Here is a 72,089-nt window from a genome sequence, read left to right as displayed (position 1 = left end):
CAGCACGACCCCTCCTAGAAGGACCAAAAGCCCTCTGAGAACCAAAGGAACGGAAGCGCCCAGGCCGCTCAGGAGCAAGAAGCTTACGGTCCTCTGCCGTCTTCTTCACCATCTCCTCCAAAGGTGCACCAAAAAGCTTAACCCCCGAAAAAGGGATCTTCATCAGGAGACTCTTTGGCGCAGCATCCGCCTTCCAGGAGCGAAGCCATAACTGACGCCTGGCAGCCACAGATGACCCAGCCGCAGAAGCAGCCGCTCCCAAGGAATCAAAAGACACATCCGAAAGGAGGCGCACCTGCTGCTCCATCATCGCCAGGGTAGAGGAGACATCCTCACCCTGGTCCAACAATTCCGACAGAGATTGAAAATCCTTAAGCAAGGATTGGATTGTGTAAGAAGAGTAGGCAGCCGCCCGAATGGAAAAGTTGGCAGCCGCAAAAGTGCGCTTCACAGCCCCATCAACCTTCCGATCAACAGGGTCAGCAGGAGAAGAATCTTCAGAAACCACAGACCCATGGGACGACATACTGGCCATCAACGAATCCACCTTGACAGAAGAAGGAAACTTGACCATAAAGTCCTGCAGAGGATACCGCTTATTCAGGAAACGAGGAAATGAACCCTTGTCCACATCCTTCCATTCAGTTTCCAACACCTTCAGCACAGAAGAATGAATCGGCAAAGAATCAGGCTCAGGACGCTGATACTGCGAAAACAAATCATCCTCCACAGGAACCACCGAATCAGGGAAAACCAAGTTCCGGCATATGTGACAAAGGACCTCCTTAAGGTCGGCCCCCTGCACAAAACGACCCTTGACATTAACCTCCTCCTCAGCGTCAGAATCAACAGCAGGGGCGTCATCAATACGCGCCCTTTTATCAGGAGGAACAGGAGCCCTGTCATGCAATGCAGCAGCAACAGCAGAATCGATCATTTTTTGTAATAAAGCCATCGAAGGAACAGACATTCCAGAACCAGAGGCTGCCAAAGAATCAGGAACAGCCACATCGGGAGAACCGTCCTCCATCACACCAGTCAAGAGCAAACGAAAACAGCATTCGACAAAAAACACACCTGATACCATTAATATAGGCAACAGGTTGCTAAGGAACGACAGTGCACACCCCTTGACACGCCCCCACCGGAAGTACAAACATCCGCGAGAAACACGAGCCAACCCCAAAGAGGCCCCGCCAACCATGGAGTTCAGAGGAATAACCCCTCAGGAATCCAGCCAAGACCCCAGGTGAGAGCCAAACGAACACCCGACCGCGAAGAGCCGCAGCCGGCAGACTCGCGGGCGGGAAGGGCAGAGGCACATTAAAGCCGGCCAGCGCGCACGCAACACGCGTGCAAAATAAAAACGCCGCATCGGCAAACAAGGCGCCAAAGCAAGCGCCCGACATAAGGCACAACACCCGACCGCGCGGAGTCCCACAAGCAGGACACGCGGTCGGGAAAGTGAAACACGCACCCTAACTCGCCCCCCCGCTCAGCAAGAAAACCGAGGTGCGGCCCATGTAGCGGGAACACAAAACGAACCCGCATGAACAAGCACATAAGTCCGCTCAGCAGGACACAGTGCCGGGCAAAAGAAAGGGGGAAATAAACAAATTAACCAAACAAACTAACTTCCCCCCAACCAAATACCAAGGACTAAAAGGGGCTGCTAAAGCAAGACCCCAGCCCCACTCACCTGACCAGCAGGGGACACAGCACTCGGAGAAGTGCAGAAAAAAAGAACAGGCTGGGCTGGTTGATATGTATCCTTTTATAGGATTGGATGAAGCCTCTGGGGCCCTATTGGAGGAGGGAGGGGAGACTAGAGCGATGCTCTTTTATTTTACTTGGAGTTCTGTGTGGAGCCGGAGGCTCATTGGTTATTACTGTGGCGAGGAAGACAGGACGAGGAGGTAATGAAGACCCTGATGGTATGAGATTAAATGTATCAGCACTAGAGCACATATTGCCAGTTTTGTCGGCATCAACGGCTCCCCTGATAGTGGATTCACCGGCTGAAATAGAAGAGAGCCCATTGGATTTATATGAGAGGGAGAGGGAAGAAACTGAGGATCAGCCTGGTGTGGGGCAAATTAATGGTAAAGACTCTGCTACTATATTTCTAGATGCATCCCCACCCTTAGTTTTGCGCTGTGAGAACATTGTAATGGAAGAAGAGAGGCGAATGGTTCAACAGCTGCCGCTGAAAGAATGTGCGATAAACGGCCTAATAACTGGTAAATCTCCACAAGCACAAACTAAGCAAACTTCTCAAGCTGCCTTACAGGAGTGTATGAAAACTACTGAAAAGAAAGACAGCCCAGTACTCAATCTTTCTAATAGAAGAAGGAACACTAGAGCTAAAGCTCTGAAGGGAGTTAAAAAAAATGAATGGGTACAATCATGCAGTCTTAGTTATTACATGCTTCAGTAGGCAGTCATGGCTCAGCAAAGGTCTTATTAATAACATTATTTTTAGACATTAGAACAGAGTCCATGTGAACAAAGAGGGCCCAATTCACAAAAGTGAGCTTAGACCTGAAGTCTAAGTTAGACCTGAAGTCTAAGTTTACCTTTGTGCAGTGGATCCTTAGACCTCAGGTCAAGACTTAAAGTTCCGGCCAAACTTTACCCCTTTGAATAGTCATAGTCATAGGTTCTTATACAGCGCACAAATCACCAATAGGTCTCAGGGCGCTTTGAATTGGGCCCTTAGACTTCAGGTCGAAACTTAAACTTCAGGTCTAAGTTTACCTTTGTGAATTGGGCCCAGAGTGTTCATTCTACAAGTACTGCATAGGAAACTGACTGCCAAGTTTGTGTGTGTGCTTACAGTGCCAGGGACTTTGCAGTGCTTCTGGCTTGCTATAACTTCAGTGTCTGGTTGTGCATGTGGGAAACAAATACATAGCTATCATGTTTCCCAGGTCGCTGTTTTACACTCTGATACTTGCAGTCCTGATTTTATAATAGAACAGAACAGTACTACCAATTTCAAAATACGGGGAAAAAATGGGACAAATTAGCTATTTGCATGGAACTGGAAAAATGAGAGCTAATGCTAAGCAATGTCACATGAGAAATGCAGATGGTTGTGCCACAGATGAAATACGTCAGAAGGGCAATATCAGAATGAGCCATTTAGCATGTGGTATTGAGTGCCCCTTGCTTGTAAAGTGGCACTTTGAACTAGCACTGCAGGTACTACATGCAGAGCACTTGCCATGTGGCATTAGCTGCACCTAGATAAAAATATGGGCCCTGTAAATGTGTGCCACAATGTAGTTCCAGCAGAAAATCTCATTGCAAATCTGGGGTTTGGCAGCGCCAGTGATTGGACAATGAAAAAAGAGAACTGTGGTTGCATAAGTCGGATGCGGATGACATGCAGCTACTCTTCACCTGTGAGAAGGGAAATTAATAACCCTGGGCAGAGCACTTCGCCCCGCCCACGGAGTGCACGTAGTGTTGCCTACTACGCGATTCGCAAAGTAGGCGTAGTAGGCAACACTACGCACACCCGTGGACGGAGCGAAGTTGCCCGCCGCCCGCCTCCCTCCCGCCATCTTCTACAACCCTAAATTTGGATTTTTAATAGGTTAAAAGGTAAAGAAAAGCACTTACCTTTTATGCGGTGTCCCGGGGCTACATCTTCTTCTTTGCACCGACTTCATCCAACCAAATGCGCATGCGCGGGTGGCCACGCATGCTCATTTCTTGCGAGAAAAGAACATGTGCGGGCGCCCGCGCATGCACATTTGGTTTGGAAGAAGTCGGCGCAAATAAGAAGATGGAGCCCTGGGACGCCGCATAAAAGGTAGGTGTTTTTCTTTACTTTTTAACCTTTTAAAAATCCAAATTAGGGGTGTAAAAGAGGGCGGGAGGGAGGCAGGCGGTGCGTAGTGGGGCTACGGCAAGCGTGTGGGTGGGCGTAGATTCATGCCCACTTCACGAAGCTTCGCGTAGCCCCACTACGCCCACTACGCCCAGGGTTAGAAATTAACTGGACAGGGAACTCATCTCTGGGTGTCTCACCAGGATGTTTCAGTGGCTGGACCAGCACCAACTAAGGTGCTATCTGGAAAAAAACAGAGCTGGCGGTTTTCAGAGATGTCCCCCACAATCTGGTGAGAATGTGTTGGCTGAGCAATGCGCCTCAGCCTGATCCACTCCAAAACTCTGTGAGGAACCTAGGTATTAAAATTGACAGCACCCTGTCTTTCCAACCACAGATTCAAGCTCTAGCCTGCTTCTCCTTAACCACTTCCATGCTCATGACAAGGTCAGCTCGTCATGCAGTACACTGGTCGTGTGCTTATGACGAGCTGACCTTGTCATGAACAATGGGAATCCAAGATTATCAGCACCCAGCAGGAATTGCCTTAGCACCAATGTGGTTAAGCACGCTTCGCATGGTAAAAAAAATCTACCTCTCCTGTCTGAGTCTGTAGGCAGAAAGGTCATTCAGGCTCTGATCTCGTAGAGACTGGATAATGGAAATGTCCTATACCCCGGTCTCCCTGATTTTCTTCTCAATAGACTCCCGGTGGTACAGAATTCGGTGGTTAGACTGCTACTCAGACTCCCACCCTGATCTCACACATCTTTTAATCTGAGTGCCCAACACTGGATCCCTATAAAAAAAGAGGATTGTTTTTAAGGCCATGGTCTTAATGCATAAGGCCTTGCACAATGCAGGCACGGTTTACCTCACAGACAGGATCAGTGAATGCAACCCAGCGCGTACCTTTCGCTCGTCCTAAACACACCGTGCAAGAGTGCCCCAGATCAATTACCTTAGAGTAGGCGGGAGATCCTTTTCTTACTTGAGGTGCTCAACTGAAACAAACTTCCAACAGACCTCCGTTTGGTCTGTAATATTGCTGCCTTCAGGAGGAAGCTGAAGACATGGCTTATTCAGCCAGTCAATTTAGAGTCCTTGGTCTGTTGCCCTTAGCCTGAGCACCGGGACACTTTGTTGAGTAGCTGAGTGCTTTACAAATCAGGTTAACATAGCATAAGTTATGTCTATTTCACTGAGAATGCTCTGCAAGATAATGGAATATGTGACTGTGGCCCCATACAGGAACAGGATGTTGGTCTTACTGCTATTGTAGAACTGGGGATTAGAAGTCTACATGTGCTATTTTTCATTTAAAAAAGGGGGGGTGGCGATGGACAGAGCATCTGAATTAAACAGAACACTCATACCCAGTCAAAAGATCAGGGCTTGATCCATCACCGTTTTTTAGCTCACTACACCATCCCAGTTCGGAACCTGGCTATATGCAAATTAGTCTGACCCTGGCCCAGTGCATCATGGGAACAGGGCAGACCAAACTACCAAGCCAATTCTTTACTGGAAAGGAAACAAGCTTTCGGGGACCGGGCTCTGGCATTGCAGCCGACTTCGGCCCGGCTTGCTTGAATCCTGATGGTGCAGTGAGCAAGGGACTCATGTCTGAGCATACCCTGCCACTCCTATAGTGGCCAAAACGATTCAGAAAAGGGGGGTGGCGATGGACAGAGCATCTGAATTAAACAGAACACTCATACCCAGTCAAAAGATCAGGGCTTGATCCATCACCGTTTTTTAGCTCACTACACCATCCCAGTTCAGAACCTGGCTATATGCAAATTAGTCTGACCCTGGCCCAGTGCATCATGGGAACAGGGCAGACCAAACTACCAAGCCAATTCTTTACTGGAAAGGAAACACGCTTCCGGGGACCGGTTTCTGGCAATGCAGCCGTCTTCGGCCCAGCTTGCTTGAATCCTGATGGTGCAGTGAGCAAGGGACTCATCTCTGAGCATACCCTGCCACTCCTATAGTGGCCAAAACGATTCAGAAAAGGGGGGTGGCGATGGACAGAGCACCCTTTTCTGAATCGTTTTGGCCACTATAGGAGTGGCAGGGTATGCTCAGATGTGAGTCCCTTGCTCACTGCACCATTAGGATTCAAGCAAGCCGGGCCGAAGACGGCTGCAATGCCGGAAACCGGTCCCCGGAAGCTTGTTTCCTTTCCAGTAAAGAATTGGCTTGGTAGTTTGGTCTGCCCTGTTCCCATGATGCACTGGGCCAGGGACAGACTAATTTGCATGTAGCCAGGTTCTGAGCTGGGATGGTGCAGTGAGCTAAAAAACGGTGATGGATCAAGCCCTGATCTTTTGACTGGGTATGAGTGTTCTGTTTAACTCAGATGCTCTGTCCATCACCACCCCCTTTTCTGAATCGTTTTGGCCACTATAGGAGTGGCAGGGTATGCTCAGATGTGAGTCCCTTGCTCACTGCACCATTAGGATTCAAGCAAGCCGGGCCAAAGACGGCTGCAATGCCAGAAACCGGTCCCCGGAAGCTTGTTTCCTTTCCAGTAAAGAATTGGCTTGGTAGTTTGGTCTGCCCTGTTCCCATGATGCACTGGGCCAGGGACAGACTAATTTGCATGTAGCCAGGTTCTGAGCTGGGATGGTGCAGTGAGCTAAAAAACGGTGATGGATCAAGCCATGATCTTTTGACTGGGTATGAGTTTTCTGTTTAACTCAGATGCTCTGTCCATTACCACCCCCTTTTCTGAATCGTTTTGGCCACTATAGGAGTGGCAGGGTATGCTCAGATGTGAGTCCCTTGCTCACTGCACCATTAGGATTCAAGCAAGCCGGGCCGAAGACGGCTGCAATGCCAGAAACCGGTCCCCAGAAGCTTGTTTCCTTTCCAGTAAAGAATTGGCTTGGTAGTTTGGTCTCCCCTGTTCCCATGATGCACTGGGCCAGGGACAGACTAATTTGCATGTAGCCAGGTTCTGAGCTGGGATGATGCAGTGAGCTAAAAAACGGTGATGGATCAAGCCCTGATCTTTTAACTGGGTATGAGTGTTCTGTTTAACTCAGATGCTCTGTCCATCACCATCCCCTATTCTGAATCGTTTTGGCCACTATAGGAGTGGCAGGGTATGCTCAGATGTGAGTCCCTTGCTCACTGCACTATTAGAATTCAAGCAAGCCGGCCCGAAGATGGCTGCAATACCAGAAACCGGTCCCCGGAAGCTTGTTTCCTTTCCAGTAAAGAATTGGCTTGGTAGTTTGGTCTGCCCTGTTCCCATGATGCACTGGGCCAGGGACAGACGAATTTGCATGTAGCCAGGTTCTGAGCTGGGATGGTGCAGTGAGCTAAAAAATGGTGATGGATCAAGCCCTGATCTTTTGACTGGGTATGAGTGTTCTGTTTAACTCAGATGCTCAGTCCATCCCCACCCCCTTTTCTGAATCGTTTTGGCCACTATAGGAGTGGCAGGGTATGCTCAGATGTGAGTCCCTTGCTCACTGCACCATTAGGATTCAAGCAAGCCGGGCCGAAGACGTCTGCAATGCCAGAAACCGGTCCCCGGAAGCTTGTTTCCTTTCCAGTAAAGAATTGGCTTGGTAGTTTGGTCTGCCCTGTTCCCATGATGCACTGGGCCAGGGACAGACTAATTTGCATGTAGCCAGGTTCTGAGCTGGGATGGTGCAGTGAGCTAAAAAACGGTGATGGATCAAGCCCTGATCTTTTGACTGGGTATGAGTGTTCTGTTTAACTCAGATGCTCTGTCCATCACCACCCCCTTTTCTGAATCATTTTTCATTTAAAGCATGATCTACTTAAAAGTGGAACCAAAAACTAAAAGAACTCTTTGGCAGTGCCAAGAATTGTTAGGGAACTTTGGAAAAAAGTGAGAGTTTTTTTACTCCCGAAAAGGGTCGGCAGTCGGGAGAATTTTTGAAAGAAAATTAAAAAACATCTATTCAACAAAATACAAAACTGATTGCAAATGAAAAGTTATTGGTAGAGGTGCAGGGTGTGCTGCCATGAAGCCCATTTGCGCTTTACATTTCCTACCTTACATTCATACAGAAGAAGGTTTCTTCTCCTCTTTACCCCAATGCCCCCTCTTGTCCCAGGAATTTCTTCAATTTCCGAAATAATTGACCTGTGGAAACCCAGGAATCACTGACAGAATATTGAAATAAAAAAATCGACATACACAAATATCGAGTCAAAAATATCGAAATACAAAATATCGACAGCCTATCTTCAAACAGGTAAGTACCAAATTATCAACTCCAAAATATCGACTTACAAAAATATAGACAGTAAAAATATCGATTTTTTTAAATGTCTTAAAATTAAGTTAAAAATAATATATATAAATATATTTAATATAAACTTAGAAATAATTATTAAATAAATGTAATATTAATAAATAATTAATATAAATAAAAAAATTCTATCACCAAAAATAATACATAAATATATATATATATATATATATATATATATAAAAACATATTATTAAATAAACATATTAATATAATATAATTTAATTTAATTTAATTTCATTAAATTAATTTAATTTTACTTTATTTTTACACTGTACCCCTGTACCCCAAAAACCCAAAACTGACCCTGAACCCTAAAAATACCCCTTTACCCAAAAACTAAAAACTGACCCTGAACCCTAAAAATACCCCTTTACCCAAAAACTAAAAACTGACCCTGAACCCTAAAAATACCCCTTTACCCAAAAACCCAAAACTGACCCTGAACCCTAAAAATACCCCTTTACCTAAAAACCCAAAACTTACCCTGAACCCTAAAAATACCCCTTTACCCAAAAACTAAAAAGTGACCCTGAACCCTAAAAATACCCCTTTACCCAAAAACTAAAAACTGACCCTGAACCCTAAAAATACCCCTTTACCCAAAAACCCAAAACTGACCCTGAACCCTAAAAATACCCTTTTACCTAAAAACCAAAAACTGACCCTGAACCCTAAAAATACCCCTTTACCTAAAAACCAAAAACTGACCCTGAACCCTAAAAATACCCCTTTACCCAAAAACTAAAAACTGACCCTGAACCCAAAAAATACCCCTTTACCCAAAAACCCAAAACTGACCCTGAACCCTAAAAATACCCCTTTACCCAAAAACCCAAAACTGACCCTGAACCCTAAAAATACCCCTTTACCCAAAAACTAAAAACTGACCCTGAACCCTAAAAATACCCCTTTACCTAAAAACCCAAAACTGACCCTGAACCCTAAAAATACCTTTACCCAAAAACCCAAAACTTAAATTTAATTTCCAAAACCAATTACTTTTATTTACTAAGTAAATTGTATTTAATGGTCAATTATTAATTAATTAACACATTTAATTAATTAACATATTTAATTAGTTATTATTAAATTACTCCCCACCCTATCCCCCTATAAACTCACAACACACTACAGAAATTAATTTACTAATTATTATTTATTTATTCTTTAAATATTTATAATTACGAATTATATTTTAATTATTTACCAAATAATAATTAATTAACAATTATTATTAATTTACATATGTAATTAATTAAATTTAAATTACTTCCCACCCTATTCCCCTATAAACCCACAACCCGCTAAAAAAAAATATAGTAAAAAGTAATGATTTATCAATTATTCAATTATTATTAATTACCAATTATAATTTAATTAATTAACAATTATTAATTAATTAACAATTACTATTATATTACATATTTATATAATTATATTTAAATTACTTCCCACCCTATTCCCCTATAAACCCACAACCCGCTAAAAAAAAAATATAGTAAAAAGTAATGATTTATCAATTATTCAATTATTATTAATTACCAATTATAATTAAATTAATTAACAATTATTAATTAATTAACAATTACTATTATATTACATATTTATATAATTATATTTAAATTACTTCCCACCCTATTCCCCTATAAACCCACAACCCGCTAAAAAAAAAATATAGTAAAAAGTAATGGTTTATCAATTATTCAATTATTATTAATTACCAATTATAATTTAATTAATTAACAATTATTAATTAATGAACAATTACTATTATATTACATATTTATATAATTATATTTAAATTACTTCCCACCCTATTCCCCTATAAACCCACAACCCGCAAAAAAAAAATATAGTAAAAAGTAATGATTTATCAATTATTCAATTATTATTAATTACCAATTATAATTAAATTAATTAACAATTATTAATTAATTAACAATTACTATTATATTACATATTTATATATTTATATTTAAATTACTTCCCACCCTATTCCCCTATAAACCCACAACCCGCTACAGATTTATATTACACAATTATTACAAATTATAAAACACCTAATTTGACATATTTTTGTTGTCTATATTCTATCTACTCGATATTATGTCTAGTCTATATTTTTCAATCGATATTTTTGCTATTAATATCGATAGTAATCGATATTTTTGTAGTCGATATTATGTCTGGTCGATATTTTGTCTAGTCTATATTTTTGACTCGATATTTGTGTATGTCGATATTTGTGAGGTCGAAATTATGTCTGTGTACCGAAACCCAGGCATAAATTGTGGACTGCACATTCTGCCTGAGTGTTCTATTTTGTTTGCCGTCTATATGATTCATGGCACCCTTGCAACGTCTCTAGCTGCTGTCCAGTTCACGTTGGTTTCCACTTATGTTGAAGAATCAAGCTCTGATTCTCCTAATGTTGACATGGAGAGAGGCTTTTTGATTGGTGAATATATAATTCAGACTCTCGCACATATATCAAGAAGGAAGTGTCTGTTTACCTGGCTGGCAGCCAAAAAGTACATCTCTGCTATTTGCAGCAAAATAGTACTTAATCTCTGATTTTTAGACAGCCATAGACTAAATAGAAGAGATGATGTACAATTTGACAAGTGGCAGAGTAAATAGGGTTAAGGAGATTTTTATTTATCCAGCCATAAAGAAAAAAGAGACTCCAGGCAATGATAGTGTGGTGGCTGTCTTGAAATGGGGATGCAACATGTGTGTAGCATTTGAAAGTAAGTGAATACACAAATTTGCAATAGTTTGTTAAAAGCTAAGTGCATGAATTAAGCTAAGCTGTTTACAGATGAAAAAACATGAAATCAGTTTTGGGGTAAAGCATGTGTAATGTTTTATATTCAAATAAGACATGTAGAAATCAAACAGAAGCTTCAGGATATGGCACAACTATTTTGTTGTTCAGTAGGTGAGTATTTGGCTGCCAGCAAAGAATAATGAGTGTAGTTTTAAAGCATTTTACATAAATGTTTTTTTCAATCATGAGATTACATTTTATTTATTTTTCATTATGGTCTTTACGATGATTGTTGAGGGCTGGGCTGTTCTTGGGCTTCTTATGGAAGGACTTGTGGTAGCCATATGCTTCTGTTTGAGGGGATTGTGCTTGCTTAGTATTTTCAAATCTGACAACACAGCAGCAGTCAACAGAAGCAGCAAACAGGGAATGTAGACAGGTAGATGGTATCTGGGCCCCAGAGGGAGGGACACGTACAGTAGGTAATTGGTGTTTGGCGACACAGCGCTTTGGGGCACTTGCAGGAGGTAAATCGAGTGAGACACTATAATGGGGCTTCTGTGAAAGGGGGAAGTAAAAGCAAGTGCCAGGTAAGTAATGCTTCTGGGTAATTCACAGGAGAAGTTCACTCTGCTGCCTATGAATAAACACACTTGTTCATACTAGTCGCTCAGCAAATTATGTTTAGGGCATTAATGCTTATTGGTCCCATGTCGCTATTGGGCCTTTTAACCGCATTTACATTTTAGTCACCAGCACATGATAGTTTTCATTTTTGACATGTGAAGCCGTGTTTTAAGTGACCACCATCTTGTCTCTGCAGGCCCCTCAATGCTGTCTCAGCAAAAGAAATCAGGAAGCTAAAAATAAAATTCTGTGTGACAGGCTTAGAGGCTGTACCTGACTAGAAGCATTATGGAGAGTGGCTGGGGAAGGAAGTAGTAGGCGGAGGAAGGTGAAAAGTAGGAAAATAAGGGCCAAGAAGTGGACCACCAGGAGGGCTAAGACAAACAGACCTATGAGGACAAGAAGAACCTTGCCTATGGAGACCTAATTGATGAGGACCAGAGTTACCAATGGAAGAGGCAACAAGGAACAAATAGACAACAAGGAACAGGACAACGAAAAACATCACTAGGTGTACTGGGGCCAGGTTGAGAAGGATCAGGAGCATCAGGAGCAGAGCTTTTAGTGGGAAATAAAATTGGGGGTGCTCTAAAAGTGGCGGGGCAAACTTCAAAGGGGAATGGTCTATCTAAGTAGGGGCGTGGTCTAAATAAAGATAACTAGTGTGACAGTACCCCCTGCTCTGACAAGCCGTCAGCTCTAGGACTTCTCAGAGTGTTATTAGATTTGGAATTCCCCGCTCAGGCTTGCTCTCTCCCCTCCTAAGAAAACATGCTTCTGTCAGAGACCCACCCAACCCCTTCTTTTTAAAAAAACTTCACCAAAGCAGTGCTTTGCGGAAAGGCAATCTTCAAATGTGTGCCACATTTTTTTTTGGTGTGCCCCGGACAATTTTTTTATCCCAATCCAACCCTGCTGACCTGCAGTATACTGCATGGTGGAAATGTCTAATTTCAAAACCGCTTTTAGGAAGCAGTCACTTTACTTGAAAGAAAAAGTTAATGGGTCATACTTCCTCTTTCACTGTATATAGTACTTTAGAAGTTGTCATTTGCTCAAAATAAATCCAACATTTTCTTGTGTGACACTATCCTATTTTTTTAAAAACTCAACTGATTTTGTGGTTTGGTCCTCAGACCGAACTAGTTCTGCAGTGCTCCACACGTCCTATCTGGTTACGTCCATCAGATAGGTCCAGTTCACATAACATTTTAAAAAAGGTATCTTATCATTGGAATGAGGTGTTTTTGAAAAACATGGCGTCCGTTCGGTACTTACATAAACTAGAAAATCCGGACAGGGTGAACCCAAATGCCAATGTCGAGAGCTCTGCCGGCCTTGGGCATATGCGCGATACTCAACTCAGAAACTAGCAATCGAAGAGGTACCTCAGTATCGGAGGACCAAAGTGAACTGTAAAGGAAGACCTTATAATCGAGCTCAGGCGCACAACGCCCATTGGGTTCAAAGGACTTCAGCCCCCCCTGTTGTTTGTACCATCCGGGGCAGAGACAGCTTCCGGGGCACACACACAGACACACCCGAGTACTTCACAGGTCTTTAAAAGACCATTTGCATGTTAATGATTCTTTGTTGTTTTTTCACACCTTCTTAGAGCCCCTGCATCCCCACACTTCCTAATACTGGAATAATGAGCCCCCACCTGAAATTTTTCCTTAGCCTCTATCCTCAAATTTGGCTCTAGTTGTGCCTCTGATCGAGCTGGTGTGGGTATGCCTGGGGTACTGGGAGCGCCTTAGCTTGATTTGCTTAAGTATGTGTGTAACAATGGTCCAAGAAAAAAAAAGAAAACGGACTACCTCTGCGAGGCCCGAAAATAGAGCCCGTTAGAAACCCGTTTCAAGGCCCCCTTTAAATAACTGCCAGTGCTCAGACCCGGACAGACCCGGCCCACTTAAGCCCTGGTCAGGAGGATATGGAACAGAGGGATAGGGACAAAGGCCCGAAGGAACAGAAGGAGCAAAGTTAGAAGTAACAGAAGGCCCCAGACCATAATGAAGAGGAAGGCAATGAGGGCCTGTGAGCACCGACCAGAACCAGACGTTCGACGACAACCAGGCCCAGGAGTAGCAGACCCAAGTTGACAGGCCCAAGAAGACCAGTAGCAGGAGACCAATGGAGAGAAGGATCAGAGACAGGGTCAAGACCACAGATATCAGATCAAGGAGGATCAAGGAGCCAGAAGTAAAGGAACTAGGACCAGGAAGGCCACAACCAGAAAGGACTAGGGCCAGAAGGCCCTGAAGACCGTATATTAGAATGACTAGGGGATTATAAAGGATGAGGACCTCTGGGTCCAGTGGGACCAGGATCAGAAGTTCCAGGAGTGTCAGACTCAGGAGGATCCTAAACCAGGGTGACAAGAACTACATGAACCAGGGTGACCCACAACATAGGAACTAGGAGGATGGGTGCCAGAGGGATGAGGAAGACCAGACCCAATAGGACCAGTACTAGAAGGACCATGATAGAGAGACCCATGGTCAGATGGAAATGAACAAGGTAGAATACAAAACCAGGAGACAAGGAGGACTAGTAAGAATAGGATGGGGCAGGAGGACCAGTGACTAGGTGGGATAGAGCAATCAAAGCCAGGCAAACCAGCACCAGAAGATCTGATACATGAGGGTCAGACAATGGAGTACCAGAACTAAGACCAGGACTACATGGACCAAAGTGACCAGGAACAAAAGGATTAGTAACAGGCAAACAAGAGGACTAGATAAACCAGTGGAGCAGGGCCATTAGGACTAATGGATGAGAATTTGGGTGAGGAGGATGAAAAGTTGAGGACCAGGACCCTGTGAAGCAAGAGACCAGGATTCAAAAGATTATGGGCAGGTGTACATGGTGATGATGACCAGTCAAACCAGGAACAAGAAGTACAGGGCTAGGATGTTCTTAGAATAGAATGAACTGGAAGTCAAGGAACACCAGCACTAGGAAAAGCTAGGATAATCTGTGACAGGGCAAGTTACTGCAGAGCCAAGCAGGCAAGGAGCAGGAGGATGATAGTCAGTAGTTTCAGGACCATATTGAAGTGAACTACGAAGATCAGGACTGAAGGGCAATTGCTAGTATGTTCAGGGCACTACAATAAGCATGAAAGGGGCTTGGAAGGCCAGTGGGGGCAGTACCAATGACACCCAAAAGACTAGAGCAAGAGGACTAGGTAAACTTAAGGGATCATGACCAGGAGGACCAGAAACAGGGCTAAGAGGGTCAAGGAGATCAAGGCCTAGGGGTCCAGGGCTCCGATTACCAAATGGGGCAGAACAATCATTACAAGCAGAGGGACCAGGGTGAGGAGGATCTGCGGTAAGAAGGCCAACCAACATTTGAAAGACCAAGGGGATAGGACAGTGGTGGTAATTAGGATCAAGGCCAAAATGACCAGGCTCAGGAGGACCTGAAAAAGGAGAACATAGATCAAGAGGACCTAGATCAATGACTGCAGTACTACCAGGACTTAATGGACCAGGAACAATTCTAAGAGATCAAGGACCTCCTAAAACAAGAAGACAAAACAGTGCCAGGGCATGAGAAGCAAGTTGGACCAGGCACTGTGGTACCAGAGCCAAAAAGTTGATGGTGAGGAGAACCAGGACAAGATGACTAGGACCAAGAAGGACCACAAAGGAACAGGGCCAGATGGGCCAAGACTGGGAGAACCAAGAATGGCCATGATTGCCAAAAGGCAAAGTTTATGATAACAAGTACAAAAGGGTAAGAAGGACCAGGAAACAAGAGACCAAGTCTAAGATAGCAGATGGGTCATGTTCAGGAGAAGAAGGTCCAGGAGAACCCAAACTATAAGGAACAGGACCAAGGGGATCAGGGACACTTGACAGAGTATCTCAAGAAGGACAAGGACTAAGAAAACAAGAATAGCATGAACTTGTCCAGGAGCGCCAGGTAGCTGAAACCAGGGACACAGGCAGCCAGAGTCAGAAGGAAAAGTTCTGAAAGGACCACAAACCAAAGCAATAAGGGGGCCAGGAAGTTCAGGGCAAAGAGGATCAGGACTTTGAGTACCAGGACCAGGAGGACCTGAGTCCGGAGGAAAAGGAGGATCAGGGACATCAGGACTATATGATCAAAGCCTAAAGGTCCGTTCCATATGGATTGGAACAGGATGGCCAAGAAGATCAGAAACAAGATGGCCAGGCCCAGTATGACTAGATAAAGGAGGACCATGACGAGTTTATGAAGCATCAAGGGCCAAGCAGCAGAAAGACCAGGCCCAGATCCAGGAAGACATTATCAACCTCAAGGGCCTCCCAAGTCGCTATGTTTCGCCCCACAGTGAAATGGAGTGGCATTCTGTGCCACACCTGTCAAGATAACTTGGAAACATTCAAACACTTCGGGCCTTTAGACCTATACCTTCGTGCTTGTATCTAAGCCAGTTTTAGCACTAGGGGCTTCATGTCAAGAATTCAGTTTGTGATTAACAAAGTACTTAAGGACCCGAAGAAGATGGCCGCCGGACATGAGCTCTAGGGAAGAGCTCTGGGGTTAGGGATATCCAAATATGGAGTAAATCCCTGAATAACCCTAGGTGCGACCTAGAATCACCGAAGATATCGCTGAAGGTACAGAGGAGAGAAAAATAGAAGGATCAGAGCTAAGAATCGCGGAAGACAACATACCTGGTCAGTAATCAACGAGGCTGACCCAGCTCATCGGACTCCACGGACGACGGACCTCGGAGTACAAGCCTCACTGTATGGACACTCGGAATTGAGGGCGGACCCACAGCGAACCATCTGAAGTCACCCTGGGCTGCTCGGGGCTGAGAAAGAAGAGTTTTCCTCGACTGGACCTCCGATGTTGAGAGCTAAGAGGCTTCGGGGACTGCACCTCCGGTGACTGCAGGCAAGATCCGGTCACTGCAAATAGAAGGGGAGGAGCAGCCTCGGCGAACGACGGACGAGGTACGCCCCCCGCCCTGATTATACACAAGGGAGAAAGAAATCGAGTCGAACTGAGAGGAACTGAGAGGAAAGGGAGAAGCGGCACGCCTGACCTTAAAATGGCGGCCGCTTAAGTCATGTCATTGTGTATACTCACGACTCACGATCCTCTAAGGACTACATATAATGACCGGCAAGAGGTCTATCCTGACATGACTATAAGGATTGTGAGAGCATACCCAGACCACGAGTAAAGAAGGGGAAGGAATTCGGACTAATTCACAATGCCAGCAAAGAACATCAACTCAGGGGCATAGACACTGAGAGGGGACTGCCGACATACCAAAACAGGGAAGAGAGCCTGCTGAGTAATCGGATAAGTGAAAGGAAAAAGGGACCAACTACAGAAGTGGAAAGTAAGGAAGTGCACTCCCCCAGAACAACAGGGAAAGAAACGGCGGACATCTTGTAACGGCTAGCTCTACATGATACCTCTCTTAACTTAACTTAACTTAACCTAACTTAATAAGGGATAGTTAAACTAATTCTTACGGCTTGGTAACGCAGCTATAAAGATATAATTAGAGGATAGCAGAGGAAATATACTTACCACGAAATATTGGTACTTGACCTATTTCTAATCCTCTGACTACCACTGTACAATTGCAAGCGATCAAATCAGAACTAACCACCTTAAGATTTACAACGGGAAAGGAAAATGGATAATAGATACCGGGCGATGGCTAGCTCCAAAGCACAGAGTATAAAATATCCCCCTTCGCTATCCAAAAATGCTGCCAAAAAGTTTAAACATAACACATTGAGAAAGAACCCAGACATACTGTTCGCAGACCCATACTTTGATAGAGTCAAAAACCACCATAATGAATGACTTGATTTTCTACACAAATAAAACAGCGAAATGGCGCTATGCCCTCACAGAAATGCTGTTCATAAAAATTATGAGAAACATTCCTCATGGCACAAAAATAATGTCTTCCCCGTCAATAAGATGCAATGCAGAATTATGCATCACTTTATATAAAACGGGAATAGTGCTGATACAAGCAGCTAATAGGGACCTGGAAGAGTTTGAAAAGTCTTTCCTAATAATAAAAGAAACTCTGGAGAGACCAAGACACCAACCACCCATGACCTCACATGAAGTCACTCTCGACAACACTGATACTACAACTAGAGACACCAATCGAACCGGGGACCATAACAATCAAACTTCCAGCTCGGGAGACATAACTGAAAGGGAGATGGCAACCCCAGAGAACGAGCCAGAAAGTACAGAGAGATCTTCCAATCTGGCAAATGAAGAGCAGGTCCAGGTCCAAAGGATACAGCTGATGCCGCCACCAGTCAGTGCGAATCTGCTGGAAGAGAATTCCTCAGCTTCTAGCGAGTCACTAAATGACTCGATACCTCTCCCGAATTTCATACCAGAGTATGATAGATCCCCACCCACAAATTCAATACGTGCATTACACAACATAAATAACACACACGACATCCCAAACAGAATCGGAAGCGACAACCCAACCAAGGATACAAAGGATAGAACTGTGAAAATGAGAACAGAACAACCACGGAGTAGAGCGAAATGCACAACCCGAAGTGGCAGGGCAATCCTCCCTAAGAAAACACCCCGAAACCAGAAAGAAATTAAGAAGCTCCAGAAAATAGTAGGCAACCTGGCACAAGGCTCGATGATAATTTCGCAGGCATTCGAAAAAATGTGGGAGTTGACGGCAAGCACGCACTCCAAGGTCTCCGATATCCAGAATCTAGTACACGCCGCACAAAAAAGGAATGACGAGATGGCCCTGTCCCTCAAAAATAGGCCCAATAGACCAGAAAGGATAAACCCCTTGTCAAACGAAGAAACTCTGGCCTTACTCCGAACCTATGAACAACCGGCCCGGGGGAGTGAGGAGAGAATCAGAACAGTACCAATTGATTCCAATAGAATATCCAGAAAGAATGACAGGAAAGCAATTCACCTCCACCTACAACATATTCAGTTATCAGCAAATGAATCCGAAAATGGGAACATCCTTAACCCAGATAATCCCTTGAACTGCCTTCTACTCAATTGTCGTTCGGCATCCAAACATGCATCAGACATAGCAGCCCTCATCATCAATAACGAAATCGACCTGGCAATCCTTACGGAAACATGGCTAAAGGAATCATCCTCCCCCGCCATTGATCTCTTAGTACCACCTCATTATAACATTGTGAGATTAGATAGGCCAAGGAAAACAGGAGGAGGTATAGCATGTATTCATCGATCAGAGATAGAGGTCAACATGATTCAAGCCGACCCCATAGAATCTTGTGAATACCTCGGTCTGAATATAAGATCATCAAGTAATCAAAAATGCAACTTGCATGTATTTTACCATCCACCAGGAGATAACGCAAAGTTCACAGAGCAACTAATAGAGATCATAACTGCCAACTCCAATCCGGATGCCAACAACATATTCCTGGGTGACTTTAATCTACACTGGGACGACGGCAATGACAAACACGTTAATTCGTTTAAAGAGTTCCTCGCCGAACTAAACCTCATACAAGCATGCACCCAACCTACCCACGCGCAAGGAGCGACCTTAGATTGGATCATCTCCAGAAACAAAGAGACATCGATCTGCGTCATAGATCCATGCGACTGGTCTGACCATCACGCCATAACATTTATGATTCCCACAGTGAAAAAGGGTAGAACCGTGCAACCCCCCAAGTCCAGAAAATTGATCCGAGATATAAAAGAGGCGAATATTGAGCTATTGGTCGAGAGCTGCGAGAGAGACTTAAAGCCACCTAACAACAAGCAGGATGTAAATGAGCTGACTGAGCACTACATAACCTCAATAGGAAATATCGTCAATGACACCATGCCTCTAAAAATGAAAAAAGTTACAGACAAGCCAAAGAATCCGTGGTTTAGTGGGTCACTGAATGAGGACAGGCGCAAACTGAGAACAGCCGAAAGAAAATGGAGACAACACCCTTCCTCACCTGAGCTGAAAGCCCTCAGAAAAATCAGAAACGAATATAACAAAAAGGTAATCAATTCCAAAAAAGAATTTATAAGAGCAGAACTAGACAATGCCAAAAACAGACCACGAAAACTCTTCGAGATACTAAAACAGCAATCAGATAAACTAGCCTAATCAACCCAAGAAAACTCAAAAACTCCCTTAAGCTGTGAGGAATTCTCTACATTCTTCTCCGAGAAAACAAAATCTCTAGAGGTAGAGCTCTCAAACGCCGCGGTTATCCTCCCGACCCAAACTTTGCCGAGGAGCGAGGCCTGTGTGACAACAGAGAGTAATAAAACAAAGAATGAAGCAAACTGGGACACATTTCAATTATATGACCAGGTCAAGATCGCCAAAACACTGTCAGAAATCAGACCAAACAACCACTATCAAGACCCTTTACCTGCAAAATGTGTAAGAGAAATCAGCCACATTGTGGTTCCAATCTGGACCAAAATAATAAACGCTTCACTTACACAAGGGATCCTCCCATATTGCCTAAAAACAGGACAAGTAGTGCCAATAATCAAAAAACCGACAGCGGACGCATCAGATCCGAATAACTATCGACCAGTAACCAACATCCCTTTACTGGCCAAACTAATTGAGAAATGCGTGCAGAGCCAATTGAAGCAACACATCACCAAGTTCTCCCTACTAGACGAATGCCAATCAGGGTTCAGAGCAGGGCACAGCACAGAAACAGCGATCCTGCATATTGTTGATGACGCGCTACAAGCCCTAGACCAAAATCAAGCATGCCTATTGATTCTCCTAGACCTGTCATCTGCTTTTGACACGGTAAACCACGAAACACTACTGTCCAGGCTACAGGACAGGATGGGTTTGGCCGGTAATGTGCTGAGATGGTTCAATTCGTTCCTAAGCAACAGAACCCAACGATTCCGGGTTAACCAAGCAATTTCAACCCCTTGTCCTAATGCAATTGGGGTCCCGCAAGGCTCAACACTATCCCCAGATCTATTCAACTTGTATGTCGAACCTCTCACAGACATTCTTCGGAAATCAACGATATCCTACCACATGTATGCTGACGACACGCAAATATACTTAAAGATCGCCTCCCTTGATGACATAGATCTAATGAATATGACACTAAAGATGGCTATGCAATGGTTAACGACGAATCATCTGAAATTAAATGCCCAGAAAACAGAATTCGTGCTAATTGCACCTCCAAGGAGCCAGCCGAAAGTAAAGGAATGGACCAAATTGGTGACTGCGCTTAACTGCACACCAACCCTAGTCAACTCAGCTAAATCATTAGGAATCATATTAGATGAGAACCTCGACATGAAAGCCCACATTAATTAAATGGCGAAAAGTGCCCGCTTCCATCTGAGCTACTTAAGAAAATTAAAACCATTCATCTCAGAGGCAGACTTAAAATTGGCTATACAGTCCCTAGTCATATCCAGGATCGAATATGGTTGCTCTACATTAACTGGTCTACCTAAAACATCTACAGCACCGCTAAAAGCCTGTCTCAACGCTGCGGCAAGACTTATCACTGGATCGAGGAAATTTGATCATATATCTCCTCACCTGAAAGCACTAAACTGGCTACCTTATGAGGCCAGAATTCAAATGAAGACAGCATGTATTACTCACAAAGCGGTGCACTATAACACGCCAGGATACCTAAGCAAGAAAATAAAGCTATCGGGAGGAAACAGACCAACGAGAAGCGCCAAGGAGCTGCTGTTGAGGCCGGCCTTTTTTCGAAAGAAAAAGACCTATGATCGAGCATTCACTGGAGCTGCTCCCAGAGTTTGGAACTCACTCCCTCCAAGCATTAGGAAGATCCAAAATATTGCAACATTCAAACGGGAATTGAAAAGCCATATGATGAGTAAATACCTGGCATAGGGAAGCCGACGGATCGCTGATATGAACTACTACATCAGCTGAAGAGTGGTCCCTCTTCATGAATACTAATATTGGCAAGAGACTGACTCCACTCACAAGCCTCGGCTGTACCCTGATCGATACCACAGTCCTGTGTGAACAATTGCTGTTTTCATAGCCAAACTATATAACCTCTACCTCACCTTATCTATTGATATGGATCGTGTTATAAGCTAGGCCTTTATCACCTTTTAATACTAATTGCACATATGTTTGGAACATACCTATGTAGGCACCCTTATAGCCACAGCTTCTTTCACCCTATATCTGTTGGTTTTTAGAATTGATATTTGACTGCCAATGTGTAACCTACATTGATGTTATGTGATGTAATGTGCTGAGGTGGTTCAATTTGTTTCTAAGCAACAGAACTCAACGACTCCGGGTTAATCAAACAATCTCAATAGCTGTTTTTCATAGCCAAACTATATAACCTATACCTCACCTTATCTACTGATATGGATTGTGTTATAAGCTAGGCCTTTCTCACCTTTTATTACTAATTGCACATGTGTTTGGAATATATTTATTTAGGCATCCCTTATAGCCACAGCTTCTTCTACCTTATATCTGTTGGTTGTTAGAATTGATATCTGACTGTCAATGTGTAACCTACCTCGATGTAATGTGATGTAGTGTGCTGAGATGGTTCAATCCATTCCTAAGCAATAGAACTCAACGAGTCCGGGTTAACCAAGCAATCTCAACCCCTTGTCCTAATGCAATTGGGGTCTCGCAAGGCCCACCTTAGCTACTGATATGGATCGTGTTATGAACTAGGCCTTTCTCACCTTTTATTACTAATTGCACATGTGTTTGGAATATATTTATTTAGGCACCCCTTATAGCCATAGCGTCTTTTACCTTATATCTGTTTGTTTTTAGAATTGATATTAGACTGTCAATGTGTAACCTACCTCGATGTTAAGCGCTCTGATACCCACGGGTCTTGTTCGCGCTATACAAAACTCTATAATAAATAAAAAAAATAAAATAAAAAAAAACTTATCTTCATGTGAAAAACTCTTTCTGAGTTAGAAATCTCTTTAGACTAGTAGAAGGGCTTTTGCAATTAATTTCTGAATTGTAATAGGAGGGTTCATGAAAGAGGTTTCCTCCCTTCCCTTTCCAATTTGTAAAATAATTTATTGATAGTTTATGACTGCAGTTGCTGCTGCAAACCATTGATGAGCTTACATAGAAAGAGGAAACTGCCTCTCAGGATTGTTTTTGTGCAGAATGGGTGCCCCTTCTTGCAGAAAGGTAAGGAGAGAGAGACAAGGCATGAAAGTGTTCAGTCTGCATGTTTAGTTAAAGTGAAAGAAATGTGCTGGGTGGTGGAAACAAAGAATCCCTGGGGTGGAATCACAACTAGGCAACCCCGGTATTCATGAACCCAATTAGACACCAGCCCCATCCAAGCATTCAGCTAAATGTTCTGTCCTTGTACCATTTTAAGAAAAAAATTATATTAAGTATTGATCAGGATGCTGGCACGATAGTATGATTTCATGCCAATTAACATTTTTATCTTCAAGATTCAAGCTATTTGATCTCATAAAGAGCAACCCACTTCTCCCTCATAAAGAGTGATCTTTGAAGAAGAGCTTGGTAGCTGATTGACAGATCTTATTCATGGTGGATAAGCAACCTTTCCAGGTACAGTGGAAATTCCATTATGTCTTCTTGATTAGGGTGAGTTTACAGATCAAATTAAGGTTGATTCAAGTCTTCTCCATTACTAATGTGGCATGCTGCCTTCAATTCTTTGTCCTGGCAGTCCTAGTCGTCCATGCCTGTCTCCTCAAATCAACAAATTGTCTCAAGAGAAGACATGAAAGACATTTTGAGGTTCTGTGAATTCTGAACCCGTGGGTTCCATTTTGTGTATGGCAGCCATTTTGTGGTTGCCCTCACATAGGCCAATGATTGTGGCTGAACCCGTCTTTTAAGAACATGTACACCTTAGCTCGAGTTCATGCTGACTCCTGTTTGACCTGAGTGAACTGACCCTGTTGCCTGAAGCTGACCTTGTTAAACCAGTTCCTGCCCTTTAGCTGATCAAGATTGAGGATCAAAGCACAGGACATTGTAGAGTTTGGTATGCACACACACACCCCTTATCCTACTTCTATCTGTTTCTGTTCCTTCTTTTATGGTCTGTTTATGATATGGGTTGTGGTCCTTTTATTATGGGTTTGTCCGGCTTGTCTAAAGAAGAATGTTGGGTTTGTTCAATGATTGATTATGGGCCGGACAAACTGTAAAATGGGTTTGTCGTTTGGCAGACCTTGCATGTCCATGTTAGGCATTTTTTGCATGCTTGCAAAAGCTAGGACTGCCCCATTCTTTTATGCTGAGTTTTGTAACCCTAAAAGCATATATAAGGCCTCTGTTTTCTGTATTCCTCAGACTGCCTCATTCAGTTGCTACGGCTTCTGTGTGACGTGGCCTCACTTATTAAATTTAATAAAGATGTCTTTTCACATTTTCAGCTTCTGTGCCAAGTTATTTTTTATTAGTAAGTATTCCCTGAGAATGAAGATTTCAGTTCTTCGTGGGCTTCATCAGAGAAGTGACTTTCTGTGGGAGTGATCAGAGGACTGAAATCTACTGAGGAGGACAGAACAGGATTCTACTAAGGAGGTACTCTGTGCACAGGGATTCTGGAGATTCTTTGATTCTGCAGCCCAGTATATTTCTGATCTTCCTGATTTTGATCATCCTCCACATGATGTCACTCCTGACTGAGAACCTTTTTGGCGTGAGTATTCTAAAAAAAAGACCGTTAGGTCATGTAGAACTTGACAGTTAGAATTTGGATAACCTTTTGATTAGTAAAAATAAGAAGTACAAGTGGGTCGCTCCCACGACTTTGTTTAGTTTCTTGGTTTTGATTTGGTTATTGCAATTACCAAAGCCGAGGGGTTTGGTTTCTTGGTTTTTGATTTGGTTATTGCAAATTACCAAAGCCGAGGGGGTCGTATATTTGAGAGTTTATTGGTAGATATAACCCCTTGAAGTTTGAAGCTAGATTAGTGAGCTATAAGATGCCTAATCTTAGCAAATTTGGGACTGTAGCTTTGGAACTTTGGAATTTGTGTTGGCCAACTTTGGATTTGTATAGGTTTGGATATGCGAATTGCAATTTGTGTAGGCAGGTAATGAGGAGATATTTCTCCATTTGGTTTAGTTGAACGGTGCACGTACGAAAAGTACCTTAAGCACCACTTTGATTATAATACTTGCGTATTCTGTAGTATTTTTGGCATGCCTGTTTGTAAGCTCACATGGAAAAATGTGTTGCTTTTTTGGAAGGTACCATAGTGTGATGTGAGGTAAATTAGCCGGCCCCCCTAAAGGGAATATCTAAATAGGTTTAGATTTACAAACATATTTCTTCCTTGGTGATTTTGTATCCCCAGGGAATTAAAATATGACATAATACAAAACAAGGATCCTTTGTTCTGCGCAGTTTTATGAATGAAGATATGCAGAACGATTTTGTTTGGTGTTCTGCTAGCCAAAGCTAGTGAATTGAGTGTATTTTCTCTTCTTGGACATACATCAGTCTGTTGGGCTGTTTTTGCAGTCTTTTTGAAACACAATTGAGAAGCGTTTCTTGTAAATATGACTTACAACTAATATTTACAAATGGTTTGGTTTAAGTACAGTCTGTGGGCTGTCCTTTGTTTTTTGTTCTGAGTATTGGTTTGTGGGTTAAATGTGTGTTTAAATGTCTATGTGGTTTTCACATTAATGCAAACTTCTGTAAGTGAATAGCGATGGCGCTATTCACGAGATGCATGGCTAAAGCCCACTGTATTGTGTGGCCTGAGTGTTTTGACCCCTTTCTGTTTATGTCTGAAATGAGCTCAATGTCTGTTCGTGGTTTTTCTTGATGTTTTCAGTCTATTAAGCAACATTTTGTAAGCATATTCTTGGGTCTGTTGCTAAATAAAATTGTCCTTTTTAGAAAGAAAAAAATGGCGCAAACATTTTGTCATGTTTCAAGTTAGGCGTCTGTGCTTGGGCTTATAAATGAATGCGTCTAAAAATGATAGGCAAGGGATGCAGCTTGCTCTTATATGTGGAATTATCAAAAATAATTGGGTTTATTAAAAAAATTTATTAATTATGAAAATAAATTATTAAAAATAAGTGCTACAAAATTCGTTTTTTACTATTCATGAAGCTTAATGCTCATAATATGACATCCTAGCATTAAAATTTAATTTAAGTTGTGCTATACCGCATAATGAGAACATTAGCATATGGAATTTCACTTAGCGCAGGCATACAAAACTCATTTTTCTAAAGATTTACATGGGATATGTCTGATTAAAAATCTCTGTAATTTGTAAGGAACATTCTGAGGATGATTAATATGTATCACAAGTATAGGATATTTATTTTTAAGTGCCCCAAACATCAAAGTCGAATTTGGGTAAAATAGACCATTTAAAACAGCATTCTTGCCATTTATGATAGCTTTAAAGTGCTTTAGGCTTCAGTAAATGCATATATTTAGGTGTAATACAAATTTGCAGACTGTCCCCATTTGGGGTTTGCTTTTAAATGACCCAGTGAAATCCATTTAAGGTTGATGAAATGAGTACCATTGCAACAAGCATTTGTTCTAAAACTGGTATGTGTGTTATTAGGTTTGGTGAATTATTCATAGGAACTGTTGTTTAATAATCTGGGAATAGAGATAATTTTTAGCGCCTAAAAAGGAGAAATTATTTTTCAAAATAGAGTGAATTATTGCAGGTTAGGAGGAATTAGGAAGGCCTTTCGCCTTTGTCAGCCTCAGAATGAGCAGAAGCTGTGGGCTAGGAGAACAGGCTGCTCAAGTTGCGCTAAGATGCCATCTTTAGTTTCCCTGTAAACAATGGAAGGAGGCTGTCATGTTGACATTTGTGACCTTTTAAATTAGGGCTTTGTCTCTGTGAAATGCAGAATGACCTTGCTAAACAGGCCTCTAAAAGGAAGGGTTTCTGGTTTCTCCACAAAATTAAAGAACTTAATTCCAAAGGGAAAATATGAAAAAGGATTCTTTGTAGGTCCCAACACATGCTAAATGCTCTGCAGAAATGATATATTTGTATATCTGCCTCTAAAAAAATAATGTCTGCTAGTTGCTTTTATTTGACCGAAAATGAAGCATTGCATTAAGTCTTAGACAGAAAATAAGACAAAGATTTTTATTGAAATTTTGAAGGCTACATGCCTAAGTGAGAATGAATTGTGGCGCAAGGCTAACATGGAGTGTCAGGGAAAGAATTTTACTTTTGGAAAGTTAAAAGGGCTTCATGTTGCAAGGTGACTGACAAGATGGTAGCAGTTAAGTAATGGAAATTTATTTTTGTGTCTGTTAATGTGTATTATGTTTTGTCTTCTGATTAAAAGTTATAATTGATGTCTGTTTTTATGAGAAATGTCTCTCTTTTGTGTGGTGTGTATTTTTTTTGCTTCTGCTCACAGATCATCCATGGATTGCTCTGGGTGATTTTAAGGCTGACAAGACACGTGAGTTTGGTTGGTTGAAATGAGTTGTGTTTTTGCGTAACTCCTTTGGAAAGAAATGTCCATGCGTTTTTCATGTTTGTGTATTTGGTTTTATCATGAATTGTTCTTGCTGGTTCTGTGTGTCTGAAAGTTGTATTTGACAGCAGATATCCACTAATTGGTGATCTACTGTCGAAAAGGAGGGTAAGGATTTTAAACCTGACACGGTGTTATGCGTCACCACTCATTTATATATGCTATTGTTTTGTCTATGCTTTTTGTGCTTGATATACAGCGAGTATATCTGATGGCTTGACATGTCCGTTTCGTGTGTTTTTTTTGCATGTTTTTTGTTTTATGTTGCTGCTTATGATACTATTACAAGTTTACCTGTGTTTTGAAGGGATATACATGACGATGTGTATCCTGTACAACAGCTGGGTGAATTTGCGCAAAATTTCACAAATATGATATTTTTTCATCCTGTGAGCAAGACAGACAACACTTCACCAGTGCATGTCAAATTTGGCTATAATGGTATTTGAACAAAAATAAAGAGATATACAGGAAACAAGGTTTCACCTACAGTCACGTTACTGCCCCCTTTCCTGTAAGGAACAGGCAGCCCTAAAATTATGTATCCTGAATTGGACATATGGATAAATTATAGATCTGTGACTTTTGTGCATGGTGACCTAATTTTTATATTACATTAGTCAGTTTGTTCTGCTTCCTGAATAGTGTATGGCTTTGTACCATAAAGGAAACAAGGCTTAATTTTTCCCCTGATTGATGTTGCATCGTGCCTAGTAATTGGGGATTTTAGCTGTGTCCTAGTTCCATTTTCCCTTTTCCATATTCCTTTCACCAGTTAGCCTTCTTTTTGTTATTATTGTATTAGGTTCACACTTCCAGATTGCAGTAATGTACTAGGAACCCCATATTATGTATAATTCCCTTTTGTACGACCAGATTTTTTTTAAAAGAATTTTCTTTAGGCCTACTCTGATGTTTTCCAGTCTGACCGTCATTTAGTGATGGACTGGTTAACTGACTCAATGCTATTATAAGACAAGTTTCCACATTTTGATTATAAGCCTGTGTATTGCGTAGTGCACTTGATGCACAGTTATTAAAAGGGAGGTATCTACATGTCCCTGATAATCTGTATCCTGTGATTTCTCTTTTGAAATGTTTTAGATAAGGAAATTAGGAACACCTATATGTAATTATTGAGAGAAAAAATGTGTTTACCCCATTAGATGATGCCACTATGTGTGAGGACATCCATTTAGATAAATTTCTCATATAGTTATCTACCCTTAGATGGTAGAGGATATGCTCTCACATGGAAACCCAATAGAAGAAATTAGAGGCACTGTTTTGCTTATTGCCTTTGTCTTTGTATTCTATGAGAATGACAGTGTGTTCTAGACCAGAATTGTCTCATGGCGTATGGCCACTCCCTCGCAGATTGCAGGCCACCTGCTTGCAATACTCTTGTTAAAAACAAACTGTTTTTGTACTAAATTGAAAGAAAATAACAAATGTGTCCCATTTCCTACGTCCCCAGGTTCTGCGGGATTAAGTCATAATAACCTGCGGACCTTTGATGAAAAGCTAATTCCCATCAGTGTCAGCTACAGTCCCAGCACCCAGAAAGCAGTAAGGCTGGACTAGCAATCGCCAGCGCGCAATCAATGGTACCTCCAAAGCATCGAACTTGCTCCATCAGACGGCATTGGACATCACAGAAGCAGAATTTCAGTGCAGAAGAGCAAAAGAGAAGGATATCTGTTGCTTTGAAGTTTCAGTTTTCTCACCTGTCATGTGCTGGTAACCTCTGACAGTAGGCAGTCCATTGAGCCACTTGGCCTGAGTTTCCCCCCCCCCCTTTTTCTTTGCTCCAATGGAAAGGCAGTGCACCAGAGGATCCAGGATTGGAAAAAGGCACTACATTGTTTTACCTATGATTAAATGAAAGAGCAGCCCGAGCATCCACTGACACTGAAAAGCGAGTGTTGGAGTCTGAAAGTGTTGCTGAGTATGAAAGCCTGTTGCTCTTTCCTGATTAATAGTACTTGAGTCTGCATGAGATGATCTGTGCCCATGATCAATGGAGAGCACACTATCTGTAGTGCCTGCCGCAGAGAAGAGATATTTGTGCACTGCCTTGAGACATTGCGACTTTCAAATAAGCTGCGAGTGTTTGCCAGGAGGGCACTCCAACGGATACTGAGAAGGACCATTTTCACGAAAGGCCTGAACAAAGAGGCCCATGCGGAAGAAAACAACACAAGAGGACTTGATGAACAATAGAAGCCTGCCGGAGAGGCTTGGATGGACTCTGGGTATTTCCCGTGCGATTGCATAAAATGGGTGTTAGGAGACTAATTTTTGCTATTTTGCTGGCATTGTTTTAAAGTAGTATTCTGTTTAGTAAAAACAGAATAAAGTCCATTCTCTGTGGAAGAGTATCCCTTTTCATCTGAGAGCATTAATAAGGATCGCCACTGTTTCACCTGAATATATAATAAGTTTCTGAAATGCATAGGAGCCCTAAAATGTTATTAGATAATTTTAGGATTTGCTTTTGCTTAGTGTTGTGAAAATGATAATTTTGTTTGTAATAGTGGTCATTACTTTCTCCTGTTGTCCATATGTTCTTAATAACATGTTTTCTAGTATTTTTAAGCATGACGTTGTCTTTTATGGGTTGGATTGTTTTCACTACCCAATTGACTTCTGCACCCACCTCCCAACCTATGTCTTTTCCTACTACTACTTCTTTGCATTCTTTTCATATCTTACCTGAACCCGAGCAGATTAGGAGGTCAGAGTTTACTAATAATTCCTTTGTACAGCTTCTGCATCAACACCAGTTAGTAATGAACACCACTAATTGTTGGGTGTGTGGTCTTATGCCACATACTACAGATAGAGGTATTCCCTATTTGGTTCTGTCATTTAGTTACAATGGGTCTGTATGGGCATATCAGACGATGTTTATTTATGCCAACAAAGTCTATCCCTTGCGTTCCATGAAAGATAACTCGAGTAATAATGCCTTAGTGAAGGGAATAACGGATAATATTGACATTGATTCAGACACAGACTGAGTGATTGCCTATGTAAGGGCAAAAGGAGGGTCTGAGGTTCTGTTAATTCTGAACCCGTGGGTTCCATTTTGTGTATGGCAGCCATTTTGTGGTTGCCCTCACATAGGCCAATGATTGTGGCTGAACCAGTCTTTTAAGGACATGTACACCTTAGCTCGAGTTCATGCTGACTCTTGTTTGACCTGAGTGAACTGACCCTGTTGCCTGAAGCTGACCTTGTTAATCCAGTTCCTGCCCTTTAGCTGATCAAGATTGAGGATCAAAGCACAGGACATTCTAGAGTTTGGTATGCACACACACACCCCTTATCCTACTTCTATCTGATTCTGTTCCTTCTTTTATGGTCTGTTTATGATATGGGTTGTGGTCCTTTTATTATGGGTTTGTCCGGCTTGTCTAAAGAAGAATGTTGGGTTTGTTCAATGATTGATTATGGGCCGGACAAACTGTAAAATGGGTTTGTCGTTTGGCAGACCTTGCATGTCCATGTTAGGCATGTTTTGCATGCTTGCAAAAGCCAGGACTGCCCCTTTCTTTTATGCTGAGTTTTGTAACCCTAAAAGCATATATAAGGCCTCTGTTTTCTGTATTCCTCAGACTGCCTCATTCAGTTGCTACGGCTTCTGTGTGACGTGGCCTCACTTATTAAATTTAATAAAGATGTCTTTTCATATTTTCAGCTTCTGTGCCAAGTTCTTTTTTATTAGTAAGTATTCCCTGAGAATGAAGATTTCAGTTCTTCAATTTCAAAATTTGTATTTAAGAAGGGCGATTTAACAAAACTTCTATGGTGGTGCCTATTTGCATCAATAGACATTTTGCATTACATGATAACTTGTAATTATGTGTTATTTTGCTCGTTTTCATTTTAGGGTGGGTAATGTTGTGTTGCAAAGGTACATTTCAAGATTTCTAATGTCTAAAAGAAGGCAAAGCATTGATTTCCACTGATGCAAAGCAGTAGTGACTGCAGCAAAAAGAAACTGAACACAATAGCATGTTCATGAAATGTGGATAATGGTACCAAATATCACCTCCATCAAAGTAATATCACATAGGAATTTAAGTATTCTAGCTTCTAGAATATACATTCTGAAAATTCTGAGTTAGGGGAGTCTGTATGACATATAAGACACAGATGCTAGCATTAGGAATCACAATATTTTATTCCACATTTTGCAGAACCTTAGTAGCTGAAACTTGACATTTCTAATTATTGAACCAGAACAAATAACAGGCCTATATCATCCTCCTAACATTCCAAGTTTGTCTCTTCACGGACTGCTCCAAGACTTTAGTCCTACATCTGTAGCCTCAGTTTGGTTGTTCTTCTTCCTCACAAAGAATGCTTTTCAGAACAATTGGTCATTAGACAGAAAAAAGACAAAGCCTAAAGAAACTATGGGGCATATTATCAAGGGGGTTTATCTCCGCTTTTTTGGCTTTAAAAGCCAAGAAAGCGGAGATAAAAATATCTCTCTATTACCTAGCTGTTGCTAACACCAGTTAGAGACAGCTAGTAGGAGATAGCGACCATCTTGGGCCCCACTTTGCATGTCAGTGATATTTATCACTAATGACATGCAAAGTGGGCGTGCCAAGATGTTAGCGACTGAAAACAGTTGCTAACATGGCTATCTCCTATTACCAACTTTTGGAGATATTCGCGCTAAGCGCGAATATCTCCAGAAGCTAACACCTGCCCAGAGCAGTTCTTAGCCATGTTATCCAATGGGAGGTGGATAACATGGCTAAGAGCATTAGCTCGGTAATGCATGAATATCTCTGACTTTTCAGCGATATTCATGCATTGCGCCGTTTTTTATCGCATTTGCGATAAACCTTGGTAATACCAAGGTTTATCTGCGATAAAAATCGCCGCAGCTCAGCGGTAAATGTTTGTCTCTAACCAAGCAATAGCGATAATTATCGCTATTGCTTGGTAATATGCCCCCTATGTGTGTGTATCTCAAGGAAACTGACAACACATCAACAAATTCATCCCTTCAAATGGTCAGCTAGGTGGGAATATGCTTGCATCTTTGCCTTTAATAATATGAAGATTCTCCTAGCACACAACTTCGAGAATTTACATCTTATGACAAGACATTAAGCTATTATTGCACATGTTTAAAGCTTCTTAACACAACACATTCTGCATGGTCAACAGATTTCAAACAGTCTCCAATTATGAAGTAGTCCTCCAAACATCCTCCTCCCTGCAATGCTTTCCAAGCAATAACTCTGCTGGTAGATTGAGCGCAGATCTTACTAATCCTGCCTCATCCATAACCAATTGGACCCACCTAACTAATGTAGCTGGAGTTATTGGTCTCCAAGGTTTTGCATATGACAAAATCAACTGCCCATTACAATGATGTTGAACTTACACATTCTCCTCTCATACCACTTTAGACACTCCACCGCACACCACAGTTTTGGCTCAGCCTTGAACCATGGAGAAAGAATAGAAGAGCTAATAGTCTTTTTACACAATGAAATTCAATCAACACCCCTTATGGTGAAATGAATACTGGCCCAGAGTACAAACACTTTGGGATGGATTTGCATTACCCAAAATAACACAAAGCTCCACAATACAATGCCTAGGTTTACTCGGCATCTAGGGGCAGTTTGACGGGTGCTGCATGGGCATTCCCAGGCAACCAATCTTGGTTTTTGACGCAAATTCCTTTCTACAAAGAACTGTAGCCAGGGATCCGCACCAAACCTCTGTGCCTCCTTGAGTCAAGTGTAACAAGGAGAAAACTGCTCACTTCCCCTTGTTTCTCCCACTTTGCGTGTGTGCTGTATTGTACAGAACATATACGAGGTGGGAAGAGCCTAATGGCATAGTTTTTCTAATGGAAAGGAACACTTCCAGGAAAAAACCTATGCTTCCCACAATACAGACACCCTTGTACTATGGTGCAAGGTTATCTGTGTTGGTGCATGATTTCATAAAGGATGGAGCAGAACAGTGCCATATATTAATAGATATTGTGCTTTTCTGCTGTCTGCCCATTCATTCAACACAACTCAACAACGTTACTTGCTGCCCTGCATTGCATGACTTCTTTGAAAATCTGGGCCGTACTAATCACCTCCAAAGTACATATATCTGAGACTCTCCTCATAGAAATCAGGAAATAGGTGCAACCACAGGAGAAGAGCGCCACAGAGTTCTCCCAAATTGGAGACAACTTGCTAGCATGGATGGAGAAGAGAAGGCATGGCACAAGTCCAACAATTCTAGTTTCTGCAATAAGTAATTGGGAAGCCATAATAGCAGACCTTCAACTGAATCTGGGAAACATGCAACATGAGATCTTGAAGAACAAACCTGCAATGATATTCAGTGTTCCCTGCCACTCCAAGGACTTAATCTAGTTCAAACACGCTCTCCGTAGGGCCACGCAAGCCAAGAGAAGAGGAAGTAAATTAACTGACGGCCGCTTCATCAAAGCCCGAGGTCAGCTTATAAAAAGAAAGCATGGGAGATCAAAAGGGAGCCCATCAAAAAAGAATGGCTCAAGGTGTTCTCCCTGTTGAAGGAGAAGAACCACTCAGGCTGTGGAGGTATTTCAATCATCTGGGCAACCGAGGAGTGACAAAGAAGAATGGGGTAGCTGAACATGACTCGATAAACTATGTCAAACATCTTACTCAACAGACCACCATTCTGAGCTGCCCGGAAGCAGGCAATTGCATGCTCCAAGGCACCTTAATAAAAGATGGCCCAGTTATGACATAACACGTGTATTTGTAAAGCGCACTTTCACCCAAAGGTCTCTTGGCGCTGAATAACAGATGTTCATTGTCACCCTACTCAATGGTACTCATTTTATCGACCTCAGATGGATGAAAGGCTGAGTGGACCCGCCAGGATTTGAACCTGTGACCATGAGGTCGAACACTGGCACCTGCAATGGACGCATTAGTCCACTGATCCACCAGACCCGGCTTAACAGAGATCATGAATAAAATGAGGAACGATGGAGCACCAAGGCCAAATGGGATTCCGGCACCAGTATTTAAAGCAGTGCAGGTTTTCAGGGCATCTCGGGGAGAGATGTGGCCTAATGGCTAGGGCGGTCAACCTCAAGTCTCAGCAATGACGCTCAACATCCTGTGATTCTGGGAAAATCACTTAATCTCCCCGTGCCTGGCAAAAATGAATGTAGCCTTATGTAAATTAACTGGTGCTCATGTAAAGAGCTCTGATAACTGATACCTCGAATCAATTTCGCGCTATATAAAACTCTGAAAAAAAATCTGTCTTAGCTCCCCTCTTTCACTATGCTTTTATGAATGCCACGACCCCTTACTCCTGGAGGGGTTGCATAGTTTTCTTCATCCACAAAAAAGGTGACCGCTCCATGCCATCAAATTACAGGCTAGTCACTCTTCGCTATCTAGAAGCAAAGGCCTATGCAAGAATACTCTAGAAGGAGCTAGAGTCATGTGTATAAGAAAAAAGTATCATCCTGTTTTTTCAATCAGGCTTCAGGCCACACTCCTCAACCATGGACAATATTATAGCACTGGCACACTTATCCACACAAACAGTCAAGAAGAAGCATCCACCTTTGTTCTGCTACTTCATTGATTACAATAATGCTTTTGACATGGTAGACCGGAACAGGCTATGGAGTACACTGACCAGATCGGGGAGTCCGCCCAATCTCCTAAAGACAATATCAGCACTATATGAAAGTACATAGGTCTAGCTCAAGATAAGCCCTAACACAGTAACCTTTGAAGTCCCTACAAACAACTGGCTCAAACAGGGCTGTGTTTTGGCCCCCCTCCTATTTAACCTCTTTACTGCAGATTTGGGGGTAGCCTTGCATGGTGCCTGCTTAGTAACTCCAGGGCTGGGCAGTGTGAGACTTCCTATCCTGCAATATGTGGATGACACAGCAATAATGGACCATACTAGGGTGGTTCTTCAGAGAGCCCTCATTGCGCTTGAACATTATAACTAAGAGAACCATCTGCTAGATAACCAGAAAAAAACCAAGGTAGTAGTATTTGGAAAATATACACACAAAAGGCAAGTCCTTTGAATACTGGGAGATCTGCAAATTGGGACAGTAACAGCCTACAATTACCTTGGGGTCTGGTTTTCAGAAAGGGCCAACTCAACCACCCATCAAAAGCACCTTAGTACTTAGGCCAACAGTGTCATCAGCACACTAAAACAACTGAGCCACGGCCTACTAAGTCCAACCACCAAGCCAAAACTGAGAGTCTTAAAATAAAAGCAAAACTGATACTGGCCATCAGTTAGGGCCATTTGGGCTTGCCTGAAGCCCTGGCTAGGTCCTTAATCACTGCTCAGGCCAAGGCATACTAGTCAGCGGTGCTCACTCCACGACACGCCAGAAAAGTACGGCTGAGGTTGGAGCTCGGTCTTGGAAGGTCAGACGTGGCTTGCCAGGGGGACCTAATAAAACTTTTCATCAGGCCTTTGAGAGCACCAGCAGGCTCACTCAAACATCAATTGAGGTTCATTTTTGTGTAGGAAGGTTTCCCTGGCACCTTGGTCTTGGCCAGGCAATTGACACCTTGCGGATTGAAGCAGTAAGTCTCGAGTCATCTGATGTTCTTCTATCAGCTTGGAAAAAAGCAGTGAACAAGCAGGTATTGTCAACAACGTTTCAAAAAGACTCTGCAACCTTCTGCCCAAGATCCATCACAGAGCCACTGGACAAGTCATACATCCTGGGAAAATCTGAACGTTACCTTTGTGATGCTCTGATAGCACAGGCGCGGAATAAAATCGTCTACATGAGACTCTCCATGGTACGAATCACAGATTTTAATACAGCTTAGGCATGCAAGTGGGAAATGGCCTCATGTAGGCTGTGCTCCTACTTTAAAGAATATTGGCTTCATCTCCTGTGCTGCTGCCTCAAACTGAACGATGAGCAACGGTGCCTACGTCACCCCATATTCAGGGCAAATGGAGTCAGGACTTGCAGGGAGGCCCGAGTCCTGTCCTTCACTGAAACCTTGGCACAGAACCTAGCCAGATTGTGAGGTTTACTTATCTAATCAGAATTGTTCTCAACGAGTCGCCACAGACCAACACTATCTCCTTGACAGGCTAACCATTGCACATATTTACTAGCATGATGCACCTTGCTCTTTGAAGGGGGCAGCATGGTGGGTCTCTGACAGGTACCACACAGGCACACATCAAGGGCCAACATCTTTTCAAATGTAACTGTCTAATTTATTTATTTAGATTTTTAGTCTCTAACTTCTAGCTGTCTGCATTTTTAGAGCTGCCACACAATCTCCAACAGGTCACAATGGGAGTGCACATAGCACTTTAAACCAGCACTTTTTGCACATTATATTGTTTTATCATTTTGTATAGCATATCCCGATCAGGTACAGACGAAGTTGATCACAAGGGTCCTGAAGCTTACTTAACCTTGGCCTGAAAATCGTAGTCTCCTACAAGTCCTTCGGACGAGCTAGGCCTCATGTAGGGAAGCATAGTATAGGCCTAACTCAAAGAGGAGTCGTCTTTACCAACAAATGGCCTTGCAGCTGATTCTTTCTTTTCACCAGCAAGTGGAAACAACTTTGATTAAGAGTACATCCAGACCAGGGAACAGCTTTGCACATTTTACTGTAATAATTTTAATTAATCAAATGGTCAAGAAAGAAACAAAACTCATCGGAAATCAGACACAAAAATGTTGCCAACTTGTAAGTCAACTGCTGCAGTGCGAAAGATGAGTTCTCTTCCTACTTTTCAAACAGCACAAAAACAAGGTTAACTTCTCAAACAGAATTATACTTCACAATAGGCAGTTTAATTAACTTAATGCCCCTTATTATTCCACAAACCAGGGCATCCTTACCAACCGAGCTTCCATTCACAACATTTGGCTGACCTAAAACAATTATACACCATATCATTTAAACCGTTCAAAAACCTTCTGATAAATAATTAGCAATCATCATCACAGACTTCTCCAAGGGATACAAATCCCTCTCCATAAACCAATGAACCCAACTTCGCTATGCTCCCTGGTATCCCTTACTTGGTGCCTATGACCAGGGCCAGACTTGCCGTTGCAGGCAACGGGCAATCCCTCGGTGTGGCGCAAGGGTGGGGGTCGGTTTTGGGCCCCTGGGGGCCGGTTTTGTTATAGTACCGTTTTTGCAGCATAATCGGCCCTGTAACAAAATCGTCCGAGAACCGGCCCCGGCAAAGAGCTCGGTCGCACCCCACCTCCGGGGGGGGGGGGGGGAACCAGATAATTTGCTAGTGCTGGTTTTCGTTCCCAGTCCGGCCCTGCCTGTGACTCTCTGAGTAAGCTTGAAGTCTCCACCAAAAGGTACTAAACTCTCCACAACCCCGCTTATTCTCCAAGCAAAAATGTCCACGGTCTCTGACTTTAATAGTGGATGTTCTTTCCTTGTCCTAAAATCATTACTTGATTAAGCACATCAACCAAGACACCTCCACTGTCAACTCCGGTACCCCTGAAAACCATTTCAGTGACATACAAAAGAGAGTTCTCAACACAATCTAAAAACCATGTCTCCTCACTTGCACCAAAACCCTCTGAATCATAGCAAAAGGCAGAAAGTCACACACTTTCAGACTCTCCTATCATGTAGAAATGAACCTACTGCCTAATCCCCTGTACCAGGCCTTTAGCTAAAGTAAGTCTTGACAGAACTGAAATCCTTAAAACAAAGATGTCCATATTCAAATGGCCAGGTCTAAACTGGGGTGGCATGGTGAGCAAAAGAATTATGGATTTAACCTAGATCTCTTGACTGGGGGGAATGGTTTGATTTGTTCTGCAAATTGTCCATCAATTGTGTGTCTTTTGAATACTTGAGAACATCAGTGAATAAGGCCTATCTACCACTGTTATCAAGCCCAGCCGTGCATTGCAGGCTTTTAATACGAAGATGAAATGAGAATAGTAGGTGACCCATATTACTCACTCTTACACACACTTGCCCGACATCACACCTTCTGGGTGTTACATAGGATCTGCCAATTTAGGCCATAGATTTCAGGAAGGTAAAAGAACACCTGCACTACTGCACCCCTCTGATCATCTGGTTGTCAAGAGTGGAATGTGAACCATGGGCAGGCAGCAGTAGGTATTTTGTGCGTGTGGACCACACCTACACTTATTTTAGGGAACCTGAACTCTTTTAGTCCCTCCTGCGAGCATGAGTCTACCAAATGTTTTCTTTTTATGCTCGTTAAGGATGTTTAAATAGTGCAGAAGCTGCTGCAATTTTTAAACAACATTAACAGGCAGTCAGTCATTTCTGCCGTCTGGCCTGCTACTCCCTTTCAGGAGGTGCACAGCTCAGAGTCCTACCTGATTTGCCCACATTCCAGCCTTTCCCTTGTCATTTTTGACTCCACTGCACCTTGGCCGATCGATGTATTTAGCTGGATGTCGTAAAAGTCTCATGCAACTCTACTCAGATATGCTGGTCAACGCATTAATCACCTCCCGTTTAGACTACGGAAATGTACTCTACTTAGGGTCATCACAGGCAGTCATGCAACGCCTGCAACTGGTGCAGAACGCCGCAGCTAGACTGCTCTGCAAGTGCAACAGAAGGGATCACATGTCCGGTCATATCAAGGCACTCCACTGGCTACGAATTGACAACAGGGTCAAATTCAAAACACTTAGCCTGATGCACAGAATTAAATGGGGAAATGCCCCCAGATACCTACAAGCCCTCGTGCAAACCTACACGCCGGCTCGTTGCCTGAGATCCTCATCTCAAGGCCTTTTCTGCGTGCCCAAAGTGCGCCGAGCGAGGATGGGGGCGTAGATCTTTCTCCCTACTGGGCCCCAAGCTCTGGAATTCCCTCCCTCAGCACCTTCGCATGGAAACACGCTACATCCACTTCCGCAAAGCCATTAAGACCTGGCTTTTTAACCAGTAGCTTGCTCCTGTATTTCCTTGAGTCATCCGCTCTGCTCATGTGGTCATGTATCTCTTAGCGCCGGGAAACCCTTTTTGGGTAGCTGTCGCGCTTTAAAAGCCCAATAAATAAATAAAAATAAGCACCAGGGTTAGTCTGACATCAGAAAACAGCTCTTCTCGGATGATCCAAATGGCCATTTCTCCCAGATGAGCAAGCCTCTAAGAGGCTGGTGGACTGGAGGCTGCTGATTTCAGTCCTCTTTCTATCCCCTTCCTTAAGGCTGGTTTTATAGGATGACAACACCATCCACTTGATAATGATCATTTATTATATGGGAGATCCCCACCCCCTTACAGGAATCTAGAGAACTGTTCCTTAGCAACAACATAAGATGACAGGAGGATAAAGGTTAGGTTAGGATGTTGAGGCCATGTTCATCTATAGAAATAATTCATGGGTCTCTGGGGTAGCCGGCGCCCTTCTCTTTTGTCTAGCTATCCATTATCTGCTTTTTCCAGCACAGTTCTCTTGGACCCTGAGATGTTAATTCTATTAATGATACTTCTTCAAGTCACTCAGGAGCACTAACTACAATTTCCACTCTTTACGCTTCAAATACCCCAGCCATTCTATTTCTCAAACCGGAATGTACAGTCTGGTTCTTTACATTCCTACCTGTTTTGGCCTCATCTCTCTTGGTGTGGAATACCCTCCTTCCCCACACTGTGGAGACCATGGCCACCAGGACACACACACACTTCCAAGACTGTAAGCTGCCAATATTGATTACCTCTTCTATTGTGTTTTTCCTGTGATTCTCCAGCCAGTACCACTGAGGCCTTCAAGGCCTGGTTTCTGCCTAGCCTAGCTCACAACTAGTCTCGACATATGGTGCTGTTATATGCTCAGCACTGAAACAGCCAGCCTGTGCTACAAATAGTTAAATTGCCAGCAAGTGGAGGAGAAAAGAGGTAGGAAAATGACCTGATGACAAATGGACATTGTGTATAAATAACACAGAAGTTTGGTTTTACTCCACTTAAGTATGCAGCCCAACATCACAAAAAAACGTAAACATTGGACGCAAAGAGTTCAGGGTGGGTTTTGAACAACACTTTAAAAGTAAAGGAAAAGCTAAATCCTGGACACATCGGGTGTTTCTCTGTAACATGCAGTATGTTAAACAAAAGCAAACTTCGGGCCATATTATCAAGCCTGGGCGACAAAATTATCGGCGCTTTATCGGCAGGAAACTGCCGCTAAAGTGGCGATAATGGGCTTGATAAAAGACTCTATGGAATTCCAATCGAAGCTCATGTTAGGTGTCCTTCACATCTAACATGAGCTTCGATTGGAATTCCATAGAGCCTATTATCAAGCCCATTATCGCCACTTTAGCTGCAGTTTCCTGCCGATAAAGCGGCGATAATTTTATCGCCCAGGCTTGATAATATGGCCCCTAACTTTCCCAAACTATCCCTTGGTCGAAATCTTCCCGTGTGCAGAGCAGTGCTCGCACAGAGTGATTTGTTACCTGTACACATATTATTGGCAGCTACATGAATGTGACAAGAAGTAGAAAGGCCATTGTCCTATTATACGGCTTACAGACCTCAAGAGCGAAACGCATGCAATCAGGCATGCTTAATTATGCATCTTCAGAAAATGGTTTCACAGACTGAATCGGAGAAAGAGACAGATTCGTTTTCTTGATCTTCTTCATCTGTAGAAATGAGCCGGTAAAGAAAACGTTCTCTATATTGGGTTTTCATGAGCACATTTCATATAAAATATATAGCCCGCCCTTTCACAGCTTCTATTAAATGTTCCATGTTAGATGAAGTTCATTTAGCGCTAATGTGTAGACTATGGAGCTAAACTATATGTGACCATGCCCCAAGCAAAGAGGAGATAGTAAGGACACAATTTTCAGTAGCTGTACAAAAATTACGTGCTTGTCTATTATTTTGTTGCTATTAAATATGATTGTCATATTGTACATACCAATTTGCTGACGGGAATGAATGAAAATATAATTTTTCACACAGCAAAACAAAGCAACGTAAAGACTTGAAAGCATATGTACTTACCAGTGCAAAACCAGCATACCTCAGAGCAGAAACATCTTGCACTACTTTGAATCACACTACATCAATGAGGTGTTACTGGGGCGGACCAATGAATATACTTTGGGGGCAGATTTACAAGCCCCTTGCGCCTCCTTGCACAGCCATGGCGTCACTTTATTTGATGCAACGGCGATGCAAACAATGCGGCCAATTTACAACGTGACGTATCTAGGGAGATGCATCACGTTTTAAAGCCCTGTGTCACATTATACCTGTGCCAGGTATGATGTATGCAGGCTAGGCGTTCCCACGCAAAAAGTCTTGTAGAACTGACGCCGTGAAATTTACAACATTTTCACTGTGTCACTCTACGCCTTCATTGCATCAAACTCCCTACTCCTGCTCAGATGAGGCGTAAGGAATGACGCAGGGCTTTTTGTAAGGGACTCAACTATCTGGTGCTGTTGCGTCACTTTCATGAGCAACTTTATTGTCAATTTTAATGCCAACAGATGCGTCAGTATTTCTGATGCATCTGTGAATCCTTGTGCCACGGAGCACTGTATTCTAAATACAGCGCATCCATGGTGGTGCAAGGACACTTCGCTAGGCTTGGGCATAGGACTACGCTACACTCTCGTAGTTTGCGTTGTTTACGCAACTACGCACTACGCGAATTGCATGTAGCACAGTGCAAAAACGCGTAGAGTAGCATAGCAGGCAATTTTTGCTTGACAACGGTCCTCGCCATCAATTTGGCAACCGTGAGCGAGCAAAATAACATCCCGGTGAGACTTTTTCCTTGTTCGCAATCAGCAACATCAAGTTGCCTATCACGAGCGTGGAAAATAAACCTCCCAGCGAGATTCTCAACGCGGGGAAGTCAAGTTTTTCATTGCGACCGCTTGCGATGAGAAACTACCAGTCCGCGTTGAGAATGGTGCAGCTCGAGTACAAATCTACTCAAGCGGCAGAAAACGACTGCTTGCACTGTGCAAGATGTGGTTTGCACTGATTGCACAGTGCGGACAAGCATCCGGCACTATGCAATCAGTGCGAACAGCGTTTTGCCCAGTGCACTACACAGTTTACGTAGCTACGCGTAGCTTGCGTAGTGCGAAGTGCACTTCGCTTAGCTATGTGTAGCGCTACTACGTGAACTATACCCAGAGTTAAACTTGGCACTGGCGCAAGAAAACTGATGCATCTATGCAGATGTGTCAGTACCTTGCAAATCTGCCCCATATAGCCTAATCCCGGGCTCTGATTACCGCTACCTATTCACGGCTGCTATGCGCTTTGTTGCTTTTAAAATGTGTTCTTGTGAAATTGAAATGCAATTCTTTTAGAAATTATTCTGGTTAGGAAATTGCTAATGACCTGTATGCTTTTGGGTGATTACGACTCAATCCATACCGTACCTGCCTACGAAACCGGCTCCCTCGCGCTCTCCTAACACACCCCTAGGCTGCATCCAATCACACCGCATGGGGTAGGAGGCTCCGGGCGGGGAACGGCCACAAATGCAACAGGCAAAGCGGGAGCACAGCGGATGCGCGCAGCGGACGCGCGCAGCAGCGCGCCGAAGACGCGCCAAAGGCAAGCCCGTCTGCACCCGTCCGTGCCAGTACGGGCCCAGGGCCAGATCCCCTTCACAAATTCTCACGTATTCCTCTGCGCAATTAAGAGCCCTTTATCGGGCGGACCTTATGATCTGCCCAGCCACTCATGCACGCCTTAACCATACAGGTATCCTTCAAATACGAAACACTCCTCATGAACTCTCGCATATTATTTGCCACCAGGGGCAGACATCACTCCCTATTGCCACCAAAAATATTGTACTTCGGATACTCTATCTTAACACCCACTCCCTCGTCAAGCACCAGTTAGACATTTTCCTACTCTTGCTGTCAGACAAGCCAGGCATTCTCTTTCTTACAGAGACATGGTTGAAGCCTGATTCTACTCCCGATATATTGGCAGCCCTTCCCCAACATTATTATATCCTACATGTCAACCGGCCAGTAGGGAAAGTAGGTGGCGGAGTAGCGGCTATTATCCACAAGGATCATACATTTACCTCCATGTCATCCCTAAATCTTCCTGCAGCAGACAACATGATTGTCAAGCTTGACTCCTGCGCAGGGCCATTAATCTGTGTCCTGATATACAGACCCCCACAACACATGCCATCATTCCCTCTCTCACTGAGCGAGCAGCTGGCCATGCTGGCTGCAGAATATGCAAAAATATTATTAATAGGTGATCTTAACGACTGGCATAATGATGCACTCGGTGGACCTCAGTCCACTGAGCTGACGGAATTGCTCTCAAATCTTAATTTAACCCACTATCAGCCTTATTCATCAACGGGCCGTTTTGCGAGCCCCTAATAGCGATTCATTGCGAATCGCTATTAAGGACTCGCAAAACGGTATTCATGTAGGAATTGCTAAATAAATAGCGATTCCTACACATTCCTTATTTGCGAGTAGCAAATTGCTAATCGCAAATAAGGAAAAACTCCCCATTCATTCCTATGGGCCAAAAGGCCCATAGGAATGAATGGGGAGTATTCCTTATTTGCGATTAGCAATTAGCTAATCGCAAATAAGATAGCGATTTAAAGGGTGCCAGGGGTGTCCAAAGGACACCCTGTAGCACCCCTTAAATGCAAATTGAAACAGGTGTTGCGCACACACATGTCCAAAGGACATGTGTGTGTGCAACATGCAACTTAGAAAAATGCTTTTAAAAGCATTTTTCTAAGTTTTTGCTATTTACCGAGAGGTCTGACCTCTCGGTAAATAGCGGCCCAAAATTGCATTTTCGCAATTTAAAAATGGTTGATGAATTGCATTTAAGGAATCTCAAATAGAGATTCCTTAAATGTAATTCCTCGCAATTTAGCGAATTAGCAATTACCGATTTTTGCATTTGGGATGATGAATCCCAAATGCAAAAATTGCGCTTGCAAAGTGTCAGATTCTCAGATTCTGGCCCTTTGCGAGCGCAATTCGGCTTGATGAATCAGGCTGTATATCTCCTCGGCTACACATATCAAAGGTCATATTTTGGACCAGGTATGGACAACTAATCTTGAGGTCTCTACCCCCATGTATCTGGTCTGACCACTATTTAATAAAATTCGTAGTCTCGCTTCCCATGAGCACTAATCAATCAATCAGGTCATTTATAGAGCGCACTACTCACCCGTAGGGTCTCAAGGCGCTGGGTTGGGGGGGGGTGCCGTTACTGCTCGAACAGCCAGGTCTAAGACCCCAGCAACCATGGGGGGTCTGATCAGGAAATGGAGCACCATTAATAAACAAGATTTCCTGGACAGCCTTACGAGTTCTATCTCCGCATCTAACCCTGATTTGGATTTTGCTGAAACTAACATCTCAGACTGGCTGTTAGCAGCCAGCAACAAACATGCTCCCCTCAAACAACTCAAACTCGCTCGTCGTTTCGAAGCCCAGAAATGGTTCTCCCCTGACCTTAGAGCTCAAAAAGTAGATCTACGTCAAAAAGAGAGGAAATGGAGACTCACATATTCTCCGGAAGGGAAACTCATCTACCTAGCTGCCCGTAAAGACTACAAAAAAGCCATTATTTCAGCCAAATCCTCCTATCTTTCAGCTCGAATCACAAACTCTAATAATAAATCGAAGGATATCTTCACAATAGTGAATGAGTTATCCAATGTAGAAAGAATTCTACCTAAGCCCGTTGTGACTCAAGACCTATGTAACTCCCTGAATAACTATTTCTTGGACAAAATTGCTAGTATTAAGGCCAGTATTTCCAGCTCCTGTCCCAAGGAGAACTCCCTGGCCTTGACATCTAACTGGCACACCCTACACCACTTCCCAGTCATAGATGCTCAGTCCCTACAGGCTCTTCTAGCTAGGGTAAAATCTGGCTCGCCTAGGGACTGTTGTCCCCCGTATATTCTAAAGGACGTCTTTTCGGTCTTTCCTGTTCCCATCTTGACCTTTCTGAATGAGTCCTTGTCTCAGGATAGGGTCCCTAAAGCCTTTAAGGATGCAGTTGTGGTCCCCCTCTTAAAAAAAACGGGAGTGGACCCCCAGAATCTCACCAACTATAGGCCCATCTCCCTGCTTCCGTATCTGGCCAAGGTTCTCGAAGCTCATGTAGCCACCTGTCTGTCTGATTTCATTGAGCAAACAGATCACCTGGACCCTCATCAAGCAGGGTTCCGCCCCGCCCATTCCACTGAGATTGTAATCCTAGCTGTACTGGACACCATGCGAGGTAATGAAGATCGGGGAATCCCCCAGGCCCTGGTCCTCTTGGACCTCTCTGCCGCCTTCGACACGGTCGATCATGACATCTTAATGGACCGTGTCGAACAGGCTGGCATCGGTGGCCCAGCCCGTAGCTGGATTGTGTCCTTGCTCAGCGGCCACACCCAAGCGGTACGCTTGGCCCCCTTCACTGCCTCTAAATTATTCATGTCCTGTGGAGTCCCTCAAGGATCCTCACTTTCCCCTTTGCTATTTAATTTGTATCTGCTACCCCTGATTAAGTCTCTGAAGGCTAATAAACTATCATCTTCAATTATGCTGATGATCTTCAGCTGATCTTTACGATCGATAATTCCCCTGAGTCTATCCAGCAATTCCAGGGCACCATGCTCCACATCCGTCATTGGATGGATCAAAACCACCTGAAGCTGAACCCTGGTAAGCCCGAGATTATCCTGAATGGGAGCAGTCAAACCTTCTGGGGCCCACACTATTGGCCCACAGAACTCGGTTCCCCCCTACTCCCTCTTCCTCAGTAAAAAGCCTAAGGGTGACTATTAATAATGATCTATCCTTGAAAACCCATATAGGCACAGTGGTATCCACCTGCTTTTTTCCGCTGCGCAGGATTAGGAAGATCAGTCGCATGCTCACCCATTCGGCTCTGATTCAGGTGGTGATAGCCTTGGTGCTATCTCACCTGGACTACGCCAACACTATCTACCTGGGCTTACCGCTTTTTCTCAGCAAGCGCCTCCAGCTAGTTCAGAACCAGGCGGCTAGATTAATCCATCAGCAACCAAGATGGCAATCTGCCAGACCCCTGCGAGGAAACTTCATTGGATTCCCATCTCTCAACGCACAGTATTCAAGACGGCCTGCATTATTTTCAAGTCCCTGCACGATCGCAACCCCAAATTCATTAAATGTCTTTTACCTAGGTACACCCCCTCCTGCACCCTCCGTTCTGCCAGTCTTCAACTTTTGGTCACTCCGTCATTTAAGCTACAACGGCAGGGCGGTTGCAGGTTTGCAACTTTGGCTACTAGACCCTGGAATTCCCTTCCTTTAGAAATTCGATCCTGTAACAACCTCCTGAGTTTTAGGAAAATGTTAAAAACTTGGCTGTTCTCACAGGCCCGTGTGTAAGCCGCCCCAGGTTCAGGTACAGGCTATAGCTAGCGCCAAGAAACCAACCGGTGAACGTGCGCTATATAAGAAATTATTAACATAACATAACAAATGTAATGCCTCTGTAAAACAGATATTAACCACAGGAAATATGCTTTTAAAAAAAAATAAATTAAAAACCTCTCTTCATGGCATGATTGCGGCATGTAGAGCACACAGTCAAATGTACGATTCCTCTGCGTTTGTGTAGGCATAGGAAGTTGCACTGGAAGATGCACACAAACGTCTTTGTGCTCCTCGGCAGGGGATGACAACAGCATCAGGCCAATCTTAGGCTCTGCTCTGTCTTTTTCTCTCTTTGTTCAAAGCAGAGCAGCTAATGTATTGCTGCAGGGCGATGCAGGAAGTATTTGCAAATAGGGCCTGCAGTGTGCTTGCATTTTGTCACCACACACCTAAATATGCTTAAAACGTATTTAAAGACCAAAGGGTAGATGTATCAAGATTCCATTTTGCCATTTCTAAATAGCGATTTATAAGGAATCGCTATTTAGAAATCGCAAAATGGAATGTATGTAGAAAATTGCTATTTTTTAGCGATTTCTTAATCTTCCTTATTTGCGAATTCACATTTTGCGAATTCGCAATTAAGGAATAATTTCCCATGCATTCCTATGGGCCAGGAGGCCCGTAGGAATGATTGCGAAATTATTCTCAAATTGCGAATTCGCAATTTGCTAATCGCAATTTGAGAATTATTGCAAGGGTGCAGGGGTGTCTCAAAGACACCCTGCTGCACCCCTGAAATGTACATGTGTGTGCATGTGGCGCACATACATGCCCTATGGGGATGTATGTGCGTCACATGCCACCCTCACAAATGCCAAATAGGAAATTTTTTAAAGAAATCGCAAATTACCACCAACTACAAGTTGGTGGTAATTTGCGATTTCTTAACCCAAATTCGCAAACTTTAAAAGCTACTTACATCGCATTTAAGGAATCGCAAAATTTGCGATTCCTTAAATGCTTAAGCAAAATAAGGAATTGCAAATTTTAGCGATTCCTTATTTTGCAAAATTTTTATACATGTGAAGACATGCTAAAAAGCCTTTTGCGAATCACAAAAGGCTTGATACATCTAGGCCCAAAACTTTAACTTACCACTCCTTGCATTAACTACTAACGAATTCTGGGTATTATGCTTGAATTTCCACTGCTATTTATATTTTAGACAATGATCACGAGAGAAGCCTGTTTGACGTCTTCCATGCCCATCCCATCCTCATGGCATGTAAAACACAATAGAATGTTTTCGGTGTGTGATAGCCATCCCGCAGAGTCATGGCGGTGTAGCAAATGTAAGAGGATATTGGGCTATTAAATGCATAATTTAAGTTCTTTTTTCAGAAATGTCCCCAACCCCTTGCTGAAGACGATGAGGTTGCTTGCTTTCCTCACTCTGTGAATTCCCCTTTGAGCAGGCTCCATCCAGGCAGTGGGTATCACCAGTTGTGGAAGAGCCAAAAGGGGAAGAAGGTGGTCCAGTCGAAGAGATAGGTTTTGAGGTCCTTCCTGAACTGAGGCAGCGACGGTGATTGCCTGACATGTAGAGGCAGAGAGTTCCAGGTCTTCACAGCAAGGTAGAAAAAGGATCTTCCTCCAGGCAGGGCTTGCAGGTGTGTGGGATAGTGGCTAGGAACAGTTGGGCAGAACAGAGATGTCTGCTGGGTGTGTAGAAGGACAGGCTCTGGTTGAGGTATGCAGGTCTGGTATTCTGGAGGGCTTTGTAGGAGTGCGTTAACAGCTTGAAGGTAATTCTTTTGTTGATTCGGAGCCAGTCAATTTGCAATTTCTTAGGGCAGTTTTGGGTGGTGCCGGCATAGAGTGTGCTGCTGTAGTTGAGTCTGCTGCTGAGGAGCGCATAGGTGACGGTTTTCCGGGACTTGTGTGATCCACTTGAATATCTTCCAAAGCAGTCAGAGCGTGTAGAAGCAGGAGGACGAAACAGAGTGGATTTGGCAGTTCTTTGAGAGCGAGGAGTCCAGGATGATGCTGAGGTTTAGTGCATGGTCCGTGGGTGTGGGGGATGTTCTGAGCGCTGCAGCCCATCAGGAGTCGGCCAAAGCGGAGGGGGTGGAGCTCAAAATGAGGACTTCGGTCTTGTCTGAGTTGAGCTTGAGGCAGCTGTCCTTCATCCAGGTGGTGACTTCCTTCATCCTGTTGTGGAAGTTGCTCTTGGCGTATCTGGGTTAGTCTTTGAGGGAGAGAATCAGCTGTGTGTTGTCGGTGTAGGAAATGATGTTGAGTCCATAGCTTCTGACGATGGCTCTGAGTGGGGCCATCAAGATGTTGAAGAGGTTTGGGCTAAGGGAGAGTTCCTGAGGCACACCACAGCGGATCTCTGTGGGGTCTGAGCAGAACAGTGGAATTCTGACTCCCTGTGTTTGGCCGGTGAGGACGGAGCAGATCCATTCTAGGGGTTTATCGTGGATGCCGGCGTCATGGAGTCTTGCACAGAGGGTCTGGGGGGAGACGGTGTCAAAGGCGGCCAAGGGGTCCAGGAGGATGAGGGCTGCAGTTTCGCTTCGGTTGAGGATGGTGCGGATGTCATCTGTAGCGGTGATGAGAGTGGTCGCGAGCTGTGGTTGCTTCTGAAGCCCGATTGGGAGAGGTGCGGGATGTGGTTAACGATGAACTTAGAAAGTTGGGCATTGATGGCCTTCTTGATGCCTTTGGCTGGGAAGGGCAGCAGTGAGATGAGTCTATAGTACTTGACGTCCGTCAGGTCAGCAGATGGTTTCTTCAGCAGGGGGTTGATATCTGTGTGTTTCCAGTCTTCAGGGATGGTGGTGGACTTGATGTTGTGGCAGAGTTCGATCGGGGTGCTGGCTCTGTTGAAGATGTGGTGAGGGCAGGGATCCATAGGTGCTCCGGATTGCATGCTCTTCATGATCCTGAGGCCGTCTTCAGAGGTGAGGGTGGTCCATTTGAGCAGGCTCTGATGGAATCCAGAGCCATTGGGTGCAGTGGTTGCATGTGTGAAGCTGTAGTAAATCTCCTTGATCTTGCGGTGGAAGAAGGAGGCGAGGTTGTTGCTGAGGTCTTGAGAAGCGGGAAACTCTCCTGTCTCCGTGCTGGATTTGGCAAATTCTTTGACCATAGTGAAAAGTTCATTGCTGTTGTGTGCCTTGGCTTTGATGTGTTCCTGTATGGCAGTTTTCTTTGTTGTTTTCATGTGGTGGTGGTGTGCAGTGACTGTGGTTTTGAAGGCTGCGTGGTCTGCCAATATCTTGCTACTCCTCCATCTTTCCTCGAGCCGACTGCAGGTGAACCTTGGAGGGTGGGAGAGATGAGCTGGCTTTCTTGGAGGGCTGCTTTCCTGAAAGTTTGCTGAGGGGAGTCAGTGTATTGGTGCAGTTGGAGATCAAAAGGGGAAGTTGCATGCTGAGGTTTTGGCGTGCGTGGATGTCGGTTGTGGGGTCTTGCTGAAAGAGGAGGTGAGTTGGTCTTTGGTGACCTTGTTCCAGGTTCTGCGAGGATAGCGGTGGGGTTGGTGGTGTACGGTGGGTTTGGTGAAGGAGAAGTAGATGCAGTGGTGGTCAGTCCAGTGTAGCTCAGAGGTGTGGATGACAGATACGGTGTTGTTTGTGGAGAAGATGGGGTCGAGCATGTGTCCTGCTGAGTTGGTTGGAGAAGTGACCAGTTGTTTGAGTCGGATGGTGGTGAGGTTCTCCAGGAGGGATGTTGTGTTGTGGTCTTGGAGGTTGTCCAGATGGAAATTGAGGTCACTGAGGAGGATGTAGTCCATTGAGGTGAGAGTGTGGTGTGAATGAATGAATGAACTCTGTTTGAAAGCTTACTTGGGTGCTACTGCCGCTGCTGCTGAAACGCTGACTCCTTGACATCCAGCCTCCCTGTATCCCTGGAGGGATTGACCGCCTCTGCCGCTTGTCAACATCTTGCAGCACCCGCTTCGCGGGTGCCGCTGCGCGGCTTGAGGCGTGGGGTCGAGGCTGCAGGAGGGCTGCTCAGTCGCTGAAAGGAGGAGGGAGCTCCGTGAGGCTGAAGAGAGCGCGCGCCGCAGGGACTCTGAAGACCAGGAGTCCCTGCGCTGCACAGGTGTGCACGGCCGTGCCCCCAGCAGGACACGCCCCCCGGCCGCAACGTCCCTCTATAACCAACGGTCTGACGCTTAGCGGGACGTGAGCGGGACGCCGAGCGAAGCCCGGGCAAAGGGCGGGGCCTCTACGGCCCTCATCGGCCAGAGGAGGCTGGGCCGGGCCACCCCCCCAAAAAAAAGCAGCACAACCATCAAACCATCGAGCTCACAAGGTAACTGTTCGTACAACAGACTATTTAAAACGTATTGCCTAGTGCTCTATTATGAGGAAACCGGCTAAAAAGTCTAAAATGCCCACATTAAGATCAAGCTCAAAACCCAAATCAGACCCCCCACAATCAGTACCTACACTAACCGCCATTGACATTATGCTGAAACAAACAATAGGGGTTGTAACTAACGCTATAGCTAACACAGAGAGAAGGATGTCTTTACCACCTATGACTATTGTGCAAGATACACAGGAAGCCGCTATCAACCTCTCTGTGGTCACCATGGAGCCCACAGAGGACCCTGATATTAGCCTGGCTGTTACCTCCTCTTCTTTTTTTGATCTCCCGTGCGCCCAGGCCCCCACCAAAAATAGGAGGGAGTCAATGGACACACATACAAAAAAAATGATATCAAATACCAAGGAGAACAAATGGCCGAAAGAAGGGTCGAAACGCGGGGGGGAAAAAGGTCAAAGTAACACCAAAAATCACAACTTGGTGACACCTATAAATCCACCAACACCTGGAATACCCTGTTGGATTACTAATATGGTGGCTGATTTAAAAGCGGATTTAGAAGCTACCATCACGGCATCAATTAAACCCCTCATGGCCAAAATTGATAGGCTAACCTCTTTGATGAATAATAAGGGTGTCGGCCTAAAAAGCCAACCAGCACAAGATAATGCCTCTACCAATGCAAGACAGGACGGCGGCCCAACTAATAATCCAACAAAAGACAAGGCAAGCTTAACAATTGATCTGGCATCAAATAACCCCCCGGAAACCCCACAAATGAATATAAAATATGTACAAAATGTCACAATATCACAAAGTACTGGCAATAACAGTAAGCAATCAAACGCTCAAACAAAACAATCATGTCAAGGAACTGTCCACAAACCACATGGAAACAAAGATCAAACTTTAAAAGACAAACCTAAGGCAAACTCCACTCCACCAGTAAAGGCAATAGAAAACAAAACCTCATCTCGATTCAGGACTATCAATCTACCCCCCGAAGCACTGCCTTTTGTGGTCGTGTTGACGGGAGTGCCTCCCTTAAGAGAGGGCAAAAGGGAAACACAAGTGGAATTAAAAAATAAATGTGCTCAGTGGTTACAAATACATAGACCGCTACCCCCAAATATCCATGGAGAAATTCTCTCAGTTAGAAGGGGGGAGTGGATTGGGAGAGGAACAAAAACAATAGCAGGGGACATAATAACAGTGAACTTCAGAGACATTGCAGCAGTAAACTCTATTTGCAATACACCCCCTAGCTTTGCCCACTCACAAATCCACCCTGTACATTTATCATACTTTTACCCTGACGCTCCCCAAAGACCTGTGCAGAGAAATAAAATTCCGATGAACATGTACTTTCAGATGGAACCCCAATATAGATCGGCCAGGCGGCAAATGCCATACCAAGCCACCACAAATTATGATCCTTCTTGCTTAATACAGCATGCACATTGGAATAGGTTCAGTGCACTCGAAGAGGTGGATTGACATGCTCAGGGATACCCTTCTCATATACCCACAAGATCCAGGGAGGAAGGGCCAAAGACAACTGGAATGGGCACTGAGAACAGTATAGGACTCATGGATAGGAAAGGGGATGGTAATAAGAGTCCAAAAATCCAAAAGGGAAGGTGTAAATTGTTAAAATATCCAGAGCATAGGATAATCATCGAACAAAGCTCACTGGTTAGCAACATCATCCCACACCCACGCACTAATATACCAACTACAGAAGTAGCCCAGGAAGTACACTCATTAAGAGGCTCAGCAGAACAATCCAGAGTGGATACCCACGAAAACATCCGAATTGTATCCTGGAACATCGCAGGCCTAGCATCCAAATTTGAATTTCAAGATTGGCATGACTATATAAATACATTTCAAATTGTATGCTTGCAAGAAACATGGGCGGCCGAGCCAAATGACTACAGTCTTGAGGGATATAAATGTTTCTCTGTCCCGGCCAGAAAGGCATCATCGGGGAGAGCTAGTGGGGGACTTACAATTTACGTAAACTTACATATTCAGGGAGTTTGGTCAAAATTCAATTGGGGCTCACACAACTTACAAGTAGTAAGGTTTTGCTCTAAAAGATTAAACTTCTTCCTACTCAATTGGTATAACGCTGTCAACCCAATGGCAACGGGAGCCGCCGTAAATGAATTGGACTCCTGTCTAGAAAAATTATTTTCCTTAAATAAGACACCAAACCCCCAAGTCTAATACTCTTAGGGGATTTTAACTGTCACCTTTGTGACAATTTAAAACCATTTAATAAAGATTGGTCTAGATGCACTATAATGAAAGGGCCACATTTTGTTCATGTAAGAGAGGGATGGGATCTCGAAAAATTAACCAAAAGGCATAACTTGGTCCACAAAACAAAAAGGGACAATGTGGAGAGAGGGGTCCTAGGGGAATAGAGTTTATAGACCCGCTTGTATCTTCTCCCCCAACTTAGACTATATAGAAACACAGAGAAGATACCAAGGGTCTTTATGAAATATTGATACAGTCAGTACTAAATCTACAAACTTCAGATACCAAGAGGTTATCTAGATAACTCAGGAGAGAAACCAAGGGAGTTCCTTACTTCAGGAAGAAGAAACCCATCAGCCCACCAGTTGGCGGAGCCTCATCATCTGGGTTTTTGTGGAAACAGATGATGTCCGCTAGACACTTCCTCACTACATTCAATGAGGATAGCTAGAAAGGGACCATCAACTGAAGAAGAAAAACCATCACCTTCCCCTCGGCTCAGTTCTCAGACCGAGGCAACGACGGACAGTGCGTGGCCTCTTTATCCTGAGCGAGTGCCAGGAGAGGTGAGGCTATTCCTCCCTACAATGATGGGAGAGTCTCTGGAATAAGAGACCATACTACTGGTAGGTCTATACATCTTTCTTTTTTATCACATTAAGTGGTAAGTGTTGCGGTAGTGGACATCATAGGTCCTGATGAAAGCCCGGATGGGCTGAAACATGTAGACCAACATACATCTTTGATGAATAGTAATATTATTTACACACTATATTCACTCTGCTTTTAGACATGCCGTCTTGATGGTCACACCTATTAAAATTGTTTATTAGTCATCAAAACAGGCATTTTTAATAGCACTTTCTTTTGAGCACTGCAACTTCCCCATCAGCCTCTCGAATATCTTTCTTCTGGGTGATGGTTTTTCTTCTTCAGTTGATGGTCCCTTTCTAGCTATCCTCATTGAATGTAGTGAGGAAGTGTCTAGCGGACATCATCTGTTTCCAAAAAAACCCAGATGATGAGGCTCCGCCAACTGGTGGGCTGATGGGTTTCTTCTTCCTGAAGTAAGGAACTCCCTTGGTTTCTCTCCTGAGTTATCTAGATAACCTCTTGGTATCTGAAGTTTGTAGATTTAGTACTGACTGTATCAATATTTCATAAAGACCCTTGGTATCTTCTGTGTGTTTCTATATAACTTGGTCCACACCTTGGATCTTGCCAAATTGGGTGTTAACGGAGACCTCAACCCAACGTTTAGAGGCAGAGGTTGCCAGTCTTATATTGACTATATATTAGTCTCGCCTCTATTAAAAAGAAACATCAGTAATATGGCCATAGATGCAAGCATCTTCAGTGACCACAACCCTGTGACACTTGCATTAAAAGGGTTTGATTTTAAAACAATTTCAAAGAAAATAGATGTGATAGAAAAGGCAGTGGATCAAGGAAGGAGAATTAAGTGGGCTAGGATTGACGGGGATAGATTCTATCAAAAGTTGATTGCAGAGGGTCTAAACGCAATAAACACATGCCTTGATCCTAGGGTGGAGGGAGCGTCAGTGGTCAGCGCATTTGAAGAAATCGCATGCCATGTAAACAATCTCCTGATGACCTCTAAATTAAGTAAAATCCCCTCTACCCCTCGCTGGTTCGACTCCCTGTGCACTAAGGCGCATAAAAACCTGAAACTCAGCCTTCACGCTGTACCCAGGGATAAGCTCTTGATCGCACAGAATAGAGCTGAATACAAAAAAGCATTGAATAGTCGGAAAAAGAGCTTACAAAACCAAGCTTGGGAGGATCTAAGGGATGCTGCAGAAAGGCGAGATATATCAGGCTTCTGGAAGATCATTAACACCCCATGCTTCCAGGATCAAGGAGCACCAAAAATAATGAACACTATTTTACCCGACCAATGGCAGAATCACTTTAAAAGCCTTTACAATCACACAGGACAGTTAACCCGGGGGGAAGAAAGAACACCAACACAGCCCCTAAAACTGGACTTCTCCGTGAAAGAAGTTGAACTGGGAATAGTAGGGCTAAGCAAAAACAAAGCACCAGGCCCGGATGGAATACCACCCGACCTCTACCTGAGCAAAATTGAACTGTGGGCCCCGCTACTAACGAGGGTTCTGAACGAGGCAGTGGTGGCAGGATTGCCTCGCTCTTGGTCAACAGCAACCATAGTTCCGATTTACAAAAAGGGAAATCGCGACGACCCTCAATGTTACCGTCCCATCTCTCTTATAGATGTGACAGCGAAAGTACTGGGATGAGTGATCTTACATCGCCTGCAGGATTGGGCTGAGGAGCACCAGGTACTTTCAGACACCCAATATGGCTTCAGGGAAGGTAGATCCACCACTGACCAATGTCTGAACCTGTATCTTTTGGCCACTAAATATACCATCGCAGGCACTGGGAATGTATTTATGGGATTTATGGACCTCTCGGCGGCCTTTGACCGCGTAAACAGGGGAAAACTCTGGACATTACTGATAAATCTAGGAGTGGAACAATCCCCCGTGGACATCTTACAAACCTTGCACTGGAATACATCTGCAAGTGTGAGGTATAACCAAGAGGGACGCAAGACGGACCCCTTCTTGTGCACTAGTGGAGTGAGGCAGGGCTGCATCTTAGCGCCCTTCCTATTTTCCATATATATCAACCTCCTGGAAAAAGAGCTTTTAAAGCTAAAAGTAGACTCGCCACAAATTGGCCAACGCGCATTGCCGGTATTACTATATGCCGACGATGCGGTACTTTTGGCCAGAACTCCCCTAGGTCTTCAAAAGTTGATCGATGGTTTTATCGATTTCATGGCCAAACTTGATCTATCAACAAACCTTGAAAAATCCTTTATTATGACAACAGGAGCAAAGAAAAAGGGGAATTTCACTTATAACATCGGATCACATAAGATTGGCCAGGTCAAGACCTTCTCATACCTGGGTGTACTTTTTGATAACCATTTGAACTTTAAACCCTTGGTGGAGAAACATGTAACTAAATTGGCGGCGTCATCAGGAGCCATTATGGGATATGGTCAAAGACTGGGAAGGTGGTCCCCAGAACAAATTTTAAATTTGTACAGATCGATATGCTGTGCAAAGGTCACCTATGGGGCGGAAGTATGGGGCCATATAGACAATAAATTACAACAAATACAGGTGGAAGAAAATACATTTCTGAGAAGAATCCTGAAACTACCACAGAGCGTCCCGGCCTATATTATTCATGAAGAAATGGGAGAGCCCTTTATCGAAGACCGGATTAAAGTTAAACCCCTCCTGGCTTGGGTCAAAATATGGACTAATCCCGAGGCGGATCTAACGAGACAAATCATAAAAGACTGCCTTAAACGGGATAAAGGATACCATATTCCCTGGTTGAAGTACATTAAGGACTCGTTACATGAGATTGACTGTATAAACTTTTGTACATCCCCTGAACTCATAACTGTGGAGAGTAAAACGACAGTAAAAAAACTATTTTTAGAACGGTTACGGACGACTAGGGCAGAGAGTGAAAGACACAAGCCCACTGTCTCATCCTATTGCCAACTTACAGTAAAGCAAGGAATGGAACCATATCTGAGGGTCATGCACAATGCGCAGGATCGTTATTACATGTCCCGCTTCAGATTTAATATGCTTCATCATATATTTGCGGTTTCCTCAGGGTTCACCCTAACAGTGGAGGCGAAGGGTACCTGCGGCTGCGACACTAGGTCTCCGCAGGATACCCTTCACTTTGTTTTATTATGCCCTTTTTATTCTGCTCCAAGACGTAAGTTTTTAGTAGGGATTCTGAAAGAATCAAAACTCAGACATGCAAAACTGGCTTTAAAGTTTTTACAGGAAGCTGAAGATGCCTTTACACTATTTTGCATTGTAAATTTTATCCGGGTAGCACTGCGGCTAAGAGACACTAGAGAAAATGGACCCTAATATCACTCAATCCCTTAAAAATGTATCCCTTTCCCACTTGCCTAAACAAAATATGTTTTTTGCTAAATTTTACCTAGATCTTTTTTTTAAACAAAAACTTGTGTGTTATATTGTGTGTATATTGTATATGTGCTTTTATGGTGTCTTTTTAAGTGCCGAATAAAGTTTTATAAGTAAGAATGAATGAATGAATATACACTTATAAAGCGCTTGGCTACCATAGGCCTCCCAGCGCTAGAGACAGAGCCTACACCAAGAAATGTCAGGAGATTCAGGAGAACAACAGAGTCTGCTATGGCTTTGCTGAAGGGGGGGGCAGGGTCCCGGAGGTCGGTAGATGAGGGTACCGCAGAGGGTGATGTTCGGGTGGTCTAGATCTGGAAGTAGAGGTGTTCCATTTCAGGTGAGTGGTCGTCAGAGGTGGTTTTGAGGCGGAGGGTGTTTTTGTGTACGATGACGAAGCCTCCTCCGGTTCAGTTCGGTGGGTCCGTGTGGATGATTTTGTAGCGGTCGGGGATGGCGGTTGTGGTATCTGGGGCTTAGGTAGGGTTCACCTATGTTTCCCTGAAGAGTTCAACGTCGGGGGAGATGGAGTTGAGCAGGTCCCCGATATCCACGGGATGTCTTTTGAGGGATTGGGTGTTGAGTGGGATGCAGCTGAGGTGGTCGGGACTGGTTCTTTAGGGTCATGCGGTTGGTGGATCTGGTGTGCGGAGGCAGGAGAAGGTGCATTTACAGAGGATCTGGCCTTGGGTATCCTTCGGTGATGCAAGTTGGCAGGCGGTGGGATGTCCGGGATTGAGTGCGTGGAGGGTGCTGGCGTTGTTGCGGTTGGGGACAGGGGAACCAGGGTCCAGGCATGGACGTACGCGGGTGGGCTTGCGTTTGGTGTGCCTTCAGCCTACAGTAAGTAATTTTGGGGAAGCGAGAGGGCAGGTCAGCTGGGAGGCGGGACACAGCACTGGGAGGGGGTGGAGCTGTGGGAAACAAGCAGCTGCGAGGGTGGGAAGGGGAGAGGGAACAAGAGTTAATCAGAGTAAAAGTAAAGCACAGAGCAGGGAATGAAAGCGACTCAGAGTAAAAGTAAAGGGAAGAGCAGAATGGAAACCGGACAGCAAAAAGAGGCAGGAAGTCAATCTAAACGCTGGAGGTGAGAATGTCCACCATGTCTAACACCCTGTTGGCCTCATCGAGGGCAGTGCTGCGACACAGACATAAGACAGTGGATGACTTTAGGTCTCCTATAGTTACAAGATGTGTATTGTGTGAATGTGATTGACTTGTGAGTGAGTGCGGGTGTTTGAGACCAAATGGTGAAAGAGTATTTCAAAAAGTTTGAATTCTGTATTGAGGTGGGCAAACAAGGGCACCCACTGCTGTCGGTGCGTGCTCATGCTGGAATCATTTAGGTTGTTATAGAGTAGTACTTTTAGCACTTAATTGAAGTAAAATGATGTGGTGCATACAATCAAGTATGTGGTTATTGGGCTGGCCCACTGGTTTTACTTGTCCTTCACACAATGCAGGGACTTTAATGTAAATGGTAATGTCTGTTGTTCCTCACAGGGGGCCACATATGTGGCTTACCTACATTGAATGCTAAACACACTGATGAATTCCACGTATAACATGAAAAGCACTTCTGTTTGCACTACTACTAGGTGCTCCTGTCGGGATACAGAATTGCATCCTACCCTGTGATGAGCATTGTCACTTAGGGGGACCAAGTGACCTGAAGAACTAAAGGGCTCTTACTAGGAGGTGGACTGGCAGCATCCAGGGCTGAAGGCCGCATCAAATTGTTCTTGCACTGCCCCTCACTGGCAGCACATTTTTGCTTGCTCACTAGAAAGTACAATGCACAAAGTTATTGAATGTACGGCTTTTCAATTAAGACTTAGCTGCATGTAGGAGACGGTAAAAGCTTGACATATGGATAGCAGAGAGCTAGGGTTAGGTATCACGACTGGCATCCATATGCTCTGCCTACTGGCGCCATTGCTTGTCCGTGTAGAGCTCACGAATCTCAACTTTCATGCGGCCAATCACCTCTGTATTAAAACCATTGGATCACAGACCTGAACACTCTTGTGAATCAACTCATCCAAAAGGACCAACAAGAAAACTAAGGCAAAGAATCTGATTATTTCGGGGTCAGCGTGTGCCTCTAAAGTAATCACTTTATTCTCCCCTGTGATATGTATGACTTTGGCTTATCCTTTCTAGTAAGCTTTCAAAGGTATTTTAATTTCTACTCAATAATGATCTTCCTAGATAGAAATCCAGATCAGGCCCTTGATTTTGTAAGGTATCTGAGGAAGTAAAATTACAGCTTACCAGGGAGGACAACAGTCTTTGGGCTGTTTTTAATGTGACTGGTGTTAACAGGAAGACTTTCTTTGGCTGCTTGACCTTAGTCTTTGTATATTAAGTTGTACATAAAAAAATTAAAAAAGTAGGCGTCCTGGCATTTTTTCTGATTGTTTTTGTGATTCTGTTAGTTCAGTGAGTGTCAGTTTCTCATCTACAAGCAATTGTCACGTGAAGAAAAACACCTAAAAAGAGAGAAAGAGAAGAATATTGTAAGAAATCAATGGGTTAAGCAGTTGAATACCGAAAGCAAGTGCAGAGAAGGATACCGAAACAAACATTAGCGGAGCAGGGATGCACTCTGCATAATTTCTCACAAAATCGCAGATGTTTTATAGGCAGAGAACTCCGCACATAAAAAGATAGACCAGTCGTAACTTTTTATGTGCGGAGTTCTCTGGCCTTACAGTCGTAACATTACTATTAATAATATTAAACTCGCAGTTTGTGGATACTAAAAAAATAGTAAACTTGCACTAAAAGTGTAGGGTTATGGTTGTGAATCAGGTTGTCTGTGGTTAGCTGTTTGGAAACCTACGGGGATGTTTACAACAAAATGTTGGAGAGTAGTCTTATGCCAAAACTGGTAAAGCCGTGCTATGACATTTTTAAAACGCAGTGCTATATTTACAAAAATACGGTTCACCCCAGTGTTTCCCCTAGTGCTGGCACTGATAAAGCTGCCTAGCGCCAGTGCAGGCATCCTTGCTCCATGTTTCCAGGGTGCCTCCGCTGCAGGGGAGATTTTTTATGTGCAGGAAGGGGCACCTTCCTGTACATACAAAAGCTTGAAAGGTGAGTTGCTCTTTCTATGTGTGCTGCAGAATGGAGCCCACATGGAAAGAGCAACAAATTAGGAGAAATTAATAATTTCTTCTCGTATCCCCAGCCTAAAACCAGGTATTCCATGGTCGTAGTTTATGGCGCTGCCCAGCTTTGTAAATGTGGGGCAGCATCAAAAAGTAATGGGTGTTGCGGAGGAATGCCCACTGCAACACCTATTGCACGACTCTTTCCCAGCCGCGACCCGTGGAGGGAGTTCTGGTGGGGCAGAAAGGCGGGGCGGGGGAAGGGCATGGTGGGGGGGGTGCTAAAAACCAGAATATGGATAATTGGAGGTAAGTAAACAATTTAATTAATAAAACAAATTTCGTAGCGCGCCCTGCATCTCAAAATGTGATGCACGGCCCGCCACGAAATTCGTTTTATTGATTAAATTGTTTCCTTACCTCCAATTATCCATATTCCGGTTTTTAGCAACCCCCACCCTGCCCCTCCCCCGCCTTGCCTTTCTGCCCCACCGCAACTCCCTCCACGGGCCGTGGCTGCTCTTTCCCGCTGAGTGAAGTGTGAAAAGGGGAAAAGGGGCCTTATTTACAAGACAGTGTTAAGCCACGTTAAGTGTCTCAATGCAGCTTTGTAAATAAGGAGAATGAGATATCGCCACTAGAACATCACTGAAAGTGACTTTCTGGTGGTGAAATCCCCTTGTAAATATGCCCCATAGAATCTTATCATGGGGACTATAGAGGAGTAGTTAATAATCCATGTCACATTATGATCTTCTGTATGTTCTGCACACCTTAGTGCTCCTCATAATGGCTCACAGGTTATATTCTTCATGGGAAGATTTCTTTCTTAAATATTATCCAGATAATTCCTCTAACCAAGCACATGTCCTGTGGAATATTTTCATGTATTTAAAGTAGCAATGAGTGAGCTCCATTTGGGATCAATCGCACATCATCCAAGAATTTCGCTAACAGTTTTCTCTACTATGATTCTCAGTAAGATCACAGATTTACGTCTTACAAATATTCTAGCATTTATGTGGAGGCAGGAGATCTGAATGTTATGTTATATATACTTGCATAATTTGTAGGCAGAAAATAGGTAAGTCATTATCCAAAAACCTGAATTATGGTTTATAGCTGCTGCAATGTAAGCAAAACATTGAAAATAGCAACTATCAGGTTAATCTCAAAGAACTCTCACATATCCAGGTATTCCTAAGCAGTTCAACTAAATTCACAGGGCCTCATTTACAATGAGGCTGCGCCAATGAGGAGACACATTTTGAGATGCTCCTGTTGTGCTGGGACCTGCTCCATATTTAACAGGTAGCATGTTAGAAATGGATGTTCCTAGTTGGCAGAGATAGGTACCTTTGTCAAAATGGGGACCCTTACGTCTAGTCAGGATGAGGGGGATACATACTTTAGATAACCCTTTCTCATCCCCTTGGTAGCTTGGCAAGAGAAGACTCAAAACACACAGTAATACACAACAAATGGACACCACACCAGTTTAGAAAATTAAAGTATCTTTACCTAAACTCAACATGCCCAAAATGACAAAAATCCAACATACAGGTAATAGTATATGACTTTAGAACAGTTATTGCAAAAATCAAGCTTGTAGAAAACAAATAGCTCCACCTGGGCTATTGCGACGTCGTGACAGCAATAAAACCAAACTACGGCACCGGCCGCAAGGTGCGCGGCGTCAGCCACAGAGTCACAGGGAACCCCAACCAAACAGTACATTGGAAACAAAGTCTTTCTAAAAGTGGCATTGTCAAACACATAATTTAAAAAACATCTTTATGAAAAGATGTGTTATTAAACTCTGAGTTCAGAGAGCCTAAACTTAATCCTTCTATCATGTCCCAATGGGAAGTTATACTTGTAATATGTTACAAAGTATCTCCCGTTCCATCCTATGGAACAGACAGCCTTTCAATAGTAAAAAAACTAAATTGGCAGTATTCCACTATCAGGACATGTCACACAAACCAGTACATATCATACCTTTCACATACACTGCACCCTGCCCATGGGGGTACATTGGGTCCACCATAGGGGTGCCTTACATGTAAGAAAATGGAAGGTTAGAGCCTGGCAAGTGGGCGCACTTACCAGGTTGACATGGTAGTTTAAAGCTGCGCACAGACACTGCAGTGGGAGGTATGAGATACCTTTTCAGGGCTACTCATGTGGGTAGCATAATCAGTGCTGCAGGCCCACTAGTAGGATTTGATTTACAGGTCCGGGCACACTCAGTGCACTTTACTGGGCAATAGCCAGTAAATCATATATGCCAATCAGGGAGAACCAAATTGCAATAACAATTTACACAGGGAGCACTTGCACTTTTACACTCATCAGCAGTGGCAAAATGCCCAAAGCATCTAAGCCAGCATAAACTAAACCCAGCCCAGCATACAAAATACAGGTGTTAGAGGCAAAAAGTCAGGGAACTCCCCACCAAGGGTGCCAATCCTAACACAGCACTAAGTCACGTTGCATGGCTTAATGCAGCCTTGAAACTATTGATCCCTTTAACACAGCTTTCAACTTTAAATGGCTTGCAGTGGGTGTTGAGGGGCATTTCCAGCAACACCCATGGCTTTTTGACACTGCCCCAGATTTATGAGGAATTGTAACTCTGAGGCAGCACATAAAATGTATGCCTCCACAGGGGAGGTGTCAGGGAGGCACAACGAGGAGAAATACCTTTGTTTCTCATTGGTTTCCCTTTTTCTAAAAAGCCTCTTGTGAGTGTAGGAAGGGTAAATAAAATCATCCCTGCAATGCAGGCACCCTTGCACCATGGTGCAAAGGTGCCTGCGTTGGCACATGGAAGCCCATTGTGCACCAGCACAAGGGAAAATGACAGGAATGTGCCATATCTGATAGATATGGCACATTCTTGCTCTTTTCTTTTGCTATAGGGCAGTGCAGCAGGAAGACTTGAGTTGCTGCCCTATGGCATAATCTTGTAAATAAGGCCCACAGTGTATAGTGGCTGAGTTAGTCTGTCATAATGTTGGTGTGGCAATAGCTAAAACGTTATGCATTCAGACCTCATCTTCTTGTCATAAGACCTGAAACTGCATAGGCGTCTGTCAAAAAGGCCTGTTTTTGAAATCCAGAAATATAGAGACATGTTGCATTGATCGTGCATTGAAGTCAGCCAAAAGAGTTATGAATTCCAAAAGAACATCCCATTCTCAAAGGACATTCCAAGTTAACAATGTTCTATGAGAATTTGGAGTCGAGGGCAGTGAGTACCCACCCCAAATAATAACCACAACCCTTGTCAGGGATCCTTGCATATTGGTTTACAACTGCTTGTAAGTACGGTTTTCTGAAACACGATTACAGCACTTCAGTTCAGTGGCAATTAAAATGATTACTGCTGATTTCATCCATGACCTTTATGATTTTTTTTGTCATCGCTTAGAAGGTGTAGCTACCAACTGGGTGAAAGGGTTCATGGCTGTGAAGGAGAGTAAACATGAGTAAAGGTGAGTTTATGCCTCATATGGGTCCCAAACTGCCAACTCAGGTGTGGCCACAGTCACGTCGGTGGGATGGCACGTTGTGATTGGCCAGGCAGTGAATGTGGTGGTCCGCCCTCCAGCAGCCACTTTGGCCTAATGTGCCATCAACATGGGCAACCATCCCTCGCGGAGTTAGCGGGACCGTGGCAATCTTTACTACGTCAAACTGGCAGCATTGTAATAGAGCAGGCAGACCTCCCGGTAGGCGGGCAGGAAGACCCCCCAAAAAAGTCCACTCCATTGCGGTCCCACCAACATCTAAATCAGGCCCAAAGTGATGCCACAGGCCTCATGCAATTAAATACACCTTATGGAAGACATTGGCTAAAGACATATTACAAAGCATAAACCTACAACTTGGCCCTAGATTAAACATGTGAAGTTTCTGGTACCCGAGAAGAAAAAAGAGTGTACCTGTACTAAACATGCTAGATGTTTGAGAACTCCATCCGAATTCCAAGAAAGTACATCAAGATATGTTGTGGGCTCTTCATAATCTCCATAGCTTTGGTATACTTTCTAGTCACAATCTTACCTGAACAATGCTTCACTGGGTTTGGTCATTAGACTTCCCTTATAGACACTGTGATAGTTCATGTTCTTATTCGTCACCGCTACAGCCATCATTGTATTTTCTAATGATTAAGGGCTGTTCAAGTAAAGACAAAAAATAATTTTAATATGAAGTAGTAGCAGTAAACAAATGCAATAGCTGTGCCACATTACCAGGTGTTTTGTCTAAAACTCTACTCTTTCTTTCTCTATCTCTCTCCAGTCTCCTTTCTCCTATCATGTCTCTCTCATGGTGCAAACTCACACAGAGACACACACATGGGCACATATTCATACGTAGACATTGACTCAGACACACAATTCCATTCATACATGATTAAAGAGAGATACAAAACACCTACACAAATTAAAAGTCAAAGATATTGAGAGAGCTTAACACTAACAGATTCCAAGGTAAAGACCCAAAGAGAGACGGAGACAGAGAGAAAGGCAAAGGCAAATGGGTATAGACATGGGGTACAGTGACTAGGAGAGAAACATTAAGATTTGCCCATAGACAAAAAGAAAGAATAGATAAAGTGTCCAGACAACGTGGAAGTAGAGGTAACAGGAGGGTGCCTCCATTGTTAAAAGTACATAGTTATTGGTTTTGCACATGTACTTGACTATGTGTCAATGCAGATTAGTGTATGTCTTCATACCAACAACAATAAGTGTGCATGGTATGTGTTTTCATTCTAGAAGACACTCTCCCTAGTGTAGAGCAGCAGAGTGATACAGCAGTTTTGCCCAGACACTGGTGGACAACCAGGCAGTGTACTGAAGGCTGTGCACCAGTGGGACTGGATGCTACCTGTGCCCAATCATATTCATACCACAAAGGGGTATGGAGAGAACAAGAACCCAGCATGGGGCTCTGGAGCAGAGTGAGGATTTCCCCATCACACTGCAGCGACTGCAACTTCAAGTGACAATACATGCAAAATAAATCTCTACCATACATGGCACCATGAGGTCCAGAAATTGCACTGCTCCAAAAAACACATCGGTCTCCCATAGAGGACTACCACAGGGGACCTGTATGAAGACGGTCACATACTGCCTTTCCAAGACAGGAGCGTTTTGACTTAAGAGGAGGGGACTTCTTGCTTCATGTGGCGCCTATTGACGCTATCCGTGAACACTGGAAGGAGGGCCTAAATGAACCACCCACCTCCCTGGGCTGCCAATATATGGTAGTTGCTGCTGGAAAGTTTAAAGCAGTTACATGCCTGTACAAGCGTCTGACACAGGAGAAACTAGCACCCTTGGATGTCACTAAGCGTAAATGGGAGGCAGATGTGGGGAAAGATATACCAGATAGAGCCTGGGCTGAAGTAGTGGAGAGAGCATGGAAGAGCACCAAGAACGCCCGTTTTCAACTAGTGCATTTTTATTTCGCTGGGGTATATCACCCCAGCGAAGATCAAAACCCACTTTGACACTGATTCGGATGAGTGTCTGCGCTGCCAGGGGTAGGGAGCGGTTTTAACTCACATGTTGTGTGGGTGCCCACAACAGACTACTTATTGGACTGAGGTAGTGGACCTGTTGAGCGCTATAATGGACAGAGAGCTGGAGTTGGCAATGGGCCCATGCGTGCTGCATTGGTTCCCACATACGGCTAAAAACAAGGTCACTAGTAATTTTGCTGGCAAAAAGAGAAATCACAATGCATTGGAAAGCACAAAAGGGTCTCAACGTAGCTAGGTGGCAGAAGGAATTCATTAAGAGGGCGGAATGTGATGGAATAGGGTGATTGCAATTGGCAAAGAGAACGAATAGTGAAAAGGCATTAGAAGCGGCCAAGGCATGGGAACGGTTGGTGGGACTCTTAAAAGACCCAGAATCGGATAGCGATAAAGACAGTGAGATTGACGTACTGGCGATAGGACAATAACTGGCACATGCATCAAGCCATGCTTTTGCGAGTCCTTAATTGCGATTTTTAAGGAATTGCAATTAAGGAATCTTAAAAGCCTATGCATGTAGAAATCGCTTAAAAAATAGTGCTTTCTCAGCATTCCTTAATTGCGAGTCGCAAATTGCGAGTCGCGATTAAGGAATACCTCCCCATTCATTCCTATGGGCCTAGAGGCCCATAGGAATGAATGGGAAGACATTCTCAATTTTCAATTCTCAGTTAGAGAATCGCAAATTGAGAATGCAATTTCAAGGATGCCAGGGTGTCATAAGGACACCCTGTTGCACCCCTGAAATCTGCATATGAGTACATCTTGCACACGCACATGCCCCAAGGGCATGTGTGTGTGTAAAATGGAACTTATAAAAATGCACTTTACTGCAAGTTTTTGCAAATTACCATGAAGTTCAACTTCATGGTAATTAGCGCCCCCTATTAGCGAAATCGCAAATTTTTTACTTTCATGCATTGCATTTAAGGAATCTCAATTTGCGATTCCTTAAATACAATCCCAATTTAAAGAATCGCAATTTAGAGATTACATAAATTGCGATTTTTGCATTTGGGATGATGCATCCCAAATGCAAAAATACCGGTCGCAAAGGGGCAGATTCTGAGGATTTCTGCCCGTTTGCAACTGTTTTTTCTTTTGATGCATGTGCCTGTATAATACTACTAGCTTCCCAGGACAACGGCACTGTACCCATAAAACTGACATGGTATATGAGTACACAGTGGAGGTGTGCAACCATGCTCATTATTAGTCTAGATGGGTTGGTGATACCTATGCATAACAGATGACTACTGAGGGTTAAACATCAGATAATGGGAACAACCAAGTTTTTATGGTTTTACGGAATGCCAAGAGATTAGGAATAGCTCTAATGTGATCTGGGAGAGAATTCCAGAGATTAGCCGCTAAGAGGCGAAAAGAGCGGCCCCCTGCCCTCGCTCTTTGGACTCGAGGAACACAAACATGCGCACTGTCGGCAGATCTCAATGCACGCCCAGGCACATAGGGTATCAACAGGTAGGATAGCCCAGAAGGGGCTTGGTGCATCAAAATCTTATGTGAAATGCACAATACCTTAAACTGCATGCGCTTTTCAATGGGCAGCCAATGAAGCTTGGAGAGCACATGCACCACTGAGCAAGATCTAGGTAAGGCCACCAGAAGATGCACCGCCGCATTCTGTACCCCCTGTAGGCGTTTAATGCTGGCTCTATTAGTGCCCAGGTGTAAAGAGTTACCGAAATCAAGCCTGGAGAGAATGGACGCCTGCACAATAGTCTGACAAACTCTAGGAGGGAAAAAACCAAGCAAGGGTCTCAACCCTCGCAAGAGCCCAAAACAGACAGCAGCAACAGCTTTTGTCTGCTTCTCATACGTCAGTCTGTTGTTGAACCACATGCCCAGGTTCTTCACAGCCTCCTTTGGTAACTGGGCGGGTTTAGGGTGGCCCGGCCACCACCGCTCAGACCATAGCTCCCGATGCTTCCCAAACAGTAAAATCTCAGATCTACTGGCATTTAACTGTAGACAGTTTGCCCTCATCCAATCTGAGATGGCCAACAGATCCTCCTTGAACTTCTCCAAGTTTGTCACAACAGTTTTTAGAAAAGACAAATACCAACTGGGTGTCGCTGGCATATGACACCAAGGTCAGCCCCCTGCCGTTTGCCACTTCCACCGAGAGTCTCACATAAAGGTTGAACAAAAGCGGGCTTAAGATAGAACCCTGTGGTACCCCCTGGCGCTGGGCATATTCATGGGAATGGAAATTTGGTACTGAGACCTGGAAGGACCGCTCCTCTAAAAAGGACCGAATCCAATCCAAGGCCCCATCCCTAATCCCAACCTTCCGGAGGCGTTCGAGAAGAATCACATGAGACACCGTATCAAAAGCAGCGCTTAGGTCCAACAGGACCAAGGCCGTAGAGTCTCTCACATCCAGCCTACTCCGGATGGATTCCGTTACTGTCAATAGCACCGATTCGGTTCTATGGCGTGGACGAAAACCATGCTGTGATGAATCAAAGATGTTATGCTGTTCGATAAATTTGGATAGAATGGAGTTCACATGCGCTTCCACCAGTTTAGCCAAAAAAGGCAGCTGGGAAATAGGGCGATAATTGCCAGGATCTTCCGGATCAAGAGAAGGGTTTTTTTTTTATCAAAGGAATGACTTTAGCGTGCTTCCACACCCTGGGAAGAGAGGCTGACCTCAAAGACAAATTGGCCAAGTCTAGGCCCACAGGAGCTGGCGAAAGTGGGCAGATGACATGGGGTTAGCTGGGAAGCCTGACTTGATTTTATGGCACAGGACCTCAAATTCCAGGGACGTCAACAAAGAAAAAAATGATGAACAATTGCCCTCCATTATGTCCACCCCTCCAAGCACCACTTTCTCAATAGGAATGGTCGCCTTAGAGAGGTCACGATAAATCTGCTCAACTTTATTCACAAAGTGCTGCGCTAATACCTCACACTGGTGGTTGGAGGCTATAGGAGAGGCACTAAAAGCGCCCGCACTCGTCATATTTTTGAGCAGGGAGAAAATGGTCTTTGCGGGGTTAGAACTGGCCAGAATCTTATTGGCTACAAACTCCGCCCTAGCTCACCGAATGAGCTTATGATATTCCTTGACTGCCACTCGATATTCTAATTTTGCAGAGGCCTCATAAGAACGGTGCCAAGCACGCTCAAGCTGCTTGCAATCCTTCTTTGCCCGAATTAGCGAGTCATTGAACTATGGGTTAGACAGCCCACGTCCTTTTCCATCCTGTTTGGCTGGAATACAGCTATCCAACCCGGACATCAACCATTCTTGAAAACACAAATTTGCCCCCTCAATATCTGCGGGAAATTAAGGTCTATGCTCAGCTAGCCAGGTAGCTAAAACATCACAGTCCAACTTATGCCAAGGCCATTCATTCACTTGGGCTGGGCAGAATACATCCACTCTACCCTGCAACTGCAGAGAGGATGTAACCAATGAATGATCCGTCCAAGCCTGAGGAACCGGGGGGAACGTTTTTAAAAAACAGAAATTTGAAAAAATTGGGTCTAACAAGTGGGCAGCCACATGTGTACCCTCAAGAACATGTTGTGACAACTTGATGAGTAAAGGTTTATACTAACAAGAGAAAAAGGGGGGTCAGGTTTAAGCATAACATATTTTATACTAATCTGTGACTCTAGACTCTAATGCACACAACAAAACTTCAGTATACACTATCAGACACTTCTGCTCATTGATAAAGGCACCTCAGACACTGAACAATGCAACCTCTTGCCCACAACAACCCAGCCTCAGGAACTTGTTGTGTAGCCACAGACGAGCACCAAACAGCTCAGCTATTTGTAGCTATCCATTTAGCCATGCGAAGCATGCACAAATCCCATATACATCCTAAAACATCCACATTAATTGTCATACTTCTTCAGAGCCCAGACACCCACAAACAAGTATGCAATGTTTCACATTGAAATAGATTCCACACACTCATGTCACCCACACCCTTCAAGAAGAAAAGTAGAACGAGATCATAAATCGAATGAAAGTGGGATACTGGCATTATGGAACACCCAAGAATTGCAGCAGGTGCCCATTCACACCATCAAGCACCATTGAAATTGTGAATCACCTGGGCCATACGTTAGTAAGCATTATTTCAGCCTTCCACACAACCAAAGACACCCACACCCTCAAACTCTATCACCAGCACACATCCACAAACATGAAATGCATAGCTACAGACACCAAGCACCACCCCAATTCCAATTCTCACTTACCTTCGAACTTCTCAGAATTTCAAACAATTTGTCAGAATCCACACTTTTGAGACAAGAGCAGATTTCAATCTGAGTTTTGCAGTTTCACTTTCAACCATGTAAGTAATGACACAGCATACTAAGGAGGTATTTTCGATGTCGGGTGGAATGCTTTCCGCCTGACAATGACTCGGTTCTGGAATCGACCAACACCCGGTCAGTGGTCTCGACTCCCTCATTAAGATGTTACTGAACACTGCTTGGTTGTATTCCTACATTTCACTATGGGAACATACATATCAGCTGTATAACCGCCAACAATGCATGCTCCCATAGTGAAATGGGGTGCGGATCATCCCTGCACCCCGTGGCAGGCACCTCAAGGTTCCTGCCAAAAGGTGCAGGGTTCAACAGGGGGGTACCATAGGTGCCCCCTTGGCCTCCAATGGCTGCTGTGCTCCAATGGGGGCCCTGATGGGGGCCCCAGATGCCCTTTCTGACATGTCGGACAGGCCGGCATGGAGACCATGTCGGAAATCGTTATCGTAATCTCAAGGGTGGAATGGCCCACCCTTGAGATTACTAGCCGGGTTCCAACTGGCGGACAGGCTCTCCAAGTATGTCGGAAGCCAGTCGGAATGATCGTCCGGTGTCCTTTCTGACCACCTCCATCATTATGAGGAGGTCGGGTGGAAACCGAGCAGCCCAATACGATGCAGCCTTAAAGGTAACCCTGGGCGCAGTGCTTCGCTCCGTCCAAGGAGTGCACTTAGTGTTGCCTACTTTGCGATTCGCAAAGAAGGTGTAGTAGGCAACACTACGCACACTCCGTGGAGAGAGCGTAGTTGCCCGCCACCCGCCTCCCTCCCGCCCTCTTCTACATACCTAATTTGTTGTTAAAAATACTGCAAAAGTAAATAAAAGGCACTTACCTGGTATGTGGTGTCCCGGGGCTCACCCTTATCTTTCGCGTCGACATCTTCCATCCAAATGAGCATGCGCGGCTGCCCGCGCATGCACATTTCTCGCAATAAATGCGCATGCGCGGATGACCGCGCATGCGCATTTGGATGGAAGAAGTCGGCGCGAAAGAGAAGAGGGAACACCGGGACGCAGCGTACCAGGTAAGTGCCTTTTATTTACTTTTACAGTATAATTAGGTATGTAGAAGAGGGTGGGAGGGAGGCGGGTGGCGCGTAGTGGGTGGGCGTAGCTTCCTGCCCACTTCACGAAGCTTCGCGTAGCCTCCCTACTCATACTACGCCCACCCATACTGAAAGGGTCCGACCACAGGGTGGAGCCTTTACTGGCCACATCACAATAGGCCCCTAAGTGTTACCAAAGACATCAACAATTTGTCAGGGGGCCCAGTCTGGGGGCTTCCACCTCATGACAGAGAAGATATACTTATATTATGCACTTCAGACATTCATGTGTAGTCAGATACCAATTTACAGCATGTCATACATGCAAATATACCTAGTCAGTCCCACCATCAGTTACCCTTGCAGTTTATATAATTTTAAACATCAGACAAACACCTTTTTTGCATTCTACCCCATCACGCATGCAATGAAATACCCTTGTACTCTACCAGCAAAATATTTAATCTATTATACACTCATGTACATAATTATAAAATCAAGAATTTTATCAGATACTAGCAGCTTGTCCCGACCTTGTCCGGGTGCAACAGGCTTCCCCGCCCCCCGCCCGCCCCGACATTGTGCAGCAGCCCGGTCCCCCGCCCTGCCCGGCCCCCGCCTGCCTCGACCCCCGCCCCGACCCCCGCCTGCCCCGACATGGGTCCCCTTACCCGCCACTTCTCCCGCCTGTCCGCTGCTCGCACCGCTGCTGGTCTGTCCGCTGCTCCTCACGTCACCGCTCATCCCCCGCGCCATGTCCGCCGCTCCCTTACCTCAGCCGCCGCTCCTCCAGCCTGTCCGCTGCTCGCACCACCGCTGGCCTGTCCGCTGCTCCTCACGTCACCGCTCCTCCCCCGCGCCATGTCCGCCGCTCCTCGTCGCGCTCCTGGACGCCGCT

Source organism: Lissotriton helveticus, chromosome 4_1 (assembly GCF_964261635.1).
Source record: "Lissotriton helveticus chromosome 4_1, aLisHel1.1, whole genome shotgun sequence".
Classification (NCBI taxonomy): Eukaryota; Metazoa; Chordata; class Amphibia; order Caudata; family Salamandridae; genus Lissotriton; species Lissotriton helveticus.
This window is presented reverse-complemented; position numbering follows the sequence as displayed.